We start from the raw sequence: 72,089 nt of genomic DNA, 5'->3' as shown, positions 1-72,089 counted from the left end.
TCGGTTAAGCAGCTGCCTTCGGCTCAGGTCATGATCCCAGGGTCCTGGGATCGAGTCCCGCATCGGGCTCCCTGCTCTGCGGGGAGCCTGCTTCTCCCTCTCCATCTGCCTACTTCTTTGCTTACTTGTGCTCTCTCTCTATCTCTCTGTCAAATAAATAAATAAAATCTTTAAAAAAAAATTAAAAAAAATTAAAAAAAAAAGACTGCAAGTTAAAAGTTGATTCATTTACATATATAAAAAATTATATGAAAACATATTTTTATTTTATTTTTTTGCTCCCCTGCCCTGAGTTGAAAACATATTTTTAAATAGTGGAAAAAGCCCTATATGATTCTTATTACATCTTGCTTTAAAATAGTCATATTTTATAGAAAATGGCAACGGTCAACACATTCTTTGTTAAATAGTTTTGATTTTTGCCATATCATCCATATTTTATGATTAAATATAACTTCTAGGCTTCATGTCAAACAATGTTATATCTTTATTTATGATAGACCTAGGTTGCCTCTTTCAGCAAAGGAAACATACATGATAAATATTCCATCCCAATTCATTTCCAGTGCAGCCCTGTTACCACTGATGATAAATTTCAACTGCTTTCTTACCAACATTTTCAACTTCTTTGCTGAACTCACCCTGAGAACCTCTAACTTGGGATTGATCCAACCTCCAGTCTTTTATACGTTGTTGCTGTGTGCTCCTGGAGCAAATGGATGGTCCCTGATCACCTTCTAGCCATCATTTAAATCTTCTATGTTCAGCAACTTTCCTCACTATCCAAAATGGGACCTCCATACCTTCCCGCACTTGTCAGGGCCTCAGCCCCCTCCTGCCACCCTGCGGCTCATCTACCACTTGCCAAGAAAAAATAGTCAACCAAGCCTGAGCTATTCTGACTCTCTCTCTGTCCTCTTAGTACTGCCTCCCTCCTGTCTCAGTGAGGGTCTTCTCCTGTCTGAGACTAATCCACTACCTCTAAATCCATGCCCTGGTTTCCTTCTGACATCTCAATGATTTTCCCTTTCTCTCTACTTTGACCTCTTCCTTTTACCCTATGAACCCAAGTAAATTACTCCTGTTTTCTAAAACCTCTCCCTTAATCCTAAATTTTCATCTAAATCTTCTCCGCCTTTCTCATCAGAATTTTATCCGGATAAGGAATTCACTTCCTTCACTTTCACTTTCACTTACTTCCTTTGTCACTTGGTTCTCTTCCTGACACTGATTTTGTTGACTTCTTTCCTGAATTTCCTTCCTCTACATATTACTAAAAAAATGATGATTTATAAACTTTTTGCTCTATATCCTTAGTAGACAAGATAAGCACTCATTACTGTGCAGGACATTGCTAAGTAGACTTATTTCTTCATCTCAGGTGACTTCTTCTTCTCACTGAGCAGCCAGACTAACTGTGTCTCAGGAAGGTGCTTCACAGGAAAGAAAGGAATGAACTTATTCACTGGTCAAAGTTTTTGTCTGTAATGTGTTCACTCTCCCAGATTTCTGGGTAACACATTCCTGGGCATTAAGAAGAGCCTGTGGCATTCTGTGTCTCTTGTCAGAGAATTATCTGGGACAGGAGGCAAAGGGTTCAACTCAAAAAAATATCTAGGTGTGGGAATGTGGCACTTCCTTCTCAATACATATCACAATTGTAATTAAATGATGTTGTAATAGTTTATTTAACTCCCCCATTAACTAAGCTCTTCTATATACCCTGTGCTTAACTCAACGCCCATAAGACAGTGGGTGTCCAAGTACAGACTTATTGAGTGGATGAATGAGGTAAATGAAGTAGCATTTTTTACTTATTTAAAGAACTGGTTTGAAAATCTGACAGACATGATTTTGAGTTCTTACATTAGTCATATTGTGCGATCCTGGCAAGTTACTGTGCTCTTTAAGGTTTTCTTTTCTCATAAGTATTATATAGAGAAGACGAAAAGATAATACTCAGATTGCTTTGAGTTTTAGATGAGATAATGCATGCAAATCTTCTTTTCTGGAATTTGTATAATTTTTTTAATACTAATTTTTGTTTTAATTTTGTGATTATTGGACTTGATTGTAATTTTTATTATTATCCACGTGATAGATGTATATGTTCCTAAAAGATCAACTAGCACTTTAGATTAAAAAAAAAAGAAAATAGCAATCCCTGACCCACCATTCCCCACCTCCAAATTCCACTCCTTAGTGCCTTTCCACTATTTGATCTATTTTTACTTCCCTATTTCTATATATTTATACTACCACTTTTGATTCAGTTTGAGAGGTTATTTATTAACTTTTTATAATGGACGAGGACTTAGCACTCAAAAAATCATTTCACTATCCATAACTTCTATCTCTTCTTATCCTCTCAGAAGAATTACATTATTTTTAAATTTACACTCTCCAGTGTTTACATTATCATGTTTAAGTAACATTCTCAGATAATGAATAGCATACTGTGATTAATAATATACTGAGAAAAAATACTACAATTATATACATATTCTTTGAGTTTAATTTAGAATAACAACCATTGATATTTATTTATAAATTTCTTATTTATCTATTACAAAATCTCAAAACTACCAAAACTCCTTCAATGTGTTCAAATATATGAGATGATCTGCCAATCCAATTACATTTTTTTGAAACATCTTTCTTAGATGGTCTAATTTAATTCTCCTTCCCTAAACTACTATACACCAATAGTCCTAGGAATCCTAGGATTTCCTTTCAATATTGGGAAATTTTTTAAATCTCTCTCTCTCTCTCTCTCTTTTGTATCTCTTGATCCTTGGTCTCATTTCTTTCTCTTTATTCTTTGTGTGTTATTACTTTTTTAATGGTGGATTATGCCCTCCATTAGCTTCTTGAAAGAGTGAATGGTAAATAGATTTTTTTTCCAAAATAATGAATATTTTATTTTTTATTTATTTTATTTTTTTAATTTAAATTCAATTAGCCAACTCATCGTACATCCTTAGTTTTTGATGTAATGCTCAATGATGCATTGGTTGTGTATAACACACAGTGCTCAATGAATACTTTAAAAGCCCTTTGAAAAGACTAGGCTTTCTAGATGTCTTCTTTTTTTTATTTTATTTTATTATGTTGTTAATCACCACACATTACATCATTAGTTTTTGATGTAGTGTTCCATGATTCCTTGTTTGCGTATAACACCCAGTGCTCCATGCAGAACGTGCCCTCTTTAATACCCATCACCAGGCTAACCCATCCCCCCACCCCGCTCCCTTCTAGAACCCTCAGTTTGTTTCTCAGAGTCCATAGTCTCTAAATGAAGGGGGGGAAATCGGAGGGGTAAATAGATGTTTTTAAACCTTACATGCTGGTAAATGTCATTTATTTTAATATCACCCTTGATTTATAGCTTGGGTGGGTATAGAATTTTTACTAGGAAATTACTTTCAATTTTTTCTAATATCCTTTCAAGTTCTAAATATTCTAGTCCTCTGTGGTTTTATATAAGTGGAAACAGCTAAGAATTTCAGTGCATGAGAATAGTAAATTAAATAATTATTGAGCATATGATCCTTCTGTTCTTAAAAGTCAAACCTAATTGAAACTTGAGGACTTTTAAAAACTGAAACCAATGGAAAATATGCCATTTAGGATGAATTCCATTTAGTATATTATCTTACATGATTTCACATATATGTACTTTTTACTTTTTATTTTGAAAAAAAAATTCACCTTACAGAAAACTGCAAGATTACAGGTTCCCAGACGCCATCCCCTAGATGAGCTAATTGCAAACTCTTTACCACATATGTTCTTCCTCTCATTTCTCTTAAGAGATGTACAATGTATACATGTATATGTATTTTATTTATTTATTTATTGAATGAATCATTTGACAGTAAGTTGCAGACCTAAAGATTTTCGCCTCTAAATATTTCAGCATATATCCTCGTTGAACAAAGAAATTAATTTACATAGTCACAGTATGCTTATAAAATTAAAGAAATTTAAATTGATGCAATACTATGTCAAATATAATGTCAAATATAAAATCCACATTCAAGTTCTGTCAAATTGTTTCAATAATATCTTTACAGCAATATACCCCAACAAGAATCCGCTATGAGATACACATTGTATTAGTTTCAGATCTCCTTTGTCTCCTTTAATCTGACACCATTCTTAAGCCAATCTTTGCCTTTCCTGACATAGATCTTTTTAAAGCACACTTCAAAATTATTTAGGAAGGGAGTTATAATGTATTCCTCAGTTTCTGCTGTCTTTTCCTGATGAATATCTGATACTTGATTCTTCAGTTTTGTGCAAGAATACTGCATCAAATGTCCTTCCTAAAGCATCTCATCAAAAGACACATAAATGGCAGTTTTGCTCATTTCTGATGTTAACTTTAATCATTTTGTTAAGGGGATGTCTTCTAGTGTTAATCAGGATAAAGGACCTTTAAAAACAAAATCTTATTTAGAAACTCAGATTAAATGAGGAAGAGCAACAGGTGTAACTCAGATTGTCAGAAACCTAACTTTCAAGATAGTATTTCTTGATTGATTATGAATTCATACTAAATATTAAAGTCTTTTTCTTGGAGTGGAAATAAGAGAAACTCATTATAGTGAATCTAATGACATATGTGCCCAATTGCTTAATGTGGGGATTTCTTAAAGAAGTGTGCTCCCTGTGTTGTGAATAGTTATATGTTATAGCTTGTGTAGGCAAAAGGCTTTCATATCAGTATGGTGTCTTCTATTTGTTGCTTAAAAAACAGGTATGACTTTTTCCTCCATAGCCCTGAGTGACAGACAGCGACTGACAGCTACTCTTAAAAGATGAGCACATATTTCTTTCTTAAGAGTCTCTTTTCAAGGAACTGCCATATAATTTTAATACAATTTAATCAGAAAAGGGCTATCTGGGTTGACTTCATTATACATTCACACATTCAATCACACCAACATCACTTTTCAAATATCATCTCTTACAAATGGATGCTGTTAACTTTCTCAACAGTAAAGGCATGGCATGTGATTTCCACCCATCAGTAGAGACTTAATAAATCACCCAACATATTACAGTTTCACGCCAAGTTAGCACCTTCATCAGGGAATGAAATTAGCAGAGCAAATCCTGGCTAATTGTGAAAGATGCTAATTACCCACTCACCCTGTAAAATAAGGCATGAGTGATGTGTGGTGAGCCCCGCACAAAGTCATGAACACTTGGAAATGCAACACTTAAATAAAGCCTAAAACTGCTTATGCAGAGCGAAATGGAGACCAGACAGATAGTAAAAATATACAGCCAGTAAAAGAAAAAAGAATTTGCAGGAATTTTTAAGATCTCATTTTTGAACTGTAGCAAGACTAGTGGGAACCTGGGTGACTCCAGGGTTGCATTATGGAGACTACCAGGTCCAATGTAAATCCTCATTCGATCATTCCTGGCACAAGTCCTCACTGGTTAATAACTGTTCACAGCTGGGATATGGGATAGCGTGAAAGAAGTGACCTCAGTTCAACTACTCCTGATTGGGGAGGGTCCACCTCACAGGCTTGCAGTAATTAGCTCCCCTGCTGGTGGTCTCTGCAGAGAGGCAAGTTGCTGAACAGGCACAGGATGAGAATCATGAGCAGGCATTTCTGAGGCTGCCAGCCTCTGCTTGGCTGAGATGATCTGGTACCCCATCTCTGGATGGGAGACTCTTTCCCCAAAATTGCCAAATTTTTTACCTTTCACCAATACAAGACTCACATGAAGAAGGGAGACATGTTCTTTCCGAATAATGCTGTTCAGGTGTGTGACTTTAAAAAAAAAAATGTGCTACAACATGTACCATCTTTTTCTACTCTTTCCAGCTCCTCTGAAGATCTGAGCCATCACTTAAGACTTCAGTACTACCAAACCCAAATCAACAAACCAATACTCCTATTTGTCAGTTTGTCTGTTAGGTCCCACACACAGAATTTGCCTATGAAAGACAATTCTCGCTTTACATTTAATTAAAATGATCCTGACTAATGACTTGTGCAAACCACTGAAACAATAAACCGTTTACAATTTGCAAAGGTAACCCACTGAAGGAAACTGTTTTGTGGTGAATTTGTGTAATGATGCAAAGGTGATAAATTATTAAATACCCGAAGAGGCAATATGGAAATTCCCAAAGGATGAGCTTTGTGACGCAATTTCAAGCATCATCATGACAAAAAAAGAAAAAGAGAAAGAGAAAAAAACAGGGCAAATTAAATCCCCAGCAGCTTCCAAATCATCTCTTTTAACAGAAAAGAATTAATAACAAAAATGTGTTATGTCAGCATTTATAGGACTTCTATATAATTTATTTAGCCACAGAAAAACCATAAAGTAGAAATATTTTTCCATTAATTTTTTTTTTTTTACTAGTCGTAAATAACAACAAAATTCATGATGAGATAAAGGCCACCGTTCCTGGAATGGCAGATGTATTCCATACTGAGTTCAAGTGTTTCAATACCAATTTCAAGCCTGAACATTTACTCCCGGCAAAGAAAGAACATCACAAAGAAGATCTAGATAAAAAGTATTCTACATAAGAGATAACCTTATCCATTATTTTGTATGAAAAATAATAATTTGAGCCACTTAGGAATGTAGTAAAATTGTGACTTATTCTGTTTCACCAGTTTTTCTTTGTCAACAACCTGTTCCTCTAAAAATAAAAAATAAAGGCTTAAAATGATAATTCCTTTCAAATAAAGAAGAAGTTTTCTCTGCCTATCTCAATATTCAAAATAAGCCCTGCACAAACTCTGCATTCCAGAAAAACTGAATCTTCTCTCTAAAATGTCCTGAGTTTTACAAACTGTGTTACACTTGCAACGTTTGCACTGCTCTAGAAATACCCTCTTCCCAAATTTTCCTCTTGTTGGAATCCTGCTATTCCGTTAAACCTACATCATGAAGCAGATTCTGAGTCTCCCCCAGCCTCAACTACTCTATTAAGGTCATTTTGACTTGTTCTGAAACTCCAGGAGAATTTACTTTTATAATTTAAATCAGATTTCAGTTGTTTCTATGTGCGTCTTCACTTCCTTCTAACAATTCTTAACTTAGAAGCTTAAACCCTGTCAAGACTTACCATAATACATAAGAGTATTATGGTAAATAATAAAGAGTGGGTGCTCAAAAGTTGTAGGATAAACATATCCTTACATTCAGTGATTTACTTGAGATTAATCTTATCTCAAAGAATGATTCAGCTATTCTTACGGATAATCTTCATAGAGATTAAGGACATAGAATCATGGATTTCATGATGAGAAAGTGGTTTGGTCATTTATTATGGTAACGTCGTTTTGTAAATGGGACAGTGAGGTTCAAAGAAAAATAGAGGGTAAATGGCAAGCCCAGGATTTGAACCTTGAATTTTTATGTTCAAATCAGAAACCTTTTGACCACTCTCAAATGAAGAAATCATATATTACTTTAAAAAGTGAGAGGTCCTGGAGCAGAAACATATGATCAAAAGTTCATGGTCGTGGAACTCTGATTTTCAATGGGTGTGTTCATGACAAAGTTCTATGCACCCACACACATTCGTACACAGACTTATGCAGACACCCACTTCCTGTACAGATGCATCAAGACATTCAGAACTCAGTGCAAGTGACAGCCTTCTATCTTCGTGAAATGAGAAGTATTGCCAGTTTCTGGTTATAGCTTAAATGAGAATTTTCATTCTTACTTTTTTTTTTCATACAAACTCTAAGAAACTTGCTAACTATATTTTTTTTCCCCATTCCCTATTTGGCAAGGTCAGGGTAAAGTTTAATCTGTCATTCTTCATTTTTTATTCACTATCCTCCTGCAATGACTCTTTCTTCACTTTAGGGTCTGTTGCATCTACGTGAGATACAGATATCAAGCTGCCAGTTCTCAGCCAGATTTGTCTAAAGATAAGTAAGTGTAAATACAAGTTCTCAGACACTTTAATAAACCATTTCTCCCCCTTTCTTTCACTCCGCTATGTTTTACTTTATAAGTTTTTAGTCATTTACATACTAAATTCATTGACAAACTCTAGAAAAATGATGATTTTTGAGTCTTACTTTTATGGTATATCATAAAAATTGGTAACATTTGGACTCAGTGCTTCAAACAGCATCTCAGTCACCTAAAGATACAGGAGGAGAAACCAATGTATATGTTTCGTATATGTATGTATGCATATATGTAATGTTTCCTTCCCTGATATGCCCAGAAGTACAGAAAAAATATTTATAAGCTCACTTTTCCTTAATATAAGAAGAGATAATTATCTCAATGATCTAAATCTGGAGCATCTAAATGGGCTAAGATTCTACATCAGGCAATGCTAATGCTGAGGATCAATGGACACCTTTGAGCAACAAGACCAGAAATTATAGATGACGACAATGTATGTGAGCCTTCCTCCAGAATCAGCACACCTTCTTGTACGCCTTCATGTACCTTTTGGTGTACTCTCCGTCAGCACATCATACCATTAATCTCATTTGCCATTAGAAAGAAATAGAGCTGTGGAAGACAAATCATCGTATCTACCACGTTTAGTTGTAGTCTTTAGCCTGCCTCTGATCCCTCCTGTCTCACACAAACTGAGAACGTTTTGTAGCTGGTTCCTAGAAGACATTGCAAGGCTGTTTCGAATAGACCTACTTGTGATTCCTTGTTCTGACAAGGACCAGAACAACAGCCGTGGTGTCCTTCTCATCATCAGTATCACGGTCAGGGAAAGAAGAGTGCCAGCACTGAGCAGGCTGCTCAGGCCTCTCTTGGCACAAGGAACAGTGGTGCTGACAGCTTCTTGGCTCACTGAACATTTCCAACATACCGCACAATCCAGACCCCGAGGGCCTAAATGGGCTGTGCTTAATGTTTTTCTTTTTATTTAGCATTAGGTAAAGTCATATGCATAAAATGATTTAACAAATGTTCTGCAACCTTTTAAGCTATTGCAATAAATACATTCTTTAATGAAAAATAGTACTCCAATGGTCATCTGTCAGCTGATTTTCTTTTCCTAGAAATATTTTCTAGTTGGAATAGCAGTGGGCCAGTTGGTATGGAGGGCCCCGCAGGTAATAATGGATGGTCTGAGTTAGGCAGAAGGCTAAGATGCATGGCCATTTCCAGTAGATGACTGTTGAGATCTTAGATATTAGAAAACCCAAGTACATGGCCATTTTACTTGGCTTTGAAATAAATGCTTGAGATATATGCTGCTCTTTTTTCCTCCTAGCTCTGGTCTTCACAGAGCAGCTCATACCAATGCAGGTGGGTTTTTTTTTTTTTTTTAATTATTTTCATTTAAATTCAATTTTATTAACATAGTGTATTATTAGTTTCAGAGGTAGAATTTAATGATTCATCAGTTGCATACACCCAGTGCATAACACTCAGTGCTTACTACATCAAGTGCCTTCCTTAATGCCCATCACCCAGTTTCTCCTTTCCCCACCTACCTCCCCTCCAGCAACCCTCAGTTTGTTTCCTATAGTTAAGAGTCTCTTATGGTTTGTCTTCCTCTCGGATTTCCTGTTATTTTATTTTTCCAATGCAGACTTCTCAGAACATTGATACATTAAGGGCTGTTAGTCTGGATTGGGGGGAATTACTTCACTGACTCAGGAAATCTTGACATGTAATCTTAGTGCTTTATTTTTTTGTTCTACCAGGCAGAGTCAAGGCTTTATTGAGGGTGATTCAAATAGAGGGTTGTTTAGTGTATAATAACACTGTAAATCCCAGGCTCTTTCATGGCAAAATCAACTCCATCCATTTAATCTTGAATGAGCTGAAGATTCCTAATGCAAATGAGGGATCATGCATTTCAGTGACTATATTTCCTTGTTTTTGAGATTACTAATGTGTTCTTTTTCAAATTTCCAACAGTTCTTGATACGTATCCAACTGTTTTTGTTTCATAGCCTTCTGTTTATTTTTAGAATGCTAGTCATATTTTTGAGAAGCTTATTTAGTTTTATTTTAGTTCTTTTTTAAATTATTCTTTTATTTATGTTACCTCAGGAGTAATTTCTAAATGGGATCCTTTCCATTAAATTAATGTTTCTTATGACAGCCATATTTTGGAAAGGGATTTCTTGGCCGGCTTGTTGTTTTCTCTCCACACTTACTCTTCCATGTTTGTTTGCTCTGCACTTGTTTTTGCAGGACCCCAGAATTCTTATATGAAAACCAGCTTTTATATTTCTGATTCTGTGGTGGTGTCTTACGGAAATATAAACAATGCATTTCCAGAGTTAGTATGTCATTTGGCCCACTTCTTGATTGTGGGATTGTCACTGCCCTTCTTTGACACTCCAGAGATACTGCTTATTTCCATCCTAACCAGAGTTAAAACTATTTCCAGGCTCCATTTGCAAATCCATGCTCTGTTCCTCCACAATGGGTGGAATGTTGTTAGAGCTGCTTCTTGTAGGAGTTGAACACAAAGATGCTGCAAATTATTATGATGTCCTGTAAGCTTGCCTCTGAGTTGCTATTTTGTGTTTTTTCATTCTCTTTCTGCCCCCCAGATAAAGTTAATCTGTTTTTGAGCACAAGTGTGCTTTTTTAAATATGTACTAATAATGTTTCACCTTCGTGTGTGTTTTTAGTATGGGGATTCAGTGCATACTATCTCTAACATATTTATCAGAAGACCTCCCAAAAGCATTTTCTAAAATATACTTTTATGTAACCTTGGACAGTGTTATAATAAATTATGTCTGCTACAAAATCCAAAGGTCAGAAGAAATACAGAATATTTTAGGTCTCAAATAAAAGCAGAGTATTTATTCGAGCATGAGGTTCTAGATACAAGTGTGGAGAGATCTAGAACACTTTTAAGATTGGTGTACAGAATATTTTACAGTTTTAATATATTTAGCCCAAGGGTACAAAATTTAATATGTCAAAACATACCTATTAGGACCTATTAATGTATCAATTGATCAATCAATAGATAATTTAAGAGATTATGAGACTTGAATATGTAATCCTGCCATGTATAAGTCTTCAACAAAAGGCATGCTCAGAATGCTATTAATAAAGTACAATTGACTTTATCTTGTAAAATATCTTACTCTATAAAATATCCTACTCCATAAAATATCTTAAAGTATCAAGTAGTATTTGACACAAAAGGTTGTTTTAAAAATCTAATATCACATTAAATCACTTTATTGCTTCAGTACAAAAATAAGCTTAAATTGGTAATATTAATATTCAGAATAAATATAGTATAAATCAAATTTCTTATTAGTTTATTCAATTTAAAATTGTAGAAAGGAAATGAGGAAATATACATGCTATTCAGAAATAGGTAGACTAATTTTTTTCCTCCATTGGACAGAATTGATTTCTTACAAGTATTTATATATTAATCTTATCAATGCTAGTAAAACTGACTTAAGTCAAAATTTCATTGTGCCCAAACTCTCAAAATTTCTGTGCTAGTTTTCCAAAGAAAATGTGGTAATACATAAAAAAAAAATTGAACCATCCATTTACTTAGTCAAAAAGTATTTTGGGGTCTCTACTCTGTATAGAGCAGAGCTAAGTTCTATGTGGAGCACAAAATAAATCACACTTTTTACCATAGTAATTACCTGTTATTTTTATTTACACAGCATCTTCTTCTTTGAGGGATTTTCTATTCTGTAGAGCATCTGCACCTGACATATCAACTTTCAGTGAGTAGGGCTTTATCAAGATTTACTAAATTAGACCATAAAGATTCATTCTTACAGTATGATTTAAATGAGATAACAAATGTAAAGAACAAAGAATTTGAACATGTAAGAAAAAATATATACTTTAAGGAAACAAGAAAGCCATGAAAATAATTACATTATATCTGATATTTTAAAAAATAATTTTCTGTCTCATAGTGAACATAAGAAACAGGTTATTTCTCTCTATACAAGCCAATAGTAAGAAATTGTCAGGCATTCAATAAATGCTCTTTGAATTTGACTGACCACATTCTGCAATATTCCATTCTGGGGACTCTCAGCATTGTATTTTAGTACAATTAGCCACCAGGGCCTCACTTGTCTCCACTTTTCTCTCTCCTTAAATTTCTGTGCTCTATCCTTAATAACAACTTTGAAATATGTATATAACTTAAAGAAATATACTTTGTGTTGTTTCCATTTTTTTTTTTTTGACCACATAGCATCTGCTATCATTCCACATTTGTGTAAGGCAGTGTCCTCCTCAGATTGACTCTGAAAGAGGTTTTTTTTTTTTTTTCCAAGCAAGTCCTAGGCCTAACATGGGGCTTGAACTCACCACTCTGAGATCAAGAATTGTGTGTTCTATTGAATGCACCCCTGTCAGGGATTTTTTTTTATGTCAATATTTCTCCTAGTTGCCCCCAATTTTATCCTTTTTATTATCTATTTACTTAAAAAACAAACACATTTTTATAAAGGGGGTTATGTTGAGATTTCTAACCATATCTTTCTGAGAGGTCTGTTCTTTCCTTTAAAATACCAAGGTTTACACATCTACCTTTGGTTTAACCTCCTTGCTTTCATTATCCCAAAATTTTACATATCGGTAAGGCTGGTCCCCATCCTCAGCTGAAAGATAAAGGTGGATGGTAAGAAATAAAAGAGACCATTGAGTTGATCATAGCATTTGTTGGCTCCTGAAGGCTGTACTACTTTGTGGAGGTGTTTTAAAGGAAAGGAGGACTCAGAAGTCATACTGAATTCATTTCCAATGCATTACAAGATTGTATCTTTTAATAAATATTTATCTTTCTCCAACAGCACTCATAATAAATACATCCTATCTCCAAACTCTTATTAATTCATTATCCTGCCATTTCTTTCCCTTTTAGTTGCCATGCTGACAGAAGAGTTAAAATCACATGCAAATGTGTCACTGCAGTAACCAAATTTCAAATACTGTTTTGGGAAATAATGTGATTTGATGAATACACTAATAGTAAAACCCAAATCAAAAAACAGTAGAAGCTTTCTGTGAAATTTGATGCATAAAATGATATGAAAAGTTGGTGCTCACATAGTCAATCTGGGCACTGTTAATACCAATGTTATTGCTTAGAGACTAACTATTTAAGTGTTAAGGTGCTTTATAAACTTGCTTTAAAATAAGAGAATAAATTTCTTTAGGTGAAAGAAATTCAACATGTTTGCAATGAACAAAATTAACCATGTATTTCCAATATTATATGTTTTGATTTCTATGTCAATTCTTAATTTATTAACTGAAAGCATGGCTCTTTGAGTTTAATGGAAATATTGAAGTATAGACCAAAAAGCCTAATATTGAGAAAAATGTCCATAAGATCAATATCATGCCCTGCAAAGATCATGGGCAGAGAAATACAAAATACTAAATTAGAATCCTAGCTCAAGAATTTCATAGCTATGTGTTTTTTTGTGGTTTTTTTTAAATTTTTTTATTATGTTATGTTAATCACCATACATTCATAGCTATGTGTTTTTGGGTAACTACATAACCTATTTGTCTTCTGTAAAGTGAATGAACTAACTCCAGGGTTGTTATTAGAGTTAGAGATAAAGTGGCTACCTGAGAATTTGGCAGTAAAGATACAAAATGATAGATGATATCATATTAATTCTTATTATCTTAAAAATTACTCTAACAGTGTATGCTATTTCTTTATCCCTTCATTCAAAATTCAGACACTGAGATATTCTGAATATATATTTTGCTCGCAAAACATTTTGCAAAGCTCTTACATATTCAAGACCGAAGAGTAAAGCCTTTACATTGTAGGTATAAAAAGTTTCTTTCTTTTTTTTTTTTAAGAGAGAGAGTGCAAGCAAGGGGAGGGGCAGAGGAGAGGGAGAGAGAATCTCAAGCAGGCTCTGCGCTGAGTGCAGATCCCCACACGAGGTTTGATCTCATGACCTTGAGATCATGACCTGAGCCGAAATCATGAGTTGAACACTTAACTGAGACACTCAGGTGCCCCTAAAAACAGGTTCTTAACACTAAATGTAAAATAATGAGTCTTTACCTTACTACCTAGGTTCAGATATTATTATATATATTATTATATTATTAACATGCCTTTGAGTTACCTGTAATGAAGAGTGAAAAACATGTCAGAAAGTTGGTAACAAGAAAATCCTTCTGAATAGATAGGGAAAGTTTGGTTGATTATAACAAGAACAAATGTCACATAATTTTTTCATAGGGCTTTCTTAAAAATAAAACTCATTAAATATGAGTAGATTGGTTTCAATTCTTTTGTTTTATTCAAAAGTAAGTATCTATAGCACATTAATTGATGTTTTTACATGGTGAATTGAATCCATTTTTCAAGCATAGGAAAAATCTCATATTTTATGAAAAGTAGTTTAGAATGAGTTCTAACATAAGTGAGCTTCTTATAACCATACCTATATGTCTATAAGTAAAAAATAAGTAGAAACAAGTTCTAAATTAAATCGTCATGACAATGACACAGATCCACTAGATGTAAAAGGACCAAATAAAATATAAAATTAAGAGTTTAATATTTTCTTTAGACTAAACCTCACCTTCATCAAGTCAGATGCTTCTTCTTTGTCTATAAATCTTCTAAAGAGCTGGTGTACACATAACACAGGGTTAAATCTAGCCTACTCTTGGTTATTTACCTTTAGGATTGGATATATTCATTGGCCAAGAAGACTTGACTCCTTATAGGTTAGTGAAGAACAGAAATTTTAGAGGGATATTTTAGCCTAAGTCAAGGTTAACATGCCTTGGCTTCTATTACTCAAAGGACTGCCAAGTCTAGTTGGGAATATGACCTGCCACTGTGTCATCACCTCACGTCTGCTAGATGCTGACAATAACCCATTTGGGGGCTAATATCCTGACAAATAGCACTTTCTCATGATTTATTTTTGGCACATCTGCAAGTATTCATGAATACTGCCAGGAAAATAAGTTAATCCTATAGGAATTCCTAGAATTCAAATTAATTATTTCCTTCATTATGGTTATCATGTACTGATAGAAAGTAACGAAGCAAGAAAATTTGTGGGCAAAATAAACTTTTAATCAAATCAATTACGTATTTGTAAAATGTTAACCATATTTTCATAATGTGCTCTTGAAATCATAAGAAAATCTCAGAATTATAAGTAAGAGTCAAGGAAAACATTCTCATGAATGTGTATTATGTAGGGGGTTTAATATCATAAATAAAAAGTGACTCTTTGCTATTCTTTATTTAGACTCTGCATGAGAAAGGGGGATTCTGCTGGCATTTCGCTAATTATGAGTCATGATATGACTACAACCTGGTTCTTAGGGACAAAGGAGGCAGAAATGTCCCCCTCTAACATGGCTAGTTCAATTGTTCATATTTTAAAACCAGGAACATAAAGTCTCAGTGTGTTATGTGAAAAGCAGAATAATTAACAATTACCTATAAAAATAAAGACATATAAATGTCAGAATTACTTTTTAAAAAATTTGTGACTTGAGGACCATTTAGAAAGTGAGAGTTCTTATAAAAAACTAAAATAGATTATGAAGGATGAAATTATATAGCTTAAAGTGTTTGAAAATTCGGTCAAAATTCCCCCTTCCATTTAAATACTTCCTATAATTATATGACATTTGAGGCAAAATTAAGATTTATATCATGACAATCCTTTCTTGAAATCAAAACATGATTTTGTTGGCTGTATTTCATTAACAATGGTGCTCACCAAATACTCCATCTACTTCTCCATACTTCTCAGCCCTCATACATCTCCAGTCATTACACTGTGAGCAAACGTGAAATGAGTTACTTCTTGCCCTCAGAATATAAACATACTAGTAAGCAATACTCCAACTGTTTCTTCCAAAGCCACAGTGATTTGAGAGTTCACACATTGAAGATGATAAGCCTAAAATACTGCCTTAGTCACTTTATGTGTATGTGTGTTTCATTTAATATTCTCGGGTATAATACTATGGGGTACTGTTATATCCATTTTATGAATTAGGAAATTGAGGATAAAAATGTTGCCACTGACATGATGGCCACAGTGATTAAGAAGCTATATCTTGACAGAAAAACATTCAAGTCCTTTCTTTGCCACTTATTTCTTACATGATCTTAGCCAGGCTATTTAATATCTTACGTTCTCAAATCCTTCGTCTGAAAAATGGAAACTATTTTAGTACCTCCTTATAGAATTGTAGTGAGAATCAAGTGACATTACATGTTAAGTTCTTAACATGTTGTAAGAATTTAATCATGGAGGGGGCACCTGGGTGGCTCAGTCGGTTAAGCGTCTGCCTTCGGCTCAGGTCATGATCCCGGGGTCCTGGGATCGAACCCCACATCAGGCTTCTTGCTCTGCGGGAAGCCTGCTTCTCCCTCTCCCTCTGCTGTTCCCCCTGCTTGTGTTCCCTCTCTCTCTCTCTGTCAAATAAATAAATAAAATCTTAAAAAAAAAAAAAAGAATTTAATCATGGAGAATTATTTTTCTTATATTGTCAAAAATCCCCAAGTTGTTTGACAACTTTTAATCTTTAACTTTTTTTTTTTTTAATATTTAGTTCAGGACATAGAGAAAATCAGTTTTTAGATGGCACATTTTCATATCACAGAGAATCAGATATAATCAATTTTGCCAGCATGGCACAAAGATATAAATTCTTTACATTAATAACATTCTTTCTTTCCTCCTCCTCCTCCTCCTCCTCCTCCTTCTTCTTCTTCTTCTTCTTCTTTAATGTGGACAAAATACTTTACTACTCTTGTCCTAGAAATAAAACACTGCAGAATTAAAAATTCTGGGTCCCATAGTAAATTCTTTTAAAAATATGTGTTTTTTGTCCCTTTGTCAATTTTAAAAGAACATTTTGAGATAGGAAGTTGGAGATGTAGGAGGAGATCCATTGTTAATATTCCTTTGTTGAGATTTCAGGGAGTCTTTGACCAATATTTATACCTAAGAATATATTGAATGATAAAAGTGATCTTTCTAAAGTGATTCTTTTCTAAAGCTGTCAATTGCCTGGATAAATCTTTCAACGTTTTAATTTCCTTGATAATAAGGTTGAAACTTTTTAGCATCTGATTATTTTGATCAGGTCCATCCCCATCTTGGTTTTAGGTTCAATCAAGTTATATTCAATTTCTCCTCACAGGCATTACACTTGCCAGCCAAAGAAAAAGTCCCTATTACAGACCTGGGGACTATTGTATTCCAGGATGAGATGATAACCCCATTAAGAACAGATTCATGAGTAAAGAAGTTGTTTGGAAGATAAACCTTCCTACTTTGCAGAGAGAGGCCCAGCAGAGACCAGGTGACCCGAGAAATGGTGAACGAGAAGGAGAAAAGGCATCAGAGCTTCTGGATCTAGATATATACAGGGTCAAAACCATCCCATCTGACTTCCAATATGCAGATGACAAATATATTTCTTTCATTTGCAACTATACTATATTTCATACAGATTTTCATTGTTTCTAATTTCCCCCCAAATATCCTCAAGATGGGGACCCTAAATGTAGTGTGAGTAAGAATCCCTGGAGAAGCTTGTTATTGACAGATTTATGCCTTCACTCCTAGAATTCCTGATGTAACTCTTTCAGGAAAGAACTCAGGAATTTGCATTTTTTAAGCCAATATCCTGTGAGTTTCTTATACATCTGAAGGTTTTCATACCTTAAGGAAAACTAGCTTTAAGGATTAAGAAATTACATGTTTCGGTAGTGCTTGAAAAACATCAACAATGATGCCTAGTGCAAATATTAGGTCTTATTCCTGAAAGGATACATGCGATGAATAATAGTGGCTTTACTCAATAGGATTATTGATAATATGAAATCAGTGACTATTCTTATAGAGGTATCCTCTGATCGATGACCATTAGTGGTCTTCACCTAACACTCCATACCAGTGCACACGAACAAATGATCATTGAAATTAATGACTTCATCTTGTACGAGGTTCAGGACAGCTGTTGCAGAGTCTTCCAACGTGAACTTGTACTTCTCACTGCTGAGAGCTGCCGTGGCCCTATGGCAGTGCACCATCTGCTCCATGCTCATGCACCAGCAGCTGCCGTTCTTGCTTTGGCACTGTCTGCCCGGCTATCTCAGCATCCCATCTGTACCACTCTTAGGCGCTGCTAAAATTACAACACATTTCCCCTCTACTCCTAAACAGAGGAATTCCTGAGTCATTTCTCCTTTTAGATTCAGGGAAGCCCTTTGTGGAACATGTAGAAGGCTCACTTTAAAATTCCTTTCTTCTCACACTTAAAAATTTCGAACTATTAATGATTTTTTTTTAATTTGGGGGGAATTCAGTATGGTTTGCCACAGCAGAAATGCAGAGCTCCACAAATGCAATTATAACAATAATTGAATGATGGTGTTTGTCCTTAAAATAATAATAATAATAATAATAATAATAATAATAATAATAATAAATAATTGTAAAAACTCAAAACATTTTACTATATATAAAAGAAGATAACAAACTCTTAGGGATTTTTGCAACTTATAGGTGTAAACAAATATGGTGACTATAAGCTTATCACATATTCGATCAACAAACAATATGCCTACAAGTTTTGTACTACTACTATCAGTGAGAAAGACAATATTTTTAAAACATGACTTTATAACCCAGTCTGGAAAACATAAATGTATATAAATGTTTGGTATATAAGAAATAGAATAATTGATAAAAGTCTTTTTTTAGAAGAGCTAACCCCTTCCAGCCCTTCTTCAGTGCCCTTCTTTATCTCTCTAGGCAGATGCCCCCCAACTGAGGAAAATGGGAGATTTATACCTTGGAGAAATTGAACAAAAAAAGCTTTGGATTCAGGGATGCAAAATGCAACACAGAGCAAGGATAAATTATAAGAAAAAAAATTTAAAAAAAGGATGTTACATGGTAATCTCTATATGCTAAATCAGAATTCTAAATTATAATCTTCCTCACTGATCCTAGAATACCAGCAGCCAATTCTATCACTTACTCTTTAAATTAAAAGAGTATTTTTCCCTTGGGTAGGGGGGGCCTCCCATATTTTGACATTTGAGATATTTAAATATTTTTTCAAGAGAAAATCATGGTTCTTATACAAATGTAATTATGTCAAATCAAAAACAAATCTGGACTTAGTAAGAACAGACTTTTATTCAAAAAGACTATTATAAGAGAGGGAAAGAGATTTTTGCAATGGGGGAGAGACCAGAACTAAGTCAACTCAATTACTCTGAAGTGGAGAGCTGTAGGATTTTTAAGGTCTGGGGTGAGCTAGAAGAAAAGTCCTGGACATGATTGGAGGGAGGTCATAGGTTGTCTCTGTTTGCTAATTGCTTTTTTTTTTCCCCAAAATAAAAATAAACTTCTCACATCTTTATGACAGAAAGGAGTATTATAACTTGGATCAAGGCACCCCACCACAATTAGGCCCCTACTTCTCACAGAAACAGGGAAATAAGGGTGTTATCGCCTTTGAAATAATTAAAAATAATTTTGGTAAGAAAAGGAATCTTTCTTATCTAGGCACACTTCCTAGAAGGTAAAGAATAATCTTTCCTAATGGAGAGGAAGGCATTAACCAATAAAACAAAGGAGGAAGCCCATGGAACTAAAGCAAACTTTGTAAAAACATTAATCTATGTCATGGCTTCTTCTCAGATCCAGCTGTGATAGAATAGTTTTGCCTTTCTTTGTATGGTGTTCTACATGCTTTCATATTCTAGAACAGACTGAAACTTTAAGATAAAAATGATTCTATTCCTCTTTGAAAAAAAACATACACACACACGTATTTCTGTCAGTGTTGCTCTTTATATAAACTTCACTAACAATACTATTTATAACTTCTAATCAAAATAACTTTACTTCTGTTGTATGGAGAAAAACATGGAAGGTATAAATAAGACTTGAGTGTCATATACAAACATGTTGAGAGATTAACTGAATACATGTAACTGTCAATGTTGAATTTTATCTGAGTAGTGTGTTCCTAGAAAACAACAGCAATCCAGAAACCCCCCAATCTCTGTGTGTTGAGAAAAGGCTAATCACAAAGGACCATCCTGCTCTCACATATCTAGAGATACAACAATTCTCCCTCCTTCCTCATGACTCTCATACATTTATGACTCCTTTGTTTACCCGCCTCTAAAACCCCAGACTCATCCTTTTTTTTTTTTGAGATGTTCCCTATCCCTCTTTCCTTATTGCAATAGACTGAATAAAATTATTTCTTTAATTGTTCTGTGCCTTTGTCTTTCACACAGCACACTTTGTACAGTCATGTACATCCCTTTTATAACAGTTTACTAATAATTTTGGAGGTAGGGAAACATTTCATATTCACACAATGAAAGTCAATGCTTTTCTTGATTATAGACACAGACTCACAGATGTGCAAACACATCCAGAGCTTATAGCTTCAGTCTGACAACTTCAGCCACAGGTTGCAAGTAAACAAACACAAAAACTCGCACATTTCCTCACTAGAAGGAATGAAATTGTTCATTTATCTGAGTTTGTAAATAGACAAATAAATGAAAATGACTAACAAACTGGATTCTCTATCATCTCTCACCTAGTAGAGAACAGATTTCTGTCCTCCATCAACCAAGAACACCAAATGGTCAGACAAGAAAACTGAATTCTCAGTTATTGCTACCACCCACTAATGGGGAATAATTTACTGGTTGTGCATGAATCAGAAACCAAAAAATCAGAAAAGAGAAGGAAAACAGCAAGAGTAAGAAGAGAGTCATAGTGTTAAAATTTCATTGCTTGGAATTCAGTTTGGAAACGAAGAGAAGCCATACCTGGACTTAAGCATCCCATGAGATACCCTTCTCCATCAACACAGTTTACCTAACTCTGACAGATAAATCACCAGGTATCAGGTATCTCAGAGTGGTCTCTAAAATAAAAGCCACTCTGATGTGTGATTACTCTACAGTCAGGTTTACTGGTGGCTAAGCCCCACCTCCACATACTTCACTTCCAGTTAGTGTCTGCAGGGCTTCATTCTCAAATATGAGCTGACAGCCATAGATCAGCAAATATTTTGAGCATAAAAATAAAAGGTACTAAAGCCAACAAACAAGGAAAGTAATTATAAAGTAAAAAGAGCCAATTCAGTTTACAGTTTTTTAAGAAATGGAGAAAAATGACTACATGTTATGTAAACATACTCCGTGTGTTATCTCATCCATCCCTACCAGAAGCAGCTAGGAAGTGATTTACTCAACAAACACAACAGCGGAGATTTCCAAATGAGGTTTAAGAGGTTACAAAGGCAAATGCAAGCAAAGGGGTAGGCAGGTCCAAATTTTGAAGGAAGTGATTTGCTAATTAATGATACAGAACAAATCATAAAAGCCATGAAGATCCACGGGGGGATTCCATGTGGGACATGATAGTGGAGAAATTGCATTCAGAAGTATTGACATTAGTGAGGCAAACACATTATAGGTTTACTTCATGATTTTCTAATACACATCCTGAGGAAAACCAAATGCTTAAAGTAAGTCACAATTTGCTTCTAAGTCATTTTCTTGTGGAAGTTAGAGACCGTATTTTCATCTAGATTCTAGATTTTTAAGTTCTAGAAGTACTGATACTCCTGCTATGTAATCCATATGAGACAGTCTCTCCATCTGCCAGGCTTAGTGAAGGCTAATAGAAGACAGGCAACTGGGGAAGTACAAGGGAACAGTAAATAATTCTGTAAAGGCCGAAAAGCAAGAGGTGAATTAAGAAAGGGTTCAGATCTGTTTAAAGTATAGAAAAACTGAAAGGTTTTTTTTTCTTTCTTATATTTATAGTCAAAATCAAATGTCATTACTCTTTGAAGGTTATCATTTATAGTTTGAAGTTTTCTGGCAGAACACAAAGAAAAACTGCAATTCTTTTGAGTGTTTCCAATTATCTGTAATCAGTTGGGTTTATTAAAAAATAATTTATATTTACCCCAAAGACACAGATGTAGTGAAAAGAAGGGCCATATGCACCCCAATGTTCATAGCAGCAATGTCTGCAATAGCCAAACTGTGGAAAGAGCCGAGATGCCCTTCAACAGATGAATGGATAAAGAAGATGTGGTCCATATATACGATGGAATATTACTCAACCATCAGAAAGGATGAATACCCAACTTTTACATCAACATGGATGGGACTGGAGGAGATTATGCTAAGTGAAATAAGTCAAGCAGAGAAAGTCAATTATCATATGGTTTCACTTGTTTGTGGAACATAAGGAATAACATGGAGGACATTAGGAGAAGGAAGGGAAAAATGGGAAGGGGGAATTGGAGGGAGAGATGAACCATGAGAGACTATGGACTCTGAGAAACAAACAGGGTTTTAGAGGGGAGTGGGGAGGGGGGATTGGTTAGCCCGGTGATGGGTATTAAGGAGGGCACGTACTGCATGGAGCACTGGGTGTTATACGAAAACAATGGATCCTGGATCACCACATCAAAAACCAATGATGTATTGTATGGTGACTAACATAACATAATAAAATTAAAATAATAATAATAATAATATGATAGGTGTGAAAAAAATAAAAAATAAAAAATAATTTATAGCACTGAGGATTAGTATTTGCCTTAAGAAATGAAATTTTTTAGCTTTAACATTGTTCGGAATCACCATGTTTATTTTTTAATAACTGCTGAAAAATAATATGCTCTATCATTGGTAGTAAAATGTGTACATTAGTTTCTGGTTTGTTAAACTAGAAGTGTGCCCCCTTCATTCACTAATTTTTTCCTAACACGACGACAACTTTGGGATTGTGAGGAAATGCTAAAAATTCAACATGGCATATTATTCAAGTAGAACACTTGGGAATCATATATTCCAACTTTTTTATTTTAAAAATAAGGAAACAGAAGTCTATTTAAGCCAACCAGCTAATCAGGAGACAAGTCATAAAAAGGTATTTGCTTGTGGCTATCAGTCTAATAGCCTTTGAAATATATTAATAGCTCACATTAATGGCTCAGTTCACTGAAATTAAAATATTTGGAGAAATGAAATCTGGAGATCAAGTGGGTTGCCAAATTTATATTTTGTCAACTGTGTCTATTAAGCTTTAAAAACAACTTTAAATCTTCCATCTACTATTATGATAATTTCATTACAGAAAAAAATTTTAACGCCAACAGCATAAGCCAGACATATTAGGAAAAAGAACGCCCTTTTATACTTAACATAACTTAGTTTTCAGTACATTGTCCCTACTTGTTTCTCATTTTGCTGTTGAATAGTGTAAACTTTTTCCTGAAATATTGTAAGTCTGAGTGCACAGATTTAGGAACCATTTTAAGTGGTGTATTCCCTAAGTAACGAAAACATCTCAACATGAGGACACAGAAGGAAGTTTCGAGTTTATTGTTTTAGGATGCGCTCACAATTTCCTGGTAATCTAATTCCAGTTCATGTTCTTCAACAGGGATTATCACCCCATCTTATTGACTTCCTGTGCAGCATCCTTCTTTTTGTCTTCATAACTGTATCTATTTCCTGCAGCCATGGAGTCACTGAAAAGCAGTCTCCATTTTCATAGGACAGCTGTTTTGTTCACAACCATGTCTTCATTGTTTTGTACACCAGTGGCACAAAATTGGCTCTCCATCAATGTTCGTTAAATGAATGAGTACGTCATGTTGGAAGGAAGGCACCAGATCCTGTTTCTACATAGTAAACACACATGTGTCATGGTTCCCGATTCATCGTATGTAATCATCATTTCAAACTAAACTTTCCTGTGTTTTTCTTGATATCTTTCTTCTTTCAGGTTGTAGGCCCTCTCATGGATATTAGATTTATAGTAATGAGGACAATGAAAATAACTAATAGTGCTTGCAACTCATCAAGATGGTTCAGATACATTAAAATGATCACTGGAGAAACCCTGAGAAGTGGGCATTAAGATTACCTGTTTATGGGGGTGCCTGGGTGGCTCAGTCGGTTAAGCGACTGCCTTCGGCTCAGGCCATGATCCTGGAGTCCCTGGATCGAGTCCCACATCGGGCTCCCTGCTCGGCAGGGAGTCTGCTTCTCCCTCTGACCCTCCACCCTCTCCTGCTCTCTCTCTCTCAAATAAATAAATAAATAAAATCTTAAAAAAAAAAAAAAAAAGATTACCTGTTTATGGAAATGAGGAAATTGGAGCACAGAGATGTTGAGTGACAATCATCCCTAGTGAAAAGCATCCACAGGATTTGGACCCAGCCACCCTCTCTCAATAGTTTACTTCTCAGCCACTCCTGCAGGCTTTCAGCACCTGGACCTACTTCAGACAACCCTTTAATTTCAGGTTGAAGTCTACCTTTAACTCTTCTTCACTCAAAACTTCCATTCTTTGGCAGAGCTAGGCTCTCTTCTGCATGGTTCGTAACACAGTCTTACTGTTTTCTGTCACACGCATGGTAAGCTTTACAACTTCCCTCATCAACTTGACTGATAACCGTATCCTTTATGTCCTGTGTCAGTTCTTGTTCCACGTTAGCAAAATATATCTGTATACAGTTTGAGTCAAAGTCAAAGAATGGATGTTGACATATGTTTTAGGCAGAGATGGTTTTGTTGCTGGGAACCCAAACTAAAGTTTACACAGACTAACTTAAGCACAATTCGGGAATTGATTTGAAGCAGAAAATAATTCCCTTCATAACCCAAGGACAGGAAATATGACTGGGTCTCACAAAGAACTAAAGTTGAGAAATTAAAACACACATATTTGCGTAATTCCTATATCAACAGTCTCTCTTGAACTTGGCTTCAGGTTGAGTTGGCCAAATTTGGGGGTGTTTATTTCATCTCCCTCTCTACATCCTATAGAGAGGATGTAGAGGATGCAGGATTTTCTCAGCCTGGCTGTGTTCCTACACCCAAGGCTACAATTCCTTGTAAGGCAACCCTTTCCCAATGGCTCTCTTTCTCCCTTTCTGGCTTCCTATAACTCCACTTTCCCTCCACCATTCAGTCTAGGTGTGATAAATTTACTTACCATTACTGGTTATTGCATTGTCCGTAGTGGTCTCCTTACACCCTATCCACACCTTCAGAAATTCTCTTTATTAAACTCTCTTCAAATTACCCTTCTTGGGAATCCCTTCTGTTTCTTGTTGGCCCCCTGACTGATATAAATTAACTATATCTAAGTCTCTATAGTAATCTTGCAGAAAGATCCTTATGATTTTGGCACTTTGCACTGCTTAGGAAGTTTTTCAGGGGGTTATGTGGGCTTTTTTTTTTTTTTTTATCTGTCTTTCCTCTGCCATTTAAGTTAAAGGCATAATGTTTAAGGACTTAACTTCGGAGAAAGAAGAGACAGACTTTTATACCTCTAGCTTCCTACTGATATTTTCTTGAAAACTGGAGAGAAATTACAAACCTTTAAGTTGGAGATGGAAAACCTGGATATAGAGTTAGAAAAGGGGTGGAGCTGGGGCTTATAGCAATTACCTCCAAGATAGCTCTGACAAGCCTTGTCTCCTGTTATCTATGTCCTTGTGCGAGCTCCTTAACTGAATTAGGACTAGTCTCTGAGACCAATGGAATACTAAAGTGTGTGACTTCTGAATCCATCATACAAGTTATTGCTGTTTTTCCCTGTAACTGCCCTGTTGTAAGGACTTCCAAGCATCCCTGTTGAGAGACCAATCAGTAGAACTGCTAAAGGTTCTCACCAACAAACAGAAACATTCTGAAAGTCATATGAATGAGTCAACTTGGAAGCAGTTAAGCCACCAGAGAGATAAAGGCCTGCAGTCTGCAGATAACTGCATCTGACTACAACAATGGGACACCCAAGCTTAAACTGTTTAGTGAGTCTGTTCCCAAATTCCTGATCCCCAGACACTGTGAGGGGTCATATTTATTGTTTTAAGCCACTTACTTTGGGATAACTTCTTACAAGGAGTAAAGAACTAAAACGAAGCTGAATAGAAAAACGTACATTGACTTTCATTCCAGATTACGGAAGTGAGGGGGGCAGAATATAAGACCCCAAAATGTGCTGTTTTGTCATGTGGTTTTGAGCTGAAGGCAATTAAGACCCAGCAGATTCGGGAAAACATTTTGTCTCTCTTAACCGCCTAAAAGAATTTAGATAGGGAACCTATAGCAGAAAGAAAGCTATTACCATAGATAACTTTTTATATCAAAAAGACTTATTTGCATGGGCAGGGCAAACATCTGTTTACCAAATATTTGCTCTTGTCATCTTCCTGTGAATTTTCTTCCCCTTTGAAACCCCAGACTTCTGCCTCCTTGTCCTTAGCTCCAGATGGCATAGAAAACCTTAATTGCCTATGAGTCTCATATTTTTATGGGGCTCCAGTACATAGGAAATTTGTTTTTCTCCTATTAATCTGTCTTATGTCAACTTAATTATTAGACCAATCAAAGAAGCAGAAGGGAGAAGTTTTCCACCCCTACAGAACTTAAAACAAGAGGGGGAACAGTTCAAAGGGCTGTGACATCAAAAAAGTTCCTTAGAATCAAATTAAAAAAAATTAACGAGTTATTCTGTGTGACACATATTTGGATTTCATAGGGTCTAGAGAATTTTGAGTGGGTGGGCCCAAGTTGCCAGGCAAGTCTAGAGTTGTTGAAGCCTTGCACCATAAAAGACTCTGAAGCATAAGTACAATTTTTCCGAGTGAGGCAAAGGAGCCATTAGCCTCATAAGATTTCAACCATGGTGGAAGAGAAAAAGAGGAAATCTGGGGCCAGTGGAAAAGGAGAGTGAAGCCTTGAATTGGAAATGCCCTGTGTGTGTGTGTGTGTGTGTGTGTAAAGCAGCATAAATCACACAGGAGATATTATTAGGTCAACTCTTGCCCTCAGGCTGGTACAACATTTTCAAATCATGTTTAATACATAGATCCTGGTTTCTTCCTTCTCTGTGGTTATATGTTTTATGTTTTCAAGTAAATAATTGATTTCTTGAAGTTCTTTTAAAATGCATATATTTTAAGAAACATCATGTGCTTACAAACACCTTAGTCTTCATCTATCTCTGGAGGGTTTTCTGGGATAGTTCCAATTAAAAATATTCCATCATGTTGTTATATCATATGTTAGACCAATGTGTCTTGATTTTTTGTTTTAGAAAAAAAAAGTCATTGCAGATCATTTCTTACTATGCTAAGAAGCTTAAACAGAAAAAGAACAATGTATGAAAATAGGAGAGATGTGAACAGAAGCAGCCAACTGGCATCCATGCTTGGGGATCACATGCAAATTAAGTTATTCTTTGCTTTCCAACACTTCCCAAATTCCTTTAAAACCATATTTGAAGCTGGTTAGCAACTCTATATGAAGACATCAGTGATATAAATACGGACAGCATTGTGTTGGGTAAAGCAATGCCAGGAATTGACAGGATCAGCAGATAAAACCAAAGCAATTAAGTTTCCATAAACACTTGCCATTGAATCAACACTCTTCTTTATAAATAACAGTGTAGCAACACATAAATGACAAATTATACATTTCCAATATATAAACCATGCTGGTTTGATGAAGCAGCAGAATTGTTTTCCAGCTTTCTTTTTACAATGTGGGAGGGAAAAAAAGTTGCTCAGTCATTTGTGAGCTTTACTTCAAAGTCATGTGAAATTTTCTGTCTGCAAAATGTTAAAGGATTTTTGATGAGCTCTGGCATGCTTCCAGCTTAATACCATCTCCCATTAACAGCAACAGAAATATTCTTATGGCCACAGTGAGCAATTTTTGAATGATGTTTAGTCCTCCTTTTCTGCAGACTATTTTCCAAGTAGTCATTATGAACTCTTTGGCGAGACCAGAAAATTCTGTCTCAAGAGCCTCCAATCTCTTTTATTTTTTATTTCATAACTCCCACTTCAACACATAACACAAAATAACTCATGACTACCCACTTTTTACCTTATTATGTTCTCTGTAGATATTCAGCTGGCCTTTCTCAGGAAAGATCTGAGGAAAACATTTTTATTAAATAATAATGTCTTCTTTCTTCTAGAGAACAAAGGCAAAATCCACAATGGGGAGAAAAGAGAAAAAAGAAAAAGATACCAGTCAGTCATGTAGATAGAGACTTCAGTATAAATGGCCACACACTCATAAATACAGACATTTCCCAAGTTTTCAGAATAATAAATCAAAAACATCTGATTATACCTGGTTTCAGAGTGGTTTTTCTACAATCATAGATGATTTCTGCCTGTGCCATCCTTCTTTGCTGTTAAAGTCCTATTTATTTATTGTCATCTAGCTCAAATATCTGAAGCATTTCATATTTTACTATTTAGTATGTAGTATAATATGACTTATTATATCCAGACTTTTCAGTTAGTTGTTTCCACATAAATTCTGGGCAAACTTCTAATAGAATGCTCCCATATTGCTGGTGGTTTTCCTATTGAACAAGAAGTTCCTGAAAAAAACAGGTTATCTTTTCATCCGCAGAATCTCAAAGTGCCTGGCATTTATAGTGCAGTTGCCATAAACACACTGAATGTACCATATGCAGGGGCTGGAGTGCAAACTTCATAAGATTGTGCAGTTTAAATTCGGTTATTCTATGTGCCCTCAGTATTTACAAGAAGGCGTGATTCCTAGTAATACCTCAATAAATATGTATTGAATGATTGCATGCGTGCATGTAATAAGGCTGATAAATTGCCTCCCTTACTGGGCCATGGGGCCACTTTCCTTTTCAGTGTTCTTGTTATCTGATTGTAACTCCACTGAATCATGCAGCTGATCTTTGCAACTTGTTCAGCATGTGGAAATTTAAGACTGGTGAGGTCCACTGATGACGTTGTCCGGATCCTAAACTAGAAATGCATCCACAATCATGACTTGCAATCTTTTCAGTTTGTTTAGATTTGTTCTGATTATTATGCACTCATGCCCTTTGCCTGCTGTAAATTCCTGGATCTCTTGTAAGCATTTTCTTTGAACTGACTTCCTCATAGAGCAAATCTTCCCTGCAGAGTATTGTTTGAAGGCAAGAGCACACCACAGAGCCAAATATCTGGCTCTCATTCAGGACACTGAATATTACAAACTGTGTGAACTTGGGTAAGTTATATAATGTTTTATGTGTCAGTTTACTTATTTGAAAAGTGAAGTTAATGATAAATGAGTACCTAATGCTATTGTCACAATGTTAAATAAGAGATTATATACGGTCTTACCTTAACACCATCCATCATAATCTAAAAGTAAATGCTTGTTATTTCCGTGCTTTTAATAAGGGAATTAATAAACTTAGACATACATTCAAATGTAAGGTCATATTAATAATTTAGATCATTCTCAAAAACTTCTTGTAGTAGGGTGAAGAAAAACTATTTTTCATGTAGGTCCGATTACCATGTGGTTACATAGATTCTAAAGTACCAAGATAGGTATCTTCTATTTCAGAAATTATATGACACCACTTCCAAAATAACCAGCCAGTCATACTCAAGCAGGCAGTGGCCCTCTCTCTCTCTTCTAATTGAAGGCAGGCTAGTTTCAGATTTTACTTTGGGGAGTCACCAGGCATTTCCTGGGTTGTCATGAATCAGGTAAGTGTATACATGAATCTGTATGTGTATTCCATTATATTACTTTGGTCCATATCTGTACTTGGGCCTCTAGTACTTTGTCTTAATTACTACAGCATTATAGTAAATCTTAATATCTGATAGTATAAATCCTCCTGTTTGTCTTCAATATTTTCATCAGTGTTGAATCAAGCTTTTAGAAGAAAATAGCTTCATGACTAAGGACTTCGGGATGATGAAAATTTCTTAAATAGGATCTCTCTTTTTCTCACACACGCATGCACACACACGAACCATAAAGAAGAAAAAAATAAACTGGACAGATTTAAACTGAGAACTTTTGTTTAACAAAAGATACAATTAAGAGTTCAAAAAATAAGCCACAGACTAAAAGAAGATATTTGCAACACATACATTTGGCAAATACTTCATATCAAGAACATATAGAGAATTCTTACAAATCAATCATAATAATAATAAAAAACTCAGTCAACCTAATTATAACAGCAGGCAAAAGATTTGACAGGGACTTCACAAAAGATAATATAAAAATGATATCAAAGTTGCTGATAAACATAAAAATGTGTTCACAGTGAATATTGTTCTCAATGGGGAAAAACTGAGAGCTTTTCCCGTAAGGTTAGGAACACAACAGGGATGCCCACTCTCACCACTGTTGTTCAACATACTACTAGAAGTCCTCAGCAATCAGACAACAAAAAGAAATAAAAAGCATTCAAATTGGCAAAGAAGTCAATTCTCACACTTCCCAGATGACAGGACACTTCATGTGGAAAACCCAAATACTCCACCCCAAAATTGCTAGAACTCTTATAGCAATTCAGCAAAGTGGGAGGATATAAAACCAATGCACACAAATCAGTTACATTGGGGTGCCTGGGTGGCTCAGTTGGTTAAGCGACTACCTTCGGCTCAGGTTGTGATCGTAGAGTCCCAGGTTCGAATCCCACATCGGGCTCCCCACTCAGCAGGAGTCTGCTTCTCCCTCTGACCCTCCCCCTCTCATGCTCTCTCTCTCTCAAATAAATAAATAAAATCTTAAAAAAAAAAAAGAAATCAGCTGCATTTCTACACACTAACAATGAGACTGAAGAAAGAGAAATTAAGGAATCGATCCCATTTACAAGTGCACCAAAACCCATAAGGCACCTAGGAATAAATCTAACCGAAGAGGTAAAGATCTGTACTCTAAAACTACAGAACACTTATGAAAGAAATTGAGGAAGACACAAAGAGATGGAAAAACATTCCATGCTCATGGATTGGAAGACTAAATATTGTGAAAATGTCTATGCTACCCAGAGCAATCTACACATTCAGTGCAGTCCTTATCAAAATGCCATCGACATTTTTTCACAGAGCAGGAACAAATAATCCTAAAATTTGTGTGGAACAAGAAAAGACATTGAATAGCCAGAATAATGTTGAAAAAGAAAAGCAAAGCTGGTGGCATCACAATTCCAGACTTCAAGCTCTATTACAAAGCTGTGATCATCAAGACAGTATGGTACTGGCACAAAAACAGACACCTAGATCAATGGACCAGAATAGAGAGCCCAGAAATGGACCCTCAACTCTATGGTCAACTAATCTTCAACAAAGCAGGAAAGAATATCCAATGGAAAAAAGATAGTCACTTCAATAAATGGTGCTGGGAAAATTGGACAGCAAAATGCAGAAGAAAGAAACTGGACCATTCTCTTACACCATACACACAGATAAATTCAAAATGGATGAAAGACCTCAATGTGAGACAGGAATCCATCAAAATCCTAGAATAGAACACAGGCAGCAACCTCTTTGACCTCAGCCTCAGTAACTTCTTGCTAGACATGTCTCCAAAGGCAACAAAAGCAAAAATGAACTATTGTGACTTCATCAAGATAAAAAGCTTCTGCACAGCAAAGGAAAAAGTCAACAAAACTAAAAGGCAACCTATGGAATGGGAAAAGATATTTGCAAATGACATATCAATAAAGGGCTAGTATCCAAGATCTATAAAGAACTTATCAAGTTCAACACCCCAAAAACAAATAATTCAGTCAAGAAATTGACAGAAGTCATGAGCAGACATTTCTCCAAAGAAGATATACAAGTGGCCAACAGACACATGAAAAAATGCTCATCACTTGTCATCAGGGAAATACAAATCAAAACTACAACGAGATACCACCTCATACCAGTCAGAATGGCTAAAATTAACATGATAGGAAACAACAAATGTTGGCGAGGATGTGGAGAAAGGGGAACTCTCTTACACTATTGTTGGGAATGCAAGCTGGTACAGCCACTCTGGAAAACAGTATATAGGTTCCTCAAGATGTTAAAAATAGAGCTACCCTACAACTCAGCAACTGCATTATTAGGTATTTACCCCAAAGATACAGATGTAGTGAAATATATACATACACAATGGAATATTACTTAGCCATCAGAAATGATGAATACTTACTGTTTACATGGACATAGATGGAACTGAGGATATTACGCTAAGTGAAATAAATCAATCGGAGAAAGACAATTACCATATGGTTTCATTCATATGTGGAATATAAGAAATAGTGCAGAGGACTATAGGGAAGGGAGGGAAAACTGGATGGGAAGAAATCAGAGAGAGAGACAAACCATGAGAGACTCTTAACTATGGGAAACAAACTGAGGGTTGCTGAAGGGGAGGTGAGTGGGTGGATGGGGTATTTGGGTGATGGGCATTAAGGAGGGCACTGGATGGGATGCGCAGTGGGTATTATATGCAACTGATGAATTGTTGAACACTACATCTGAAATTAATGCTGTACTATGCGTTGGGTAGTTTAATTTCAATAATAAAAAAAAGTATTTCAAGGTGCAGGGGTGGGGGACGCCTGGGTGGCTCAGTTGGTTAAGCATCTACATTTGGCTCAGGTCTTGATCTCAGGGTTCTGGGATCAAGCCCTGCATCAGGCTTTCTGCTCAGTGGCAAGTCTGCTTCTCCCTCTCCCTCTGTGATCCCTCTCACTTTCTCTCTCTCAAATAAATAAATAAAAATCTTTTAAAAATAAATAAATAAATAAACAAAACAAAAACTGTGTTCAATATCATTAGTAATTAGACAAATACAAATTAAAAACTCTGATAAAATACCATTACAAAACCATAATGGATAATTTTTTAAAAAAGGTTAAAATACTGAGTATGGATGAGGATATAAAGTAGACGGAAGTATAAAAGTATAAATTTCTAGAACTCCTTTGGAAAAATATTTGATAGTACCTACCAAAAGGAAAACATATGTATACCATACAACCCAATAATTTCACTATTGGGTATCTATCAAAAAAAAAAAGTGAATAATAATATGCACCAAAAGACCCATGGACAAAATATTTGTATAAGTTTTACTCATAAATAGATCTAAACTGAAAATAAATGAAATGTTCATCAATAATAGAATAGGTAAACACATTATATTGTCTACATACAGTAGAATATTGCATAGCTGTTAACAAAAATAAACTTTCCATGCAACATGAATGAATCTCATAGGCATAATATTAAGGGGAAGAGGTTAAACACCATTAATACAAATTCTACCCATATGAAATTTCAAAGGGATAAAATTAACGCCCAGTTATGGAAATCAGAATGGTTTTTACTCTTGGGACTTACTGACTGAACGGAGGAATGAAGCATCCTCTTGGTTGTTCTGGTTGTGATTGCACACGTATATACATATTCATAAATTTATCAATTTGTATACTTAAAATTTATGGACTTTAGTAAATATAATTTTTACTTTAGTAATTTTTTTTAAATTGACAAATTCACAGAGGCAAAGAAGTAAAAAAGACTGATGATACATTCCTTATAGAATTTATTCTTATGACTTTTTTGGTTCAGGCAAAGAAGGGGCTTCATGTAAATGCTTTCTGGGAAGGTCTTGGTCTAACCAGTTAATATGTGAAAATGTCTTCCCAAGGGCATGCTAGAAGGCAATAATCAATCCTCAGTCTTCTCCTTCATTCTTGATCTTTCCTCCTGCTAAATATTAACTTGTAAATATCCGTGTTCTGCTCATATATTAAGATGAAATACAATCGAAAAACAGAAATGTAAGGAAAATAAATTTAAGTAATCAGTGCATCAAGTTTCTGGTATTATTATCTGAATATATTTTAAGAGTTTTGGCTTAGAATTGCCTATTGCATGTGAAATTATTGTGATAAATAAGTACTGATACTGAAGTCAGTGAGGTGATATTTCTACTGCTCCCATAATACCTCTGTTCAGAAAAGCTGCCCTTCCCTGAGTATATGCATCTATAATTCCTTGGTTAAAATGACCTATTTGGTTTCTAGGTTTGCAGTCCCCCAAGCAATGGAGAATCATTCAGACCATTCTGGAGGTTTAGCTCTGGTCCAGGCCCTGGGACCAATTCTGTTCTAATTCTCTAGTGAAGATGCCTCAGTCTGGGTCCGCAGAACCTCTCACCCTGGACCCACTTATTTTTCCACCCCTACAACCTCTACTCTACCTCTGAGTCATGCTCTCCAATGCTAACCTCTATGTCTGCACCTTTGTGTGGGATTACTTCTGCAGGATTCCCTGTTTGCCCAAATCTCTGCCTATTGCCTGTTATTTTCATCCCTTCAACATGACCCTCAAACTCTATCTCTGAGGACTAGCCCAGACCCCAAAGTCTGTACTTCATAATAATTCTTGGCCAACAGAGATACCTTCATAATAACCTGGATTCAATCCTCATTCAAAAATGCTTAACATACTACTGTTGCCCAAGTGTTAACCTTTACTTTCATGTTTTGATTCAGTTGCTCCAAGTGTATACTTGACTCTTAAATAAACAAAGGTATCCTCCTATTTTCCTTATAGCCTCTGTTCTCTGAGGAGTTTTTGGTTGAGTGTGCACATTTTACCTGTTCATAAACCTCAAGCCAAAACTTGGACTCAAAGAGCTGAGGGTTCTATTTTAGCACTTACCCTCCAGCTTAGTTGTCCTTAACTTTGAGTTTGTCCTTAGTTTGCCCTTAACTCTGCTAAGTAAAATAAGTCAATAAATAAATGGAAGATATTTAACACAGAGCCACCAAGGAACTTCAGCTAGTTATTAATAAATTATATGCTACTGAAAAAAAAAATCAAAGTTCTTTGGAGGAGCCAAAAATGCTAAGGTAACTATAATCCCCATTGACAGTAATTGTCCTGTAATCATTCTCAAGAGTTGCAATAGTTACTTGGTGATTGTTTTCAATTCTTGCATAGAATACAAATCCTAGCATTAAATCATCACTACACAGGATTCTATCAAATTCGTTATGCATCTTATGTCATAAAATAATGATTTTTTACCCATTTATGGCAGAAGAAAGATATTATATTTGTATGTAAAATCTCCAGGGTGTTTTTATATATTTACAATAATATGGGCAGTACTGTATGTTTTCAAAGGACTTCTACCAGAATTAATTAGATTCCATTTATAAAATATGATATGCTTTTAAACTTGGATTATGAAGCCCATTAAGCAGATTACAGCATTTTGAAAAAAAAAATTAAACACTAAAGATCTGATTGTGTTATATATTCCTGATATGCCATTTGTATCTCCAACATATTGGACTTCATTCTAAACAAAAGGAAGTTGATTTTCAGAGAACTTGTGTATTTGCTAGCATCATAGATAATAGGACAACCTAGGATAAAACAGTAGTGTTTTAACTCCAGGATCAGTATGAGTTTTATTATATTGCACTATAATGAATTAACAGATCATGTGCATGTACATGTGAGTGTGTGTGTGTCTGAATTAACCAATTATTTCAACTAATTCATTTATTAAATATTTATTAAACACTATTATATATCAGGTACACTTAGAAATAAAATTACATTTAAGTCATCTTAAGGAAAAGTCTAAAGATTTCAACTGATTTCAATTTTGAAGCACAAATCCTATGGTTATTCATGAAAAAAGTCCTAAAAATGGCTTGGTGTTTGTGTTAAAATATGCATAAGTAATAATAATGATGAAGTACACTATAATAATTGAAATTAAATGCCTACAAATCAGAATGTTTCTCCATCCCAGAGAGATGAAGTGAGTCAGTGGCTGGCCAAACTCAAGTACCAATTCAGCCTTTACCCAGAAACATTTGCTCTGGCTAGCAGTCTTTTGGGCAGGTTTTTAGCTACTGTAAAGGCCCATCCAAAATACTTGAGTTGTATTGCAATCAGCTGTTTTTTCCTAGCTGCCAAGACTGTTGAGGAGGATGAGAGAATTCCAGTGCTGATGGTGTTGGCAAGAGACAGTTTCTGCGGTTGTTCTTCGTCAGAAATTCTGAGGATGGAGAGGATTATTCTGGATAAGTTGAGTTGGGATCTTCACACAGCTACACCATTGGATTTTCTTCACATTTTCCATGCCATTGCAGTGTCAAGTAGGCCTCAGTTACTTTTCAGTTTGCCCAAACTGAGCCCCTCTCAACATTTGGCAGTCCTTACCAAGCAACTCCTTCACTCTATGGCCTGCAACCAACTTCTACAATTCACAGGATCCATGCTTGCTCTGGCCATGGTTAGTTTGGAAATGGAGAAACTTATTCCTGAGTGGCTTCCTCTTACAACTGAACTGCTTCAGAAAGCACAGATGGAGCGCTCCCGGCTGATCCACTGTCAGGAGCTTGTGGGGCATCACCTTTCTTCTCTGCAGTCTTCCCTGCCTCTAAATTCCCTTTATGTCTACCGTCCCCTCAAGCACACCCTGGTGACCTGTGACAAAGGAGTGTTCAGATTACATCCCTCCTCTGTTGCAGGCCCAGATTCAGATTTCTCCAAGGACAACAGCAAATCGGAAGTGCCAGGCAGAGGTGCGGCAGCCTTCTGCCATCAGCCGCCAGCTGCCCGTGGGTGCAAGCATACCTCTGCTAATGGCGAAGTGGAGGAGATGGAAGTGGATGACTTCTATGATGGACTCAAATGGCTCTATAATGAAGATAATGCTTCGGAAAATGTGGGTTCTGTATGTGGCACTGATTTACCAAGGCAAGAGGGCATGCTTCCCCTTGTCCACCTTTGCAGCCAGTTTCTGTCATGTAGCTTCCAGTGTTACCTTCAAGTGCAAACTAAGGTAGACTACTCTGGGAATGGGAACATGGGAAAACCAGGAAAGGCTATATACAGGTGCATACCTTAGCAGGCCAATTTGAAGTGAGCCAGAAAAAAAGCCCGTTTACTTGTGTGGCAAATTATAATCGACATTATTTAAGCATTTAAAGACCAAAAAAAGTGTGAAATTCAAAAGATCCAAATTTTTTTTAAAGTAAAAAAAAATTTTGTAGTGTTTGTCAGTTCCACCCTTTTCTCTGCTAAAATGTAATGGAGATTGACCCATCTCAAAGATTCATATTCAGTGTTTTTTTTAAAGTTCCAGAATTCATAGCTGGCACACACTCTGTCTCCAGCATCCTGATTTAATTTTCCTCGTTTTTGCTTGCTTCTTTATTGAATACTTAATGAACTTTATGCATGTGGATCTATAGCCTGACTTCCACTGATTAGGAAACCCTCAAAATCATTTTTTAGCAATTTGGTGAATAAATTATTTCAGTGTGACAGCCATGTTTAATCCAGGATTCAGATTAATCCAAAAAGGGTACTTCAGAATTGCCCCATATGAATGAGAGGTGGTAATAGAAAAAGGACTGGCATTACCACATTGATTTTGTGTTTGTCTCATTTCAATTCTTGGAGGCTGGAAACAAAATTACTGTTTTCATTTTTGTTTATCTTAAATTGGAACTTAAAAGTGGCATGTAATTAGGACACTCTGAGATTTGTTGAAAGCATTTTTGACTTTTGTATAAAAGAATTTGTGTTAGGTATATCCAGGTGCTCACCAAAGAAACATGTAACAACTAAGGTTTTGGTTTTTTTGTTTTGTTTTTGGTAACTGATCAGTTTTCACTCATTTATAATCAGTAGGAGAGACCGTCTAGATGTTGGGGCAGCCCTATGATTGGGGTCTGTAACGTGTAATAACTGAATTCAGTACCCTAGATTTATGTTAAGCTATTAGTATTTTCTTGATGAAAGTTATTTACCCTACCTGTATTTCTCTTAATGACTTATGGATCCTGAGCTCCCTGTGCAGTCTGAAGAAGGTATTGCAGTCAGAACCATGTACTGATGATAAAAGCCTCTGGTAGCAATAAAAGTTGTCCTCAAAAAAAAAAAAGAAAGAAAGAAAGAAATTCTGGGAAAAATAGGATAAAATATTTTATATAAATTATTTGTTTAGGTGTAAATTTAAGTACTAAATTTGGATATAAGGAAAAAAATACTTGAAAGACAAAATCTAAATTTTTAGTGCCAGTTGTTTGATTCATGTGAAATAGGTAACTCTTTCTATTTCTTAAACCTTTTATAACAGATTGTTTGAGGTATAATTAAGGTACATGTTAGTGTATACTCAGGAAAGCATTGTAAACATTAAGGCAATGAGCATACACACCATCACTCCATATTTCCGGTCAGGAAGTGCAACAGAAGTTATAGACAGCTTCATAATGGGGAAGAACTTGATTAACAACACTTCAGTGTGAATGGGTATAAATATTAATGTGTGTATGATAAATATATATATCAATCTACTATATTGCAGAAGCTCTTTTTTATTTTATTTTTTTCTTCAGTTAACTCAGATGGAAAATATCTGTTTTACTGGATTTTTTGAGGATTAAGTAAAAGAATGGAATTCATATTTCATCATCTATGGTGCTATAGTACTATAAATCTGAAGGTTTGGGGGTATGTGACATTTTGGAAGGAGAAAGAAAGGAAGGGAAAGAAAGAATTGAAAAAAAAGAGTGATAAAGAAGAGATTATTTGCATGTTCATGTTTCCTGAAAGAATTGATTTACAGAATTCCCCTCTTTGGCAGTGGGCAGGAGAAGCTTGAGAGCAACGGCAAATCTCATTACGTGTATTATTCAGCACTAGTCATTTAACCAGTTCTTTGAAATTTTTCTTTAAAATAAGAACTAAACTGTTGGCTTTTAATGCTTTCCACTCAGCAGGGATGAATTCAGAAATAAGCGTGGCAGATTGTTAAAAGAAGGTGCTAACCAAATTTAATAACCTATACTTAATAAATTGAATACCCTAGAGTCAGCAACCTTATCAAACAGAAATAAAGAAGAGGGTATATTAGCTCTGATTTGCCTGACTCACAATGACAACCATTCTTAGCAGAGTGATCATATATACAGAATGTATATAAGTCATGTATATAAATTACTAAGGCTATGATCACATGTCTTCTCTATAGGCAATAGAGAACTCAGATATAATCTTGTGTTTTTATATAAGTTTTCTGTTGCTACTGTAACAAATTACTATAAACTTAGTGTCTTAAAACAACACAAATTTATTGTCTTATAGCTCTGGAGGTCAAAAGTCCAAATGGGTCTCACTGAGTGGGCTAAAATCAAGATTCAACAAGGAGGCACCATAGGAGAATCCATTTCCTTGCTTTTTCCTACTTCCAGAGATTGCCCACATTCTTGGCTCATGTTCCCTTCTCTGTCTTCAAAGTCAGCAATGATAGGTCCAGTTTTTCTCATGATCCTTCACTGACATTGGTTCCCTTTTCCACATTTAAGTACCCTTATGAACTTGCATGGATGATCCAGGATAATCTCCCTTTATTTTTTTACTTTTTTAAAGATGTATTTATTTTAGAGAGAGAGTGTGTGTGTGTGCGTGTGCATGGGAGTCAGGGGAGGGAGAGAGAGAATCTTAAGCAGACTCCCCAATGAGCATGGAGCCCAAAGTAGTACTCTATCTCAGGACCCTGAGATCATGATCTAAGCCGAAATCAAGAGTCGGACACTTAACCAACTGAGCCACCCAGGTGCCCCAATCTCCCTACTTTGAAGCCAGCTGATTAGCAATTTGAATTCCATCTGCTACCTTAATTCTCTTTTGTCATGTAATGTAACATATTCCAAGGTTCTGGTGATTAAGACATGAAATCTATCTTTCTTCCAATTACAGTTCTGTCTTCCTTTGTTGGTTCCACTGACTAACATATTCAACTTAGTTTTGATCTTGCGGGTCTCTTTTTGCAGAAAATGTAAATATATATGCAAAAGAGGTTTGAAAACAGGGTTATAATAAAACAGGGTTATTATAATCCCAGGAGTTGATAATAATCTAAATTTATGTTTTCTTTTCAGGGATGACAATGAAATACTTCCTGTATCTGGCTGCCGCTGTTGGTTTCCTGCCTATTTTGATTATAAGAGTATGTGAGGATTGTATGTTTCATAATTACTTTCCAGAAAAGGATAAGAGCTACCCCTGTAGAACTCATTTTGTTACAGACACTGTTGTGAGGACTCTATGCCAGTTACTCACCTTGGTCTCACCATAGGCTCTAGTAGGCGAGTGCTATTCTTAATTTCACATTGCAGAGAAAAGAACCAAAGCATAGGGAGGTGAAGTCATGTGGCCAATGTCAGATAACTGGGAAGTGGCAGACCCTGGAAGTAAACCTAACCAGTTTGGCTCCATGGGCTTATGCCAATTTCATTATAGCTCCTCAGGATAATTCAAAAAGCTGAGAATGTAGAGCAGGAATTACTAAGCTCCAAACACAAATTCATTGCATAAAATTTAAACATGAATCCTAGTTAAAGGAAATAATAAACTGTTACTATTTGTCCAATAAAAATAAACAATATGGTATATTCTCTTTTAGATTCCAGGTAGAAAGCAAATGGACTAATGACTAGGCTTGAATCTTATTTTAAACTCCCCTTCAATGTTACAGTTTACTGAGCTACTAGGCATCTAATTGGACAGAAATCACTTTTTACTGACATATAGAATTTTCCATGAGAATCTAGTAGATGTTACACAAAAAGATCTTTGAAGGAAAAGTACAGGGAGTTGTGATCAGGTAATAACAGGATTTGATCTTGTCTGAGGTAATTAGAGACTTCTCTGGTAAGGAGGACATGATAGATCTGAGATCTGAAGGATAAACTGGAATCACTTGGTAGAACAAGCTGACAGAGTATACTAATGAAGAGACAGGCTTGGGCAAATATTCTAAGGCAGAATAAAAACAGGCTCATTGCAATGATTAAAAGAAAATCATTGACACCAAAGAAGAGAAAAGTAAGGGAGCATATCTTAAATAGAGGGTGAGAGGTCAGCAGGGCCTTCACAGGCCTTGTAAAAAATATAGTTTTTATTTCTAAGAAATTGTTGAAAGACTTTTAACAGGAAAGGGACTCCATTGTGTCAGTGTTTTGAAATGTTTACTCTGATGGATGACTGGAGAATGGATTGTGAAAGACTGGATGGGGAGTGGGAGGGGAGAAATAGAGGCGAAAGGGTGTTTTTGAAGGCTGGGAGGTCAGTAGGAGGCCAGGCTATAGCCATAGTCAGTCCAGGTGAAGAAAGAGAAGTCTGAGAGTTCAGAGAAAAATGAAGAGAATGTGTTGTCCCTTACACGGAAAGACTATTTCTACACTGAGAGTTTAGTCAGGGGAGTTAGCGGCCAATAAATCAAGTAGAATGAAGACACTAAAAAAACATTGAATTTACAAATTAAGCTTGTTAGTGACCTTAATAGGAGTTGTTTCAAAGTAAAGTATCTCAGCTTCAGAATTACTTACATTTTGTTATGGAATAATTCTTTGTCAAGAGGGTCTGTCCTGAGCTTTTTTAGGATGTTTAACAAAAATCACTGGCCTCTATCAACAAGATGGCAGAGCATGCCCTCCAACTCAGTCATGACAACCAGAAATTTTTCTAGACATTGTTTAATGCCTGGGGAAGGAAGGGGGGACTTAAGGAGGGGGTATATCATTCCTGTTATAGAACCCTTGTTTTAGTGGAATAAATGGGGGAAAGGTGAATGAAGACTATATTGCTTAAAGGGTGGGAAATTATAGACATCCAGTACTGGCAACATTTTCAGGAATTTTGATAGGGAAGGAAAGTATAAAGTACAATGATTGAATGGGGAACTGAAATAAATGAAAAGTTTTGTTTGTTTATTTTAAGTTACAAGCAACATGATTATGAATAAATACAGTGGGAAGGACAAAAGAATTGGTTGAAGATACAATGGAAAAATAATGAGTAATGTGAGATTTGGGGAAATGTGGAAGAGAATGGAATAAATAACACTGGGGAGAAATAGCTTTTGAAAGAATGACCTGTTTTTAATTTTTGAGGAACCTCATACTATTTTCCATTATGGATTTACCATTTTATGTTCCCACCAACAGTGTATCAGGGTTCCTTTTTCTCTACATCCTTGCAACACTTGAAATATTGTTTTTAATAATAGCCATCCTAACAGGTATGAAGTGATATATCATTGTGGTTTTGATTTTCATTTCCCTGATGATTAATGAGGTTAAGCACCTTTTCATATACCTGTTGGTCATTTATATGTCTTTTTTGGAAAAATGACTGTTTAGGTTCTTTGTGTATTTTTTAGTCAGCTTATTTGTTTTGTTTTGTTTTTTGCTCATAGGTTATACAAGTTCCTTCTATATTTTGGATATTAATTGCTTATCAGATATATAGCTTAAAATGTTTTTCCATTCATTAAGTTGCCTTTTCATCTTTTTGATTATTTCCTTTGTTGTGCAGAAATTTTTTAGTTTGATACAATCCTACCTGCTTATTTTTTCTTTTATCATCTGTGCTTGCCAAGACCAATGTCAAGGAACTTTTTACTTATGTTTTCTTCTAGGAGTTTTATGATTTTAGGTCTCATATTTAAGTCTTAAATCCATTTCAAGATGATTTTAATGTATGGTGTGATATAAGGGTCTAATTTCATTCTTTTGCATGTGGACATCCAGTTTTAAATCCAGGGTAAATCCAGGGTAAATCTTACGTTAAATGCTTTTACAAGATACACAAAATAATAACAATAGTAACAGTAAAGGGGGCAGGAGGAAACTTTGAGAGGTGATTGCTATGTTTGTGTTCTTTTGTTTGTTTGTCTTGATGGTGGAGATGGTTTCACAAGTGTATACTTACCAAACTCATTGAATTGTATACATTAAACATGTATAGATTTTACATGTCAATTATACCTCAATAAATGGTTTAAGAAAACCAGGAAAGTATGATCTGTTCAGTAGTACCACAAGAGATAAGGAGGAAAGAATGAGAACAAATAGAGGCAGATTGGTAGACTGACCAAGAGAAGCTGAAATAGCTGCCTCTTTACTGAGGAAAGTAGGACATACCAGATTCTACTGAGAGAGGTCAATGTGATTGGGGTAGAGTGCACAAGTTCTGCAATAACATTATGAAGAAAGACAAGGTGAATTAACTAGGTAAATTAGTAGAATTGATGACCAAATTAAAGCACTATTTGAGATTAGACATCAGAATTTTGGATGATACCAATATCTGGCATTTTGTGGAGTATTTTTCTGCTAATGTTCATCTGACTCTGTGCGGGCAGGGAAATTTTTGGTCCCACCCAAAGTGGGCGGGTTCCTAAATGACAATGGGTGGGAAAGGATTCAATATTTTAGCAAGAAAGTTTGAAATAAGAGAACATGAATAGAAAAGAAAGAAAAGACAAGAGAGGGAAAATAGAGAAAATGAAGAATGAGCTAAAAGACTAGATTATGTTGAAAATAGTCAGAGTGATTGACCTTAGCAATCTGGAAGAGTAGGAAATCCTGATCAGGCAGGGAAAAGTTTGACCAGATGATTTGGCATTTGGAGTGATTATGAGATATAGACTGTGACCATCATCGTGGAGACTAAAGAGACTTGGAGGAGAGATCTAAAAGAGGAAGAATTCAAGGGCCTGAGATATCAGATGTTTGGAACCATCCATGTGAATGCTGAAGTCCTTTGAGTTGACTACAGAAGTTAGGGTGGACAGGATGAATTTGTTTCAGAAGGCCCTTGAGAGCTTGTTTGGAGGCCCAGTTTCAGGGCACCTGAATGGCTCAATCAGTTAAACATCTGCTTTAGGCTCAGGTCATGATCTCAGGGTCCTGGGATCAAGCCCCTCATGGGGGTCCCTGTTCAGCAGAGAGTCTGCTTATCCTTCTTCCTCTGCCTCTCCCTGCTCCAGCTCGTGCTCTCTCTATCTCCCCTAAATAAATAAATAAATAAAGAAAGAAAGAAAGAAAGAAAGAAAGAAAGAAAGAAAGAAATCTTAAAAAAAAAAAACCCAGAAGTCCCAAATTAAATGAATGAGAGGAATTGATAGGAAAACATTATCAGAAAATAAATGTTCAGAAATGAGATGGTAGAGCAGTATGTCTTGAGTTTCACTGGAGCAGAGTTCAGAGGAACAAGGAAAATTAATTTGGCTATGATAAAGGAATTCTGGTGGCTCCCCACCTCTCCTCTAGCCTAGACAAGAGCTACCTGAAGTATGGAGGAAAATAGCACCACATGAGTGGGCTTTTGAAGAAATGATGTCCACAGGGGACAGTCTCTGGAGGGGTCTTCTGGATTCCGTATCTAGGCCTTTGCCCCATTCCTATTTTATGTTGATATAAAATAAATGAAATAACTACTAAATTTGAGCAAGGTATGGTGTTGGATCCTATCCATTCAGAAATTGCTAATAGTCCTTTGGTACTTGAGGAATAAAGAGATACTACTCAAATTATATTACATATGTTTTGCCACTTTTTAAACAAAAGGAATGAAGTGCATGTGATAGATAATACACACACAGAAGAAGCTGCTCTTTATAGCAATTAATGCTAACCTAAAATATTAAAGCTGTTTAGTTTCTTCTTAGTTGCAAGATAAATTAAAAGAATAGTCATTAATTCTGGATTGTAGCTGATTTTAATTATGTTATACTTACATATATGTATAAAAATGCTAATGTTTTTTCATAGGCATAAGACGAAAAGGTAGAATCTGAGTTGAAGACACTGGAGGCTTTGTATTCAATAATTAATATCTTAGATTAGACACATCCTTTAGACAGCATTCAAGTGCAAGTGGTTTATTTAAGAAGCAAAGAGAACACTTGCAGGAAGTAGGGTGGGATAGGAGCCAAGGAAGAGAAGTCAGTCAATAAAGGTGTGATATCAAGATATCTTCCACTATGGTTTATATTGCCTGATAAAAAGTACTTTAACATGGCCCAAAGTACCATAAATTTGAAAAAACCCAATCACAGGATATCCAGGGCATTATGCTATATACTTGTATAATGTCAGATGACATTCAGAAACCCACAAGACTAGCACTGGAGAAATGGAAACTAATCTATTGAGCAATTGTTAATTTTAAAATGCTGTAGATCATTATCCATTCAATATAAACTACAAATTCATATTGCTATAGGTCTGCAAGTAATATACATGATGAATTACACATAAAAGAATTAAGACTAATTAATAATTTTCTGATCACAGGCAAAACCAGCTCCAGTTCCATATGTTCCATATAATACACTCCTCACTGAATTGGCAACTGTCCAAGAAGAAATCGTTACTGTACATAACACCCTCAGGAGAGGAGTAGTTCCATCAGCCAGAAACATGCTGAAGATGGTAAGATTAATTAAACAGCAACAACGACGATGTTAATAATAGTAATAGTGTTTACTGAGTTTTTATTAAGTTCTCTTCACTTTCAGTATACTAAAAGTTTGGTCTTCCCAAACAAACCTATGACTTAGCAGCAGAAAAATGGAGGCACAGGGGTACCTGGGGTGGCTCAGTCAGTTAAGCATCTGCATTCAGCTTAGTTCATGATCCCAGGTTCCTGGGTTAGAGCCCTGAATTAGGCTCCCTGCTCAGCGGAGTCTGCTTCTCGCTCTCCCTCTGTGTCTGTGTGCTCTCTCTCTCTCTCTCAAATAAATAAATAAATCTTAAAAAAAAAAAAAAAGAGAGAGGAAGAAATGGAGGCATGGAGGAGGCAAGGAACTTTCCCAAAATCAGTTATTAAATGACAGAGCAACAATTCCAACTCAGACAGTCTAATTTCATTCATAATGTACCCTAGGACAGTGCTTCTCAATCTTGAACAAACTGCTTGAAAAACTCGGTAAAACACAGATTCCTGGGCCCCACTCTCTGAGATGCTGATTTGGAAAGTCTGGGGTGGAGACCCCTGCAACCTGCCAGCTGAAGCTGAAGCTGCCGGCCAGTATTGTCTGCATAGCGAGCTTTAAGTTATAGAGGCAATTCATAACTGTCTTCATGGGGCAACAGCCCAGAGGCTAGGCACTCATCTGGGAATCAAGATGTCCAGATTCTAAGTCAGGTGGTGCTGCCAGATAAGCCAATATTGACAAACCTATTTCCCAGTTCCCTTGCATCCCATAAAAAGAGAATTGTCTTTCCACTATAAACCTGGTGTGTGTGCACACTAGGTGCTATAAAAAAACAAATTTAGGGCAGTCTCAGATGTACCAGGTGATTAGCTGCATATGTATTATCTCCCAGAAGTATCACTCAGGTTTTTGTGCAAACTTATCCTGGTCCCTTTAACCTTGGACTGGTCTAGAGTACAAGAATTAGAAATAGCGCTGGCTCTGGAGAATGATTCTAAGGGACAGCTTCCTCATACAAATGACAAAGGGTGGGAAGCAAGTGAATAAAAGCATTATTTTGAAATTTATCTCTTGGTCAGCTTAAAATAGAAAATGTTATTTAAACAGCACAATAAAAATCAGTAGCTGTCATAGGCCTTCTTGCATTGAGTGTTGTGCCTGAAATGTAGATTGTACTTACTATTGACAGGCACTCTTTTAGAACTTTATTACATTAACTCATTTAAATCAACAGTTCTGTGATGCAGATAATACTGTCTTCTCCATTTTACAGATAATGAATCTGCACCTCAGAGAAATTAGTTAAAATCCAAAGTAATAAGTACTGAATAAGTGCAGATTCAAATGCAAATGGCACAGCTCCAGGCAGCTGCTCTTCACTACATACCTCCCTTAGTACAAATAGGGTCCAAACTCACTGGACTCCAACAGGGTCTAAACTAACTTGGTTTCCAAAAGAGCAAACACATTTAGCTAGGAGGTTCTAAAGAAATTTTAGAGTAAATGGAAAATATAGCCTCTGATTCAGAGATTTTATTATTGTGGGTTAAAGGCAAATACAAAGGGAATTTTAGAATGTAATGTAAGAATGAATACATTCAAGTGCTAAAGTGTAAAGGTACGAGAGATCAACAAGACCATAAATTAGGTGACCAGTAAGACTGAATCAGATTTTCAAAGGAATATGAGAGTTGAGCTGTTCCATAAACAATGCATTGGATGTGGCTAGAAAGGAACTGATAGAGTTACAGCAGGGCTGAAGGGCCAATCACAGCTGTCAGGCAGAGATTTTCTGAAAAAGTTTCCATGCATAAGGTTAGAAACCGATTAAATGGAACCATGTATTAAAGCCAGAATTCATAGCTTTGGTGTAATAACCATGAATACCCACTTGTGATTTTAATCATGGATCTATCACAAAAAAAAAAAAGGAGCATCTTACCAATATGAATCAGAGGTAATATCCCAGACAGCTTCCTCAAAGAGGTCTGAACCACAGACTGTATGTAATGAATGTTGTAGGTAGTTTATGTGACAAGATAAGCATACTCAGATGGAGATTAGCACACAGAATGTTTATTGGAGAACAATCCCCAGATTGACACCTACCTGTGGAGGTAGAGAGAGAAGCAGCAGTGGACATATGGAAAAGTTGGATTATGATGTAGTCACAACAGAGGGCTCAGATAATTCTGGAAGCTGTACAACTAAGACAACCCTTTGGAGCTGTCCTGAGTAGGAGGGAAGTGGCTTGGAATTTACAGTTCCCACATTGACCAGATATTGGGTATGGATTACCCCAGGGAAGGGATTATGCTCCTGGATGCAGGACAATTTTTAGAAAGGACATACAGTAGAGCTGTCAGTGGACATGACTTTCAGCTTAAGAGGAAATAAGTGCTTCAGTTCAGAAAGTGACCTGGTAGTACATCACAGCATACACAACAAGCAATGAGCTGTAAATTACCCAGATAAATTCTAGTCCTAATCACTTGGTAACCCGGTCATAATAGGCATGGTTTTTTTTACTAAGGTTTTTTTACAATGATGATATTCCCACTGCCAGGAGATCCTATGTCCTAACAGGATGTGTTGTATCATCTCTACGACCTCGGGTAGATGTATCCACTACTAAAATACAACTTTTCTTGCATGAAACAATCAAACCTTACAAAACCATGTTTTGTTTTGTTTTGTTTTTTTAAGGTAGACAACTTTTTTATTATGTTATGTTAATCACCATACACTACATAATTAGTTTTTGAAATTAAATCTTGCCATTTGCAACGATGTGGATGGAACTGGAGGGTATTATGCTGAGTAAAACCATGTTTTTGCTTTGAGCCTAGGTTAATGACTTACTTAATTCATCTCAAGGTTTAGTAAATTCCTTCAACCTGAAGGGCAATTCTGTAAAACTAACACAGATGGAAGCATACACATATAACAGTTAAACTTCTTTGCCACCAAGAAAAATGTTGAAAATCTAAGTCAGGTGTCATCCAAAACTTATTCTAAAGAGTAAGTGAATGATTTATGTCAAAACCTGTAGTAAAAAATGAAGTCTACAACTTTTGTTGGTGATGTGTTGCATTCAGATATTGGGAGTCTTTTAAGTGGATGTACACAGTGTAAGGATTAAAGAGTGTTAGGGAGAACATTTGTCCCCATAATTAGTGATACAGACTTTCTGCCTCCTTTCAACTTACTTGGAGATACACCTGACAAAATGCTTCAACTCAATTGACACATAATTGACACACATTAAGAGTTAAGAGCACACATTCTGAAGACAGAATAACCTGGATTCTAATTCTTTCTTGGCTATTTATTGGTTGTGTTATCCTGAGAAATTATGCAACATCTCTGTGCCTCAGTTTCCCCATTTGCAAATGGGGATAATAATAATACTTCCCTTGTAGGGTTGCTCTGAATCAAAATGAGAAAATATACATACAGAACTGGTAACATACCCCGGCATGTGGTATTAGCTACTATTTTTTAGTATTATTTATAATTTTAGATGGAGATGTGTGACACTGTACATAGCCATTGTTTATTTATTGAGCACATAGTATAAGATTTGTCATATCACAATTGTATTGCATGAATTACTACATTAAAACTTTAGAACAAACTATTAGGCATGAATGATGGGTCACATTTCATAGATGAAGAACATATTCAAAAAGATTAAATAATGTGTCAGAGATAAAACTACTAATAAATAATGGAATGGATTTCTAACCCTGATCTGTTTTACTGAAAGCATTTACTTGAACCTTTCACACTTCTGAGAGAGAAGCTACATCTGAACATTATTACCAAATTTTGATTTTGTTAATTCAAGGGCTAACATAGTGAGCCAAAAGTTTTGTCTTCCTTTTCCAACCAGAACATTTAATATTATTGTTTAAATTGTTAGCTTATAAAATTGAGGATATTGCTAGCCTTGGATTTTTAGAAACAATAAACTAGAATATTATCATGGAAATGCCAATAAGACCACATGCTTATATTTTACTCTTCCACTGTAGGATTGGAGTGAAGAAGCTGCACAAAATGCCAGAATGTTGTCAAAGCAGTGTGAATTAAGAGAGAGCAACTCAATTAAGAGACGAATTACAAGTGGGTATACATCTGAATAACTCACCTCTGTACTCAAAAGTCCTTAGGAATTGTTAAGTAACCTGGCAAGCGTAAGTTAAGTCATTCAGTCTATGATATGGCCCCATAAACGACAGTGGATGGTGGCCTACCACACTGTTTTCTTATTATTAATTTTTAAATTTGGATATTCAAATTTCAAATTCCAATTGCTGATCATCAGAAATAAGAATCATTAACATAGCAAAAAAAATAAAAAAAAATAAGAAAGTTCTCAATATTACAGAATAGTTGAGTAATACAGTGATAACTGGATGAAGAGCTGGATAGCTAGAAGCTTTCCACTCTATGTAGTTATTTCAGCTACACACAATATCACCCTAGGGATATCTTTGGCTTTGAAATACTAATACAGTTGAGAGGTGAGTTCTATTCAACTCTACTGAGCTATACATGAGAACAAATTTAGGTGTTCATAAATAAGTCCATCTCATGGCATATATATTAGGTGGATCATGGCTAGTTTCCAGAAAATCTATTAGTACTTCCTATACAAGTAGACATTATTAACATTTATGAGATGCTTGTTTATTACAAAATATTTTTAAAATACTAATGAAACTTCCATATTTACAGATTATTGGGCATTTTTGCCCAATGTTTTGACCCATGAATTAGCAGTATGAGTCTTTTCTGCCCCAGAAAAAGGTAGATCACTCCTAAATTTCATTTTTGACCAAGAACCCATATCACAAGTGGATGGCTAAATGAGCAAATATTTATTTCAAGGTCCTTGCATAAGGAATACCTCTGTGGCTGTTTTCCAGTCATGGGTCCTGTTACAACCCATTGGCTACTTGGATTGGTTTCACCCTTCTCAACAGCTCGGAAGTGGCAGAGACTGAAATGTTGATCTGATTTCCAAGCTTGTACATCATCTCCTACTGTCAACTTCTCACCAAACCTAAGTACCACAAGTTCACTCATCAATGAAAAAGATGATTGCCAGCAGAGATACAGCTGAGTTTGTTTTCTTTTATAAGACATTGCTTGGATGACCAGTGGAATATTTGTAAAATGAAAATGAGGAAAATATCCTTGTAATATATTTAGAAGTTTCTTCAAGTATGACTCAGACTTTTTTTCTCCCTTTCAGATACTTTTTGTGGAGAAAATATGCATTTGACAACTTATCCTATCTCATGGTCAAATGTAATTAAAATCTGGTACAATGAATCTAAATATTTCAAGTACGGGGAATGGACATCAACGGATGATGACATAACATTTGAGCATTACACTCAGGTAACCTGCGTACTTGCAAATATACACATTGTTTAAATGACTATAAGCATGTGTGGAAAATAGGTGACTGAGAAAATTATTCTACCCACTTTTCGCAAACTTACACTTGACCCACTGAGTTCCTATTATAATTTGAAACATAAGGAAATGTGATTCCCTCAACGGATAGCTTAGAGAAGCTGCTTAACTGTTTAGTCTCCTTTTTTATACATTTGGACTTTTGGGAATTAACAAAATCATAAAACATCAATGTCACTTATAAATTACATTTCTAATATGTGTAAAGAATGAAAATAATAGTACCTTATAATACAGAGAATCCTCTTCTTCCTAGTTTATTTTTATTATGGTAAAATTATATGTATATATGTATGTATGTGTAAAATATATACATATATTATTTTTATTTATCATATATAATATTTTCATATATATAACACATAATAACTATTTGGATATGCACATATGAATATATTTTATAAAATTTTCCATTTTAATCATTTTAAAATTATGTAGTATTAATGTTCAGTAGCATTAACTACATTCAAATTGTTATGAAGCAATCACTACCATACATCTTCACAACTTTTCACCTTCCCAAACTCTGTACCCATTAAACAATGACTTCCCATTTTCCCCCCTCCCCAGCCTCTGGCAAGCACCATTCTAGTTTCTTTATCTATGAATTTGATTACTCTAGATACCTCATATAACTGGAATCATACAATTTTTGTCCTTTTGTGTCTGCCTTATTTCACTTAGCATTATATCCTCATTTGATGTTCATCCATGTTGTAGCACGTGCCATAATTTTACTCCTTTTTAAGGCTGAATAATATTCCATTGTATGTGTATATCACCTGTTTTTTATCCATTCATTCACTGATGTGTATTTAGGTTGTTTCTACTTTTGGATATTGATAATAATGCTGCTATGAATATTGGTGTGCAAATATCTGTTCATATCCTGCTTTCAATTCTTTTGAGAAATGGAATTTCTGGATCACATGGTAATCGTATGTTGAATTATTTGAGGAACTGGCATACTGTCTTCCACAACAGCTGCATTATTTAACATTCCCAGCAGCAATGAAATTTCTGATTTCTTCACATCTGTGCTGTATTGGTCTGCTTGGACTTCTATAACAAAGTACCACAGGCTGGATGGACTAAACAACAAACTTATTTTCTCACAGTTTTGGAGGCTGGAAGTCTATGAACTTCTGCAGCATAGTTGGTTTCTGTGAGAGCTCTCTTTCTGCCTTCTTTTCATTATGTCCTTGCACAGACTTTCCTTTTCTTTTGTCTGTGCGGGCTTGCAGAGAAAGAGAGAAAGAGAGTGAGAGCATGAGTGTCAGCACTCTGGTGCCTTTTCTTATAAGGACATGAGCGCTATCAGATTATGGTCCCACCCTTAGAACTTCATTTAACCTAAATTACTTCTGTAGAGGTTCTATCTCCAGTTAGAGTTGCTGGGTTATATCAGATTATTTGGGTTTTTGTTGCTGAGTTGTAAGAGTTCTTTATATATTCTGGATATCTATGCTTTAGCAGGTATATGATTCCACATAGAAGTGAGATCATTAATTCCTATTACATAGACTGCCTATTCACTCTGATGATAGTATCCTATGATGCACAAAGGTTTTAAATTTTGATAAAGTCCAATTTATCTATTTTTTTTCCTTTTCTGCCTGTGCTTTTGGTGTCGTATCCAAGAAATCACTGCCAAATTCAATATCATGAAGTTTTTTCCTTATGTTTCCTTCTAAGAGTTTTTTTATGGTTTTAGCTCTTACACTTAGGTATTTAATCCATTTTGAGTTAATTTTTTATATGGTGGAAGGTAGGACCCAATTTCATTTATTTGCTTGTAGATATCTAGTTTTTCCAACTTTACTTGTGGTAAGGCAGTCCTGTCCCCACTGAATCATCTTGGCATCCTTGTTGAAAATCATTTGACCATATATGTGAAGATTTATTTCTGGACTCTATTTTATTTCTCAGGTTTATATGTCTAATGTTATGCCAGTACCACTGTTTTAATTGCTGTAGCTTTGTGGTAAGGTTTGATATTAGAAAGCATAAGACTTCCAACTTCTGTCTGCTTTTTCAAGACTGCCTATTTAAAAATCATAGACTTAATCATTTATGGATAGCAATGCAGATATTCTAAGTAAAAGACTAGCAAATAGCATTCTGATTCTAAAATTGACACCCTTGGACAAAAAGGATATGTTCTAGGAATCCAAGAATGTTATAACATCAGACTATTTATTCACATAATTTGCCTTATCAAACAATTAGAGGATAAAAATAGAATGATCACCCTTGGAGCTAAAAATCTGACAAATTTGTGATATCAATTCCAACCTTATATGTCTTTCAGATAAAGGTAGCCTAGACCCACTATTTACATCCAAGACCATTAGTTCCATCACACTCAGATAGTAACTTAATATTTCCTCTTCCAAACACTTAAAAAAATTATTATCCAATTCCCACGATACACCTATGAGGTAGAAGATAGTATTATTTTATCCCATTTTACAAATAAAAAAATAAAATTTCAAAACGTAAACTGGTAAATACCATACAACCAGGAAGTGGTAGAGATAGAATTTGAAACCAAGATGCTTGGTCTCAAAGGCCAACTCTACTCTATGCCATGCTTCTGCTCTGATGATTAAGTAAAGTTCCTCCCATGGTTTGATCTCGATATAATCACCAACAAGCCTTCATCATGTTACCTGATTTTCCATATAGATTTGATAATAGAGTGAGCCAGGATTAAGGATGGCCAATAAGTGTGCATATGTATGTGTGCTATCCAGACACATGGAAATCTTTCTGTTTCTATGACTTCCTAATAAGCCATGCTCAAAGCATCCTAAAAGCAAACATGTTTATTTTCAACCATGGATAACAATATTCGTATTGTAATCATTTAGCAAAAGTCAAATTATTAATAAAATAATCTCTTTATCATTACAGATTGTTTGGGCCACTTCTTACCTCATTGGCTGTGGAATATCATCATGCGACAAAAGATTGTCAACTCAGTATCTCTATGTTTGTCACTATTGTCATGAGTATGTATTATACAGTTTGGTTTCACAAAGCCTTTAGAAATATATCCCTCTTACATAATCCAGTTTCTCAAACAATATAAAAGAAAGCTCAAATAAATATTTCATTTCAGTTAAGCAGAACTTTAGGGATAAAATGTCATTTAGCCAATACCTAAAAACATTACACACACACACACAATTTTATTTACGTCATATTTTTAAAATAAATTTATATTTATATTTCATTAATAGAATGTCCAAATTCAAAGCTATTACCAGTAGTCTTGCTCTGTGTTATTGATTAGCATAAGCAAAAAAACAACGATATTTACTTCAACAATCTAGAGTATATTTAGAATGCAAGGGCAGAAATATAGTGGAGTATCAAGAATAAACAAATGGAAAAATTGAAGTGTTCTTGTTAGTCTAACTATTGGTATATGCCTTTTCTTTAGAAATTAAATTTACATGTTAATCAAGGTGTGAGTAACAACTCCTAGAAGAGATAATCTGATTGCTTCAGTGAAGGGCAGGTGGACTCCTTTGCCCTACCTTTGCCCTACCTTTGTCCTTGCCTCTTTAAGCAAGATCAATTTCAGACAAAGATGATTGTAGGAGCCCACAGGAGCACACTGTGTGGCTCCAGTGGTAATCATGAGAAATTAGAGATTGTTCAAAGCTTGATATAGTCCTCTAATAGTTCACTACAAATGCCTGTTTAAATATACTCTGCTAAGGAAAGTTAATGAGTGGTCTGCATTTGTCTCCTTCAACCTGCCATACTTAAATAGTTGAGTATGCAAATTTTCCATCATACTATGAGCTCCAAGCATGGTGTTTAACTGCTATCCCCCATTATTTTGTGTTGCAAAATAAAAAATGTTCAATATGAATCAGTGAAAATTATTTATCTGTTAATAGGCTACAATATTTATACTTTAAATGAGGCCTCCAATATCAGTGTAGATTCAATAGATATATTTATATAAGAGCTCTATATATGACTTATTTTCTGATCTTATCATTACTTGATTTCAGTAGTTAATATTTGTTATGATTTTATCTATATAATTAGTACTGAAGACAGTAAGATCTCTTTGCATCTATAACACATCCATTGTACTAAATCTTTCAGGGGCTGGTGGTGGTTTCTGGTGAACTGACAATTACACAAAAGTAAAACACATAGAGCTGTGATAGAGAATATTCTGCAGCAAAGATTAGGCCAAGAGTCTGACAAAAGTCCTTACTGAATTAAGTAATAAGTTTCTTCTTTAAAGTGAAATTTTGGGGCACCTGGCTGGCTCAGTTGGTAGACCAGGTGACTCTTGATCTCCGGTTCATGAGCTCAAGCCCCACATTGGGCATAAAGCTTACTTTAAAAAAGAAATGGAAAAAAAAAAAGAAATTCTAGCAATTCACATATCAAAGGGAAAAATATCAACTAGAATGCTATTTTAACCAGAACATTTACTTTATTTTTCAAGCATATGAAGTAAGAATCAGTTATAATCCACATTGTTTTCTTAGATATCTGCAGGTAAAACTGTCTTCTCTGAATTTTGTATTAGCTTAGAACTAGAAATTCTCATCTATTCTCTCTCCCCAAATCTACCACTTTAGATTTAGCCATACTGAGGAATTTTCATCTTTTATAATGCTCCATGTGTTTCTACACAAGAGTAACATGCATCAAGTTTCTCATGATACTGTGCAAGATGAATAGAACACCTCCAATTTGACTCACTTAAAATGTTCTTAACATATCCTTTTACATTACTGCTTACCAAGTCCTTATGGGTATAAATAAAGAAAAATAACAAATTATAAATCCCTCTAAAGCTCTTCTGCTTGTTAAGACTTGACTGTTCATAGGTTCCAGTCTTGTTAGAACTTAACTGTCTGAATAGGGTCAATTCTTTCAAAATGTTCTTAGGACCCCACAGTTGCCTGATAAATTGTGATCATTGCAAGTCTAGAAATCTTAAACCTATCTTAAAGATAGCACAGTGATGGGTATTAAGGAGGGCACATATTGCATGGAGCACTGGGTGTTATATGCAAACAATGAATCATGGAACACTACATCAAAAACTAATGATGTACTGTATGGTGACTAACATAACATAAAAAAAAGATTATCATCATTATCTAGAAGTGGTTTTCAAAAATTGTTTTCAAAGTTGATTATAAATGGTGAGTAAAATTTTATATGCATTGTCCAAGCATTAATTTTATTACATCACCTTTTCCTTTGTTCTTTTTCTTAAGGGGAAATGATCCTGCCAAAAGGGATAAACCTTATAATGCAGGAAGTCCATGTGGGGACTGTCCAAATGACTGTGAAAATAAACTTTGCAGTAAGTTTTACATTCATTTTGCTTAATGTAGACCATTGACCCAGGAGCCATATGTCCTTCAAATTAAGGATTTGACAATATTGCACTTTTCTATAACTTTTTTCTGAATCATCACCCAGAAAAAATCAACATTATTTCTTATTTCCCCTCCCTGAGTGACCAAGAAGATAATTGATTAAATCTGTTGGAACGGATATTAGAATGTCTAGGCCTAAACTCAAGCCCCTCCCCCCTGCCCTAAAGTTTAATGACCTAATAGGGAAAACCCAGATAAGATGTTAATATAACTATACATTTTTCTCTGCTCTATAAAAAAGTTTCTGGGTTCTCTTATTGCAACCTTGAAATTAGTGTTCTTGGCTTCTTGCTGCTCCATAACTCTCTTACCTGTCTGACCACTTATTAGGGCATGTAATTTCTTACGGAGTGATCCTTATTCTCCCATGTTCCTACTGACACATCAAAAGATATTAGTTGATGGTCACACTGTCCCCTTACAGCATTTCCTTTTATTTCTTAAATAAACCTTACCTACAATGTAGTATTAACCAAATGGGTTCCAATTACATGTTCATTCCCTTAGATAGCAAAAGTTCCTTTTCCTAGAGCCTCCTGAAAACATAGCTCCTAATCCCTGAGTGTAATGTTGATAAGATAATTTTCAACAAGTTTTTAGAGAAATAACTAACCCAGGAAAAATACCCTTTAACTTCAGACTTGGAAGATCAGAAGACTTATTTTCCTACACCTAACCGAGTCACTCTGTTTACTCTTAAAGTAAGGAAAATAGATTCTCTTTTTCAAAATCCCTCTCTTTCTAAGTAGAGAAATAGATAGATATTCTTTTTTCTAAGTCTCATTTATTCTTTCTCTTTTTTTCCCCTTTTTCTCTTACTTTCAACCTCACTTTGTGCATACCATTTCTGAAAAGAAATTGTAGTTGGAGAAAAATAAAATATCTACTAATTACCTATGCTGGGTGGATGGGGTAGGTTTTTTTTAATCCAAGATATAAAAGCAATGCTTATAATGCATAAAAAATGTAATTGAAGTAAAATGAGAGTAGGAAAGAGAAAGTATTACTCAAGAAGATTAAATCTATGCCATAAAAGATGCTTATCTTAAACTCTTTGCTCACCTACAAATGCACGAGAAGATGAGAAATATTAAAGAAAGATAGATTGGGCCACATTGGAATGGAAACAATGCTTAAAATATAAGACCTGGATATACAGATATAAGCAGTTTAGTGTAATTCAAATAAATCTTATAAAAACAAAATTCATATTATAAAATAGGGGAAATTATATATATTAATATAATTTATATACTATAATAGCAGTAAAAGTACTTCTAAGAGGGAAATTCATAGCAATAAATACCTATAATAGCAACAACAACAAAAAAGAGCTCAAAACAACTTTATTCTTCAACTACAAAATGAGCAAACTAAGCGCCAAGTTAGTAGAAGGAGGAACATAACAAAATTCAAAGTGAAAATAAATAAAATAAAGACTGAAAAGAAGATGAAAAAGATCAATGAAAGGAAGAGCTTTCATTAAAAGACGAACATAGAAAAATCTTTAACTTTAGCCACACTTACCAGAAGAAGAAGAAGAAAAAGAAGAAGAAAAAGGAGGAAGAGGAGGAGGAGGAGAAGAAGAAGAAGAAGAAAAGAAGAAAGAAGAAGAAGAAAGAAAAGAAAATAGAAGATTCAAATAATTACAATTTGAAATTAAAGAGAAGACATTACACCTGATACCCACAAACAAAAAAGGGCATAAGAGTCTACTATGAATAATTGTATAGCAACAAATTGGACAACTAATTTGAAGAAATTATTGAAGGAATTTATCCTATTTATACATACAACTTACAAAACTAAACTTAAAAAAAAAACATACAACTTACAAAGACTAAATTATGAAGAAATAAACATACAGCTCACCAAGACTGAATCACGAATAAATGGAAAATCTGAACAGACTAAGTACTAGTAAGGAGATTGCATCAATAATCAAAACTCTCCCAACTAAGAAAAACCCAGGACCAGATAGCTTCACTGGTGAATTCTACCAAACATTTAAAGAATTAATACTAATACTTCTAAAACTCTGCCAAAAGAATAGAAGATAAGTGAACACTTCCAAACTCATTTTATGAGGCCAGCATTACCCTGATACTAATATCAGATGACACTGCAATAAAAAAAAAAAAAAACTACAGGCCATTATATCTGATGAACATAGATGCAAAAATCTCAGTGAAAGTTAGCAAACCAACTGCAACAATACATTGAAAGGATCATACACCACAATGAAGTGGGATTAATGCTAGGGATGCAAGAATGGCTCAACGTCCACAAATCAGACAATTTGAAGAATAAAAATCATATAGTCATCCAAATAGATACAGAAAAAGCATTTGACAATATCTGACATTCTTTCATGATAAAAAATCTCAAATTGGGTTCACAGGTATAATGTTACCTCAACATTATAAAGGCCAGATATGAGAAGCCCACAACAAGCATCATATTCAGTGGTTAAAAGTGAAAAGCTTTTCCTCTAAGACCATGAACAAGACAAGAATGCCTACCTTTTTTCCCCTTCCTGCTATCTTTTTTTTTTTTTTTTAACATATAATGTATTATTTGTTTCAGAGGTACAGGTCTGTGATTCAACAGTCTTACAAATGAAGGGGAGGAAATCGGAGGGGCAGATGAACCATGGGAGACTATGGACTCTGAGAAACAAACTGAGAGTTCTAGAGGGGAGGGGGGTGAGGGGATGGGTTAGCCTGGTGATGGGTATTAAAGAGGGCATGTAATGAATGGAGTACTGGGTGTTATACGCAAACAATGGATCATAGAACACTACATCAAAAACTAATGATGTAATGTATGGTGATTAACTTAACATAAAAAAAAAAAAAAAAAAAGAATGCCTACCTTTACCACTTTAATTCAACATAGTACTGGAAGTCTTAGAGTAATTAGACAAGAGAAAGTAATACAAGTAATTAAAATCAGAAAGGAAGAAGTAAAACAGTATCTACTTGCAGATGACATGATAATATATATAAAATACCATAAAGACTCCATCAGATCAGGGCACCTGGATGGCTCAGTCAGTTAAATGTCTGCCTTCAGCTCAGGTCATGATCCCAGGATCCTGGGATTGAGCCCCACGTTGGGCTCCCTGCTCAGCGGGAAGCCTGCTTCTCCCTCTCCTACTCCCCTTGTTTGTGTTCCCTCTCTCACTGTCTCTCTCTCTGTCAAATAAATAAATAAAATCTTTAAAAAAATTAAAAAAATAAAGACTCCACCAGAAAACTATTGGAATTAATAACTGAATTCAATAAAATTGCAGGATACAAAATCAATATATAAAAATCAGTTATTTTTATATATACTACCAACAAACTATCAGAAAAAGAAATTTTTTTTAAATCCTATTTATAATTGCATCAAAAAAGAATAAAATACCTAAGAATAAATTTCACCAAGGAAGTGAAAGATCTATATAATGAAAATTATAAGATATTGGTGAAAAATATTGAAGATACAAATAAATGGAAATATATTCCATGCTCATGGATTGGAAGAATTAATATTTTTTTGAATTTCCATACTACGCAAAGATATCTACAGATTCAGTGCAATTACTATCAAAATTCCAATGGCATTTTTCACAGAACCAGAACAAATAATCCTAAAATTTGTATGGAATAACAAAAGATAGCCAAAGCAACCTTGAAAAAGAAGAATAAAGCTAGTGGAATCATGCTTCCTGATTTCAAACTATATACAAAGCTATATATAGTAATCAAAACAGTATGGTATTAGCATAAAAACAGGCACATAGATCAATGGAACAGAATGGCTAAATGAACATTATATATATATATATATATAATTTTTTAAAAAGAATGGAGAGCCCAGAAATAAACCAATACATATAGGGTCAATTAATTTATAACAAAGAAGCCAAATGCCAAATACATACAAAGGGAAAAGACAGTCTCTTCAGTAAATGGTGCTGGGAAAACTAGACAGACAGCCACATGCAAAAGAATGAAACAGGAATCATATATTACACCACACACAAAAATCAACTCAAATGGATTAAAGACTTGAACGTAAAACCTGAAACCATAAAACTCCTAGAAGAAAACATGGGGCAAACTCCTTATATCAGTCTTGGCAATGATTTTTTGGATTTGACACTAAAATCAAAAATAGCAAAAGCAAAATAAACAAGTGAGACTGCATCTAACTAAAAAGCTGCACAGAAGGGAAAACCATCAACAAAATGAAAAGACAACCCATTAAATGAGAGAAAATATTTGCAAATCATAAGTCTGATAAGGCGTTAATCTCCAAAATACATAAAGAACTTATAAAGCTGAATAAAAAAAATCCAATTAGAAACCTGGCAGAGGAACTAAACTGATATTTTTCCAAAGAAGATATCCATATAGCCAACAGGTACATGAAAAGGTGCTTAATATCACTGATCATCAGGGAAATGCAGGGATATACTACATACCTGTTAGAATGTCTATAATCAAAAAGACAAGAGATCATAAGTGGTGGCAAGGGTGTGGTGAAAAGGAAACCCTCATGCAATGTTCATGGGAATGTAAATGGGTGCAGTCACTATAGGAAGCCGTATGGAGGCTACTCAAAAAATTAAAAATATAACAGTTATATGATCCAGCAATTTTTCTTCTGGATAGCTATCTGAAGAAAACAAAAACATTAACTCAAGAAGATACTTACAATAGCTTAGTCATGGAAACAACCTAAGGGTCCATTGACTGATGAATGGATAAAGAAAGAATATATATATATATATATATATATATATATATATATATATAATGTACACTGTTCAGCTATAAAACAAATGGAAATCATATCATTTATGACAACATGGATGGTTCTTGAAGGTAGTATTCTAAGTGAAATAAGTCAGACATAGACAAACACCATATGATGTCAATTATATGTGGAACCTAAAAAAACCAAACTCACAGATACAGAAAACAGATTGGTAAATTTCAGAGTCACTGGGGAGGGGAGGAGATAATTCCATTGATGTCTTTAAGGAAAGATTATCTCTTTCTTCAGTAATGGTGAATTTTCGAGATAATACTGTGTAAACATGCTTTTTCCTTCCAGCTAACCCCTGCCTCTACTATGATGAATACAGTAACTGTAAGACACAAAAACGAAGTTTTGGATGCAGATCCCAGTCAGTTCAACAGTTCTGCAAAGCCAGTTGCCTCTGTGACAAGGAGATAAAATAATCTTTGTTATTTGCAACTATAATGTGCTGTTGGGGAAATGTCTGCTGGATTACATCTTTTACCTTACTTTGTTTCAGTAGCTTCTGCTAAGTTTCATTTGGTTTTAATTACACCTGAGATCCTAAATTTTACTAATCATATATGGGCATCCATAGATTTACATCAATGCTGGCCACTTTGACAATAACCTCTGCTAGAGGAGGGTCTTTTTCCCTGTTAACTCCTTCCCCTGCTTTCCCATGTCTCCAACCTTCCTGATGTTGTCTTCCCTGTCCAACTAACATGCACTGTAATTCTTTATTCCATAACTTTACTTCTATTTTAAATTGGTCATTAAAATAATCCACAAAGCAAACGAAGAGTCAAGTATTATTACTTGCAAGGCAAAGTGCTTAGTTGGAGGAGGTTTAAATGTCTCATTGTTTCATTATTATATCTATAAACATTTGTAAAGTGGGAGGGAAATTGTGTTTCCTTACTTTAACAAAATATGTACTCAGCACTGATTACATACAAAATGTAATGCGTAAATAGAGGATATTGTCTCCAGTATTTCAAATGAAGACGTAAATATTTAGTGAATCTGAATATTAAAGAAATCTGGTGAAGTGTATGATGACACAGACATCCCAGTACCTGTTATTTTGTTTTCAGTTTCAGGTTTTTTTTCCCCCTCATAACTGTGCTCTTTCTTTCTAAAAGTTTATGTAAAAGAAAATTCTCTAGGTTCTCATCAGTTGTCATATCATGTATAAGAAAGAAGCAGTGGAGGGGTGCATGGATGCCACAGTCAGGTGAGCATTGGTCTCCTTGTTTTCAGCTCAGGTTGTGACCTTGGGTCTGTGGGATTGAGCCCAGGTCAGGTTCCACACTCAGCAGGGAGTCTGCTTGAGATTCACTGTCCCTCTCCCTCTGCCCCTTCCACTCATGTTCTCTCTCTCTCTAAAATAAATAAATAAATCTTAAAAAAATAGAAAAGAAGGAAGAAAGAAAGAAAGAAAGGGAAACCAAGTTTTTACTTCAAGGATGAAAATTGTTTGTGTAACCCCCCCAAAAATTTCATATGCTAAGTATCTCCAAGGAAAGGTGACACAAATTATAATGCAACTTTTTGAATGCTTCATAACATTACTCCCATGACCAAAGCTTATCAGGAGAGTTTTTGCACACAGCAACACAAGCATAGGAAGAAATCTCATGCTAAGTTCAGAGTCACTGTCGGGGAAGCGTCATGATTAGACTCAAGAGCTGGAACACACTGCTTCATTAAAAGTGTGTATGTGTGTGTGTGTGTGTACATATACTAATACATGTCCCAAGACCTGTGAAACAAAGACAGTAAGTAAAGAGCAGCTCTGACGACAGATCTGATTAAGTTGTAGGGTTCACAGTGGAAAACAAATGGGCACAAAAATGGATTCAGATTACAGGGAAATGTGAAGAAAAGCCAGACTGAATAACTTTTATTTGATACCAAGAGCAAAGATAACACACCCCTGATTCTCAATGATAAGAGCTCTATAATAAAAACTAGGCTCTATGCAGATTTATACGGGGGCATGGATGATAGAATGATCCAAGATGCGCAGACTGACAACTGGCGTAGATTAGGGGTCATTGTGAATTTTCAAAATGTGCTCAAGCCGTAAGCAGTTGGGACAGCATTGTCGTGATCTTCTTTCCCCTAGCGTAGAAAGGTGTCACTGTTCCTTCACCAGTGAGCGTACAGAGATCCCAGGGCAGTTCAGGGATCGTATACCCTGAACCTTTGAATAATAGGGGGATGTGGTATGTCTTCTCCTCTTAGATTAGCCTGTAATTCTCTCAGTTTTCCCAATATATTAAGAAATGGAAGGAAAATTATTAAACCTAATTAAGAGATCTGATAAACTGGTAGAGAATATAAAAAACTTATAACAAATATGTATAAAAAAATAAAAATATGCCTGTCATTATGGCTGGAAGTACTTAACAAAGAATGAACAGAGAATTAAAAGATAAAGACTGTGACACTGATTTTTTAAATTTTCAAAAAAATATGATCAGCCATGTTACTTTTGTTTTTCTATTAAAATTTATATTTAAATTTATTAGGTAGTTCAGCAAGGAAGCCAGATAAAAATTCAGCAATCAAAAAAGGTGTTCTAATACATAGGCAATATCTCCATCAATGCTTCTTTTTAATAATTTATACTTTACCTACATTTGTATCTCATTTACTATGCAATCTTTCGAGTTTTCATCTCAACTATTTTTTTTATTTCCATTATCTCCAAGTGGTTACAATTTATAAACACTTGATTAATCACTTTTCATTTTGTTTTTTTCTCTAATGATATTTGTTGTGTTTGTTTTAAATGTGTACTGACTTTTTAATAATTCAGTTTTCTGAGCAAATGCTCCATTGTTATCTTTCTCCCACAGTACTGAAGATAACTCAGATATACTGAAATTTTCCCCATGAATATATTTGTTAGTTTAGCTTGTTAAGTCTGCAAAGATCAGATAGGGTTTTGTCCTCAATTTTTTCGTGGTGTGTTGTGGTAGAGTTAGAAAAATACATTTATTCTGAGAGGCTTTATGTTACAGTCAATGGTCATCTGCCCCACCCCCACCCCCGCCACCATTCCTCCAAATAGACATTTTCCATCCTCAATATAACATCTCTGCTGCTCTATTCCATAACTTCTCTTCCTGGCTGCAACACTTTTAATTAAAAAGGACCAGAGGCTGCCAGAACTAAGTATATTTGTTGTTCTAGGTTCACTGTCCGTGCCCCAGGCATTGTTTCAACACTCAATATCACTCTGTAATTGGCAAAGGAAGAGCAACACATATTTAAAATCTATCTTTAGGACACTCATGGCTAGGGTACAGGTTTCTTCTTTCTCCTTTAATTTTGCAATTTCCTTTCATTTGACACCTTATTTTGCTGACTGCTCTGACCTAAATTCCAGGTTTGGTTAGTACTGATTCCATCAAAGTTCACACCCCTTCCAACTGCTACCCCAATTAAGCCAATCAGTCATGTGCTTGATCTTACAGGGCGTGAGGTAGGAAGAAACAATGTAACAGTTCTATTCAGAAACCCATCTCTTCTCCTTGGTCTTCCAACTTCTAATACTGAGACCATGTCTTTGTGACCCCTAAGAAAACAAAAGGATCCAATCATCTTAGGATCCATCAACATTACATCTGTTTTATAACTGCAAAAACGGGCTCTCAAAATTCCTGCCTTGTTTTTGTCATCTCCAGGGCTAGAGGAGGGACAGAGAACAAGCATGTATTATTTAAGTTTCTAATTTATAAGAAACTTTGTGTTCTCTGGCCACTTTTTGCAGCCTATATATTCTTAGAGGGTATTTCTGTTCAGGTTGTTAGAGTTAATTTTCCTTGTCCCCTTCTTAATCTAAAAATTCTCAGTCTTACTTAATGCTGGAGATGCAAAGACACACAGTCTGATTCTTTGTCTTTCCTTTCACTAGACCTTATACAGACCACAACTCTCTCCTCCCACATCTTTAGCTCTCCTCTATGGCAGTGTTATATTCAACATATTATAATGGATGAATCCACATTTTATATCACAGTGGGAAAATCAGTCAATTGGATACAATTATTTTTAGATAAGTTCATGTCTGAACCAACTGTTGATGTCAGATAGGGGGTTTCCTCACATACAACACCAAGCAATTCTAAGGCACTATGTTGTCTCAACTCAGTTTTGCCACTATCAATTTGAATTAGTATCAGATTCCCCAGGTTAAGGGTTCAGTCCTGGAAGCCTGCCCCTCAAACCCAACTTCAGTTGCCAGAGGCAAGCCCTTGTCTGTTACCTGTGCTTCTGATCTACAAGCGACAGATTAGAGGTTCCAATGCCTTCTCCTTAGGTTTGATTAATTTGCCAGAGCCTCATAGAACTTAGGAAAACACTTAATGTTTCAACAGCCAGATGAAGAGATACATAGGGCAAGGTCCTGGACAAAGTAGCTTCTGTCCTCCTGGAACATGGGCCCTTGGCTCAGTGACACACGAGTGTTCAGGTTCTCTAAGCCTGGAAGCACTTCAAAAGAGAAAGACTGAAAAGCTTTCCCTTTTGAGTTTTTATGGAGGCTTCATGAAAGAGTCATGATTGTGGCCATTGGCTTACTCAACCTTCAGTCCCTGTCCCTTCCCTGGAGGTCTGGGCGTGGGACTGAAAGTTCCAACCTTCTAATCACAGGGTTGGTCCTACAGGAAGCCAGACCTCTGGAGGGTGCTTTCCAAAGGAAACCTCATTAACATAACAAAAGACACTTTTTATCACTCCCAACACTTAGAAATTCCAAGGGTTTTGGGAACTGTGAACCAGAAACAAGGATGAACACCAAATATGTGTTTATCATAAATAAATTTTTATAATAAATGAATAAATTTCTTATTATACATTATAAAATTTATTATAATAAGGAATAATAAACAGCTATTTAATGAGAAAACATTTTTTACACTATGCAGACCTCTAGAGGATAAAGCATATCTATGATAGTGATGGAAAGATGTGTTTTATGAAAACTCAGTGAGAAATTGCCTCAGTGACATTTTTCTGTTTCCGATGGGAAGTTGTAAACCCTTCATTAATAAAAATTTATGCAAGAAAATAAGACTCCTGGGTGTGGATATTACAAGACATTTATACAGGCATGTTGAATTTGATTTCAAGTTTTTTTTTAAGTTTACTTATTTTTTAAAATAATCTCCACACCCAGTGTGGGGCTTGAACCCACAACCCTGAGATCAAGAGTTATAGGCTCTTCCAACTGAGCCAGCCAGGCACCTTTATTTCAAGTTTTGATTAACCAATTTATTACCTTGTCTTATGATAAAAAAAAATGTTTAAAGCTACATTTTGAAAAATCTTAGTGTTTGAAGTATCATTAGAAAAATAACTTACTGTTTATTTGAACGTTATAGCTTCTAATCACTGTTTTGTTAACATTTTAATTAAAGGCTCACTTTTGAAATATTTCATTGAAACAAATATTGTTAGAACATATTTAGAACATTATTCATGTTTTCTGCAGCTATAATTTGGACTTTTAAGTGAATACTAAGTGCAAATGTAATCTCAGCAACCCAACAATTCTCTCGTGGGTTTAGGTGGACCTGGAGATGATTTGTCCTGTTTATTTTTAAATGATTCTTGTTTACATCAATTTAATAAAATTAACATTCCCATTCAAGTTCTCACATCATGGACTTGTCCTATTTCATGCTTACCTAAGTTAATAACTATTAATAGAGTTTAGTAGGAACTCAGTATTGAAAGACCCTAAGAAAATATGTATTTGTGGTTTGGATGGTTTAGTCATTTTATTTTGTCCCTCTACCTGATATCCCTTGGAGTCACTAACACAACAACAACAGTCAATATTTGAAATATAAAAATGTGAAAATACTAAGTTGTCTTAATCTTTATGTGGGAGTGCTATGTTAGAGGTAAAGATAAATAGATGAAGAAATCAATAGAATACTAGGAGTCTACAGTTGGGTAAAATCATCTAACACAAAGTCTATTTTATAATAAATATGGTGACTTATTTATTGAATACTGCACTGAAAATAAGAAACAGAATGTTTGGGCACAAAATGGTAGTAAATGTATCATTTATTTAACCTTGTGATCACATGGCTGACTGGGAGCCACTGTGCCTGCCCAGCATCAGGAGAGATTATCATAGACAATATCATTAGCTCCAGAAAGGTCAAAATTCAAAATCAAAAGTACAGTTTCTACTTCATGCATTTTAGTTTTGCACCATCCAAGAGTCAAAAAAACCTGTAAGTTGAACCATCATAAATTGGGAACTCTCTGTAGTTTCCCTTTAAATTTTCCCTGTCTTCCAATGGAAGTGGGGAGCTGAAACATTTTGTGAACAGAAGTCAAAAGAGCCATGCCCATCTAGATTGAATGCAAATATTTCCCAACTCATCAAATTTTTCTTTCAATTTGTTTCATTTGGCTGCAGTCTTTGATCAAACAGTAGTTTGTGTAATGATATTGACAGGAATGTGGTTTCCTCCTATGTACCTATTCTGTGTGGCAGAGTCAGGCAGGGGCTCCTACACCAAAGACTTTTCACTCAAGAACTGACACATGTGCAGGTAAGAACTCAGGGATCGTAATGTCAAAGACTCTAGAAAGGCATATGGCCATGCCTGTGTGGGCTACATCATGATATGCTAGTTGGAAATTTCCATATTGAGAGATTCTGAGAAAATAGAACAAAAAGAGCTAACTGACCTTGGGGGGATCTGGGAGTGAAAAGATGCTCTGGGTAGGGGATGGGCTCTGGAGGCATCACAGAAGGGGTGCTTTGCAAGGGCTAGGAATTGTCTGTCCTGAGAATTCCTTCTCCTTACCCAAGTTTCTTCAGCTTCAAAGTCTTTGGTTCCCCAGAAACAAAAAAAAGATTATAAAACAGCATATTTATATCTTTTCTATCTTGAAAACGAATACTCTTCCTCTTTCGGTGCTTGGTTTTGTTTTGCTTTTGACTTGTTAGCATTTCTTTCTGAAAGCATAGAATGTACAAATTACTATAATAGTAATAAAGTAGAAATCATTTCAATTGATTTTTAAAAAATATTACTTGGCAAAGATGCCAATGCTACCTAGAGCAATCTACACATTCAATGCAATCCCCATCAAAATACCATCCACTTTTTTCAAAGAAATGGAACAAATAATCCTAAAATTTGTATGGAACCAGAAAAGACCCCGCATAGCCAGAGGAATGTTGAGAGAGAAAAGCAAAGCTGGCGGCACCACAATTCCGGACTTCCAGCTCTATGACAAAGCTGTCATCATCAAGACAGTATGGTACTGGCACAAAAACAGACACATAGATCAGTGGAACAGAATAGAGAGCCCAGAAATGGACCCTCAACTCTATGGTCAACTCATCTTGACAAAGCAGGAAAGAATGGCCAATGGAAAAAAGACAGTCTCTTCAATAAATGGTGTTGGGAAAATTGGACAGCCACATGCAGAAGAATGAAACTGGACCATTTCCTTACACCACACACAAAAATAGACTCCAAATGGTTGAAAGACCTCAATGTGAGACAGGAGTCCATCAAAATCCTAGAGGAAAACACAGGCAGCAACCTCTTTGACCTCAGCCACAGCAACTTCTTCCTAGAAACATCACAAAGGCAAGGGAAGCAAGGGCAAAAATGAACTATTGGGACTTCATCAAGATAAAAAGCATTTGCACAGCAAAGGAAACAGTCAACAAAACCCTCCTACATTGTTGGTGGGAATGCAAGCTGGTTCCAGGCTGGAGAGGTGGGGGGTAGGAGGGATGGGGTGGCTGGGTATAGACATTGGGGAAGGTATGTGCAATGGTGAGTGCTGTGAATTGTGTAAGACTGTTGAATCACAGACCTGTACCTCTGAAACAAATAATACATAATACGTTAAAAAACAGAATAAGATAGTAGGAAGGGAAAAATGAACAGGGGGAAATTGAAGGGGGAGAAGAACCATGAGAGACTATGGACTCTGAGAAACAAACTGAGGGTTCTGGGGGGGTGGGGGAATGGGTTAGCCTGGTGATGGGTATTAAAGAGGGCACATATTGAATTGATGAGTTGACCATAGAGTTGAGGGTCCATTTCTGGGCTCTCTATTCTGTTCCATTGATCTATGTGTCTGTTTTTGTGCCAGTACCATACTGTCTTGTTGATGACAGCTTTGTCATAGAACTTGAAGTCCGGAATTGTGATGCCACCAGCTTTGCTTTTCTTTTTCAACATTCCTCTGGCTATTCAGGGTCTTTTCTGGTTCCATACCAATTTCAGGATTATTTGTTCCATTCTTTGAAAAAAGTTGATGGTATTTTGATAGGGATTGCATTGATTGTGTAGATTGCTCTAGGTAGCATTGACATCTTCACAATATTTGTTCTTCCAATCCATGAGCATGGAACGTTTTTCCATTTCTTTGTGTCTTCCTCAATTTCTTTCATGAGTATTTTATAGTTTTCTGAGTCCAGATTCTTTGCCTCTTTGGTTAGATTTATTCCTAGGTATCTTATGGTTTTGGGTGCAATTGTAAATGGGATCGACTCCTTAATTTCTCTTTCTTCTGTCTTGCTGTTGGTGTATAGGAATGCCACTGATTTCTGTGCATTGATTTTATATCCTGCCACTTTACTGAATTCCTGTATGAGTTAGCAGTTTTGGGGTGGAGTCTTTTGGGTTTTCCACATAAAGTATCATATCATCTGCAAAGAGTGAGAGTTTGACTTCTTTACCAATTTGGATGCCTTTGATTTCTTTTTGTTGTCTGATTGTTGTGGCTAGGACTTCTTGTACTATGTTGAATAGCAGTGGTGATAGTGGACATCCCTGCCGTGTTCCTGACCTTAGGGGAAAAGCTCTCAGTTTTTCCCCATTGAGAATGATATTCGCTGTGGGGTTTTCATAGATGGCTTTTATGATATTGAGGTATGTTCCCTCTTTCCCTACATGCTGAAGAATTTTGATCAAGAAAGGATGCTGTACTTTGTCAAATGCTTTTTCTGCATCTCTTGAGAGGATCATATGGTTCTTGTTCTTTCTTTTATTAATGTATTGTATCACATTGATTGATTTGTGGTTGTTGAACCAATCTTGCAGCCCAGGAATAAATCCCACTTGGTCATGGTGAATAATCCTTGTAATGTACTGTTGGATCTTATTGGCTAGTATTTTGGTGAGAATTTTTTGCATCCATGTTCATCAGGGATATTAGTCTGTAATTCTCCTTTTTGATAGAGTCTTTGTCTGGTTTTGGGATCAAGGTAATGGTAGCCTCATAGAACGAGTTTGGAAGTTTTCCTTCCATTTCTATTTTTTGGAACAGTTTCAGAAGAATAGGTATTAATTCTTCTTTAAATGTTTGGTAGAATTCCCCTGGGAAACCATCTGGCCCTGAGCTCTTGTATGTTGGGAGATTTTTGATTACTACTTGAATTTCCTTAGTGGTTATAGGTCTGTTCAGGTTTTCTATTTGTTCCTGGTTCAGTTTTGGCAGTTTATACATCTCTAGGAATGCATCCATTTCTTCCAGATTATCCAATTTGCTGGCATATAGTTGCTCATAATATGTTCTTATAATTGTTTGTATTTCTTTGGTGTTGGTTGTGATCTCCTCTTTCATTCATGATTTTATTTATTTGGGTCATTTCTCTTTTCTTTTTGATAAGTCTGGCCAGGGGTTTATCAGTCTTGTTAATTCTTTCAAAGAACCAGCTCCTAGTTTTGTTGATCTCTTCTACTGTTCTTTTGGTTCCTATTTAAATTGATTTCTTCTCTGATCTTTATTATTTCTCTTCTCCTGCTGGGTTTAGGCTTTATTTGCTGTTCTTTCTCCAGCTCCTTTAGGTGTAAGGTTAGGTTGTGTATTTGAGACCTTTCTTGTTTCTTGAGAAAGGCTTGTATTGCTATATGCTTTCCTCTTAGGACTGCCTTTGCTGCATCCCAAAGATTTTGAACAGTTGTGTTCTCATTTTCATTGGTTTCCAAGAATTTTTTTAATTCTTCTTTAATTTCCTGGTTGACCCATTCATTCTTTAGTGGGATGCTCTTTAGCCTCCATGTAGTTGAGTTCTTTCTGACTTTCCTCTTGTGATTCAGTTCTAGTTTCAAAGCACTGTGGTCTGAAAATACGCAGGGAATGATCCCAATCTTTTGGTACCTGTTGAGACCTGATTTGTGACCTAGGATGTGATCTATTCTGGAGAATGTTCCATGGGCACTAGAGAAGAATGTGTATTCTGTTGCTTTGGGATGGAATGTTCTGAATATATCTGTGAAGTCCATTTGGTCCAGTGTGTCATTTAAAGTTTTTATTTCTTTGTTGATCTTTTGCTTAGATGATCTGTCCATTTCAATGAGGGTGGTGTTAAAATCTCCTACTATTATTGTACTGTTTTTTATGTGTTTCTTTGATTTTGTTATTAATTGGCTTGTATAATTGGCTACTCCCATGTTAGGGGCATAGATATTTACAGTTGTTAGATCTTCTTGTTGGATAGACCCTTTAAGTTGGATATAGTGTCCTTCCTCATCTCCTATTCTAGTCTTTGGTTTAAAATCTAATTTGTCTGATATAAGGATTGCCACCCCAGCTTTCTTTTGGTGTCCATTAGCATGCTAAATGGTTTTCCACCCCCTCACTTTCAATCTGGAGGTGTCTTTGGGTCTAAAATGAGGCTCTTGCAGACAGCATATCGCTGGGTCTTGTTTTTTATCCAATCTGGTAACCTGTGTCTTTTGATTGGGGCATTTAGCCCATTTCCATTCAGGATAACTATTGAAAGATATGAATTTAGTACCATTGTATTGCCTGTAAGGTGACTGTTACTGTATATTGTCTCTATCCCTTTCTGGTCTATGTTACTTTCAAGCTCTCTTTTTGCTTAGAGGACCCCTTTCAATATTTCTTGTAGGGCTGGTTTCATGTTTGCAAATTCCTTTAGTTTTTGTTTGTCTGGGAAGCTTTTTATCTCTCCTTCTGTTTTCAATGACAGCCTAGCTGGATATAGTATTCTTGGCTGCATATTTTTCCCATTTAGTGCTCTGAATATATCCTGCCAGTCCTTTCTGGCCTGCCAGGTCTCTGTGGATAGGTCTGTTGCCAATCTAATGTTTCTACCATTGTAGGTTACAGATCTTTTGTCCTGAGTTGCTTTCAGGATTTTCTCTTTGTCTCTGAGACTTGTAAGTTTTACTATTAGA

General features: G+C 35.5%; 2 protein-coding genes across 2 annotated transcripts; both read left to right on the top strand.

Annotated features, from left to right (window-relative positions):
* Positions 1 to 35,641: 35,641 nt before the first annotated feature.
* On the top strand, positions 35,642 to 36,681 carry LOC118000624 (cyclin-I-like). The gene is given in 2 exon segments (XM_034990406.1): positions 35,642 to 36,629; positions 36,632 to 36,681. Coding segments are annotated over 2 exon segments (1,038 nt in total).
* A 3,142-nt stretch (positions 36,682 to 39,823) lies between these two features.
* Positions 39,824 to 61,322, top strand: CRISP1 (cysteine rich secretory protein 1). The gene is made up of 7 exons (XM_034991002.1): positions 39,824 to 39,889; positions 45,024 to 45,161; positions 49,204 to 49,294; positions 50,430 to 50,578; positions 53,573 to 53,670; positions 55,921 to 56,009; positions 61,195 to 61,322. The coding sequence occupies exons 1-7, from the start codon at positions 39,824 to 39,826 to the stop codon at positions 61,320 to 61,322; spliced, it is 759 nt and encodes a 252-aa protein (XP_034846893.1).
* The last annotated feature ends 10,767 nt before the right edge of the window (positions 61,323 to 72,089 follow it).

Source organism: Mirounga leonina, unplaced genomic scaffold (assembly GCF_011800145.1).
Source record: "Mirounga leonina isolate KUSES-001 unplaced genomic scaffold, KU_Mleo_1.0 Mir_53, whole genome shotgun sequence".
Lineage (NCBI taxonomy): Eukaryota > Metazoa > Chordata > Mammalia > Carnivora > Phocidae > Mirounga > Mirounga leonina.
Note: the sequence above shows the minus strand (reverse complement) of the source record. Positions and strands in the feature narration are given on the sequence as shown.

Coding starts and splice junctions, on each gene's coding strand:
- CRISP1 (XM_034991002.1), top strand. CDS start 39,824: ATGACAATGAAATACTTCCTGTATCTGGCTGCCGCTGTTGGTTTCCTG. Junction 39,890..45,023: donor TGCCTATTTTGATTATAAGA/GTATGTGAGGAT, acceptor TTCTGATCACAG/GCAAAACCAGCTCCAGTTCC. Junction 49,295..50,429: donor AATTAAGAGACGAATTACAA/GTGGGTATACAT, acceptor TCTCCCTTTCAG/ATACTTTTTGTGGAGAAAAT.